The sequence below is a fragment of the Amphiura filiformis genome, chromosome 4 (genome assembly GCF_039555335.1).
Source record: "Amphiura filiformis chromosome 4, Afil_fr2py, whole genome shotgun sequence".
Classification (NCBI taxonomy): domain Eukaryota; kingdom Metazoa; phylum Echinodermata; class Ophiuroidea; order Amphilepidida; family Amphiuridae; genus Amphiura; species Amphiura filiformis.
Genome location: NC_092631.1, coordinates 62,367,190 through 62,439,278, shown reverse-complemented (window position 1 = coordinate 62,439,278; position 72,089 = coordinate 62,367,190). Strand labels below are relative to the sequence as shown.

General features: G+C 35.3%; 1 protein-coding gene across 1 annotated transcript; it reads right to left on the bottom strand.

Moving 5' to 3' along the window:
• Window positions 1-37,674: 37,674 nt before the first annotated feature.
• LOC140150312 (uncharacterized) lies at window positions 37,675-55,047 on the bottom strand. Its single transcript, XM_072172319.1, has 10 exons — window positions 55,015-55,047; window positions 54,666-54,810; window positions 52,871-53,074; window positions 50,339-50,601; window positions 47,896-48,040; window positions 47,049-47,228; window positions 46,175-46,209; window positions 42,928-43,029; window positions 40,251-40,296; window positions 37,675-39,315 (listed from the first exon to the last, which is right to left on the bottom strand). The coding sequence occupies exons 1-10, from the start codon at window positions 55,045-55,047 to the stop codon at window positions 39,032-39,034; spliced, it is 1,437 nt and encodes a 478-aa protein (XP_072028420.1). The 3' UTR covers window positions 37,675-39,031.
• Window positions 55,048-72,089: the final 17,042 nt, after the last annotated feature.

Genomic DNA, 72,089 nt, shown 5'->3' with positions numbered 1-72,089 from the left:
AAATCAGTCGGAACTCGAAAATATTAAATTTTGATTTTCTTAAAGGATAGTAAAAAGCATTTACAAAGCTGCATTGTGCAGAAAAACCTATTGCAATTGAGCAAACACTTACAACGATAAGAGCAATTAAAGAGTTTCCAAAATAACAGGAAACAAAATGTAATATTACCTTTATTTGGCTATATCTCAAAATCAATATTTCCGAGTTGCGACTGATTTTGCCTGATCGCATCACAATTATAACCAGCAGAACTAATCGATAAATTCATCCATCCACGGGTACATTCGCGAGTTGATTTTGACCAAATTTGTAGTCGGAATTGAAAAATGGTGGAATCAAAACCGAAATTCTGACAAAACTATGATATATATATGTGCATTAGAAAGTTGGAAAAATCATTCATTAGCGAATAATATTAATTTTAAAAGCTGAAAGGTAAATAAAAAAAATCTCGCGGGCCGAGTTGAAGCCTATCAAAATCGAAAATCTTACACTAAATGACGAAATTTTACGCTTATTATAACACTAAGATTTGAAAGCAATAGTTTTTCATGACATTTACTTTAAAAAAAATTACTTATTGCTTTTTATTTGGCCGAGAAAGTTAATTGTATGTTGAAAAGGTTCAACTCAAAATTTAGCTCATTTCAACACCAAATTCGATCGTTTGTATTGCCTCACTAAATGACTGAGTAAGCCTTGTACAACAATAGCCATCGGTTGACTGAAGTTCTGCTTGTTTCAACAACGACAGATCGTCTAATTCACGTGATTCTTTCATTCGGAATGTCAGTGTCATTGTCACTCAACTTTACAAATATATCGGTGATTTATCTGTTGATATCAGCAATAAAACTAAAAAATAAAGTGGTAATGATTTAGCTGCTGCCTCCAAGATAAGAGAGTGTTTACGCATTAAGTTCCAGCATGCCATCTTGCGTTTGCGTATACGATAATGACTGTTGATTCATCATTACTTGGCTCCTGTACACAGGTATAGGAAGAGCTGTTGAAAACACGATGAACAATTTTTACAATTCCACCCATCACTTGAAAGTTCTATTTGACCAGTTGTAGTCCTACTATTTTGCCTATTGTATGGCGTAAACAGTGCGCGTAGTACGCGAAGTGCACAATATACACAATCAATGCATGTTTCGTACTTTTCTAACAGTTTTTCTGATTGGCTGCTTTGATATAGGAGTGTATGAAATGAAGTTCAGGGAAACAATCATACCAGCCTACATGGCATAAAATATATGCGCACGGGCCGGAGAGCAGTATATCGAGTACTTTAATGAACTAAATTTGCTCTGCTCGTAATCGGAGGGAATGTTTCTGCTTTTATCACTACACCGAAAAGTAGACCCACATTATAAGTGTTATAGTTGACCTGTCTTGTGCTTATTGTGCTTGTTAAAGTAAAAAGACAACGTATCGGACTTGAATGAATTATTTGTGACGCTTCTGGCAATTAGATATCAAAAGACAATTCTCGAAATAAAATGTATAGGTCTAGATATTAATCCGCGATATTATATGGCCCGCCGATTATAAGCTGATTAAAGTGTAATGATTTGACTGCACAGAATCAATTAAAACTTTACCTGGTCATCTGGACAAAAGCATCCTGCCACGCACTGGTCTGAACATTCTGCTCCTTGCGCTAGTTCGGCACAAGTTAAACCGCACATTCGACCACATTCCATGTACATTTTATCATTGTCACATTGCATGTCTGAAACATAAAATTAAACCAACTAATTAAAAGTACGAAAACAAAATTGGGGTGTTTCTTTTGCTTTATTTCTTCTTTTGCCTGTGTTACTCATTCAGTGGATGCTTTTTAAAAGATACTCTCTGCTTTTAAATGAGGCCCACCAGCAAACACAAAAACGTTTTAAAAACGTTTTAAATAAGTTATATTTTGGCTTTTGGTTTAGGTAAAAACGTTTTAATAACATTAAAATGTCGGGGGTTATAAAACACACTACAACAATATTTTTAAATGTTTTCAAAAAATGTTATTGTAAACTCTTTTTACAAACATTTTTGCCAAATATTGTGTCAATACTGAAATAACATTACGTTAAAACGTTTGAACCCAGCAAACACAGAAATATCCTTAAAATGTGTTTTTCAAAACCTTTTTAAACATTTAAATGTCGGGTTATACAAAGGTAGTGAAAACGTTTTTAAAACGTTATTGAAAATATTTGGGGCAAACATTTTTCGCAAAATATTTTTCAACCCCAAAATAACATTGTGTTTAGAATGTTTTGTATCAAGTTTTCAAGAATGTTTTTGGAATGTTATTAAAAGGTTTTTATACCCTTTATATAACCCGACGTTCAAACGTTTTCTGTAAAACATTTTGTTTGCTGAGCAGTAGACTATCAAAAAAAAAAAAAAAGCTTTTTAAGGTTATGAAAACGTTTTATACTCTTAATATACCCTTTATATAACCCGACATTTAACAACCTTTTATAACCTTTTGAGAATGATGTCGAAAACGTTTTGTGTTTGCTGGGCTGGTGTCACATTAAATTATCACATACATTTGTCCACAGAATCTGATGACAGGGTCTAATAGTACGGGGTAGTAACCTTCATGGTCCGTGTTATGTATATTACCGGCCAAATCGCTTTTCGAAAAAAACCCACTAAAATTGATTTCCTTTGTAGATTTCCGTTGCACAATTATAAAAGTACGAATAAGAAAAACAACAGAACAAATTGTATAAATTTAAAGTTGCGTTTCCTTGCTCTATTTTCAAGTAACAACCAGAAAAGGCCAAAAATATTAATTTTCTCCTTTTGATAACACAACTGTGTAAAATAAACAAAGAGATACATAGAAAAGCATTTTTTAAAAATATTTTTAAATATTTAAATTATTTAGTTGAAATATTAATAGGTTAAGACTTATAAAAGAGCTGAAGGGATCGGATAGTAACGTTTGCACTGTATTTGTTGTGGGAAATGAGAGAACATCAGACACATCAAATAGCATTCTCAACCATGTTAATACGAGGAATGTCCTTCTGATATCATTTGTTTTTTGCAATTCGCATACAAATTGTCCGATCTCGCACTTATCGTTATTGTCGAAGTCCACAAAAATTGAATTTGCTTTTTTTTTGTTAAGTGCTGGGTGGAAAAGTTACATTTGGCATATCATAATATTTCTAAAAATTCTTTTAGGGACCGGTCACAAACACTTGTTAGGGGAGGCCTGATGCAAAAAGGGGGCCTGAAATTTTTTGACCCTCCTGGGGGGGGGGGCTGAAAAAATGACCACAAATTTCCTTGAAAAATTAAGTTTATAATTATGCTTTTCTATGGGGTTGACCAATAATTTTCATGTCAAAAAAAGGGGGGGGGGCCTGAAATTGTTGAGGTCTGTTAAGGGGGACCCCGAATATTTCCCCCCCCCCTTACAAGTGTTTGTGAACGGTCCCTTAATTATAGTAATTAATGCATACGGGCGATATTATCTTGCAAACTGTACTCACGGAAAAAACCTGGCTTCCTCCAATTCAAGATTTTCCCACGAAGAGCACATTCATGACTATATGCAACAAGAGCTTTCTCCTCACAACCCTGTTTATCTTCACAGCAAGAACACACATCGTGTCTGCACATAGTATAAAACCTTTCGACGTCTACGGACTGGTGACATTCTTTGAAAGGGAGTTCTCTCAAGATAGCGCAGGCGATGTTAGCATGCTCTTCGTTTTCGGTAAATACGGCACATGACCCTTGGGTTTGGCCATCAGGAACGCTTTTCCTGCCGGAAATCTCCCAGGAGTTACCAAACTTACTGGCTTGTGCTACCAATTCCTTACCAGGTGTTGTGAAATCGTCAACAGGTATACCGGTATAAAAACCACACATACCTTTCACCTTTAGGATTAACCGGGAAAGATAATGTTAGTTACTCTGCTATAAATCGGTAAACATGAGTGAGTATGTAATCTGAATCTCATAAAAGCCAAACAACAACACTTGTCTGAACATTTCTACACAATGACTATCCATTTTTTAGATAAAGGAAATTTGTTGGTTAACTTGTATCAAAATGTCTTCAGAAGACTACCGCTTTTGAGGTGGTGGGGTTTAGAGAGCTGACGGCGTACCGGTAAAAGGGGGTCTTTTAGAGCTGCGAACAAGTAAAATGGGGACTTTTGGAGCTGCGAACAGTCTATTCTGTGTCCTGCAACAAAACCAATACTAATCATAACTGTCACCTTCACCTGTAAATGCCGACATAATCCAAAAACATAATTCAAATAAAGCATTGATATCACTTTAATTAAAATCCTAAAAATACAACCCACACACACTAATTACAATACCTCTTCTACATTGAAGCTGGCGTTCCCTTTTAAAGGGAAACTTCAGTTGTCTTTTAGGTTTTTTTTATTTAACATTCTATAGCCAAGCTTTTGTATCATTACTTTACAAAATTATGATTCTAATCTATTCCTTACATGGCTGAATGGCTGGATGACAAGTATAATAGAAAAGTACTACATTGTATAAGAATTGGCATAAGAGGCACAGGAAAATTAGAAAGATTCTTAAAGATAGCTTCATTTAGCAGAGGATGAAATAGACTATGTGGTGCATGAGGGCCGCTTAATCGATTATTGTTATTTACCTTTCCGAGCCATGATGGATCCAATGTCACATAAACACGTCCATCCGATCCGAACATGATGGTCAAGTCGAAGTCAGTTTCAACAATCTTGAATGAAGTTGAAATCTGTTTGATTCGGATAGTGTGATCTTCAGACACATATGGCAGAGATATGACATTGCCATTGTTAGTAACCACGCCGCTGTCCCCAGACGTCATTCTGTAATAGTATATTACCAAAGTAGAAGTTAAATGGTATACATGAAGTTGAAAAGATAAGATCTGTGGCTGAAGGGGTGAAAAGTTTCAACAAAATGGCAAAATTGCCCAATTACTTAGCCACCCACCAAATGTACGAGAAGCGCGAGGCAAACTTGTGAACAATCATAGCACCTAGTTGTTAATAATTAATGCAATTGCTTACTAGAAGAAATTACAGTGAACCATACTGATGATACGTCGTCACAAGTTCCTTTACCCTCACCCACCCACAATACCACTTATGATTCAGAAAAATGGACAAGGGTTGTATAATGGCGAAATATCGTAATTATTGTGGTAACTTACTCATATATTGCTTTATTGTCGATTTGAAAGCTAACGGCAACTTCACAATCGTCTTCACAATCGGAAAATCCGACGCATTTAGTTTTATCGAGCCATATTGTAAAGGGGACGCTATCGTCGTCGTGGTTTTTTTGTTTTTGGCTTCTAGCAAGCACATAAACAGAGTCTCCCGGGTACATGAACGTTGTTTGGTCAAACGTTTGAAAATGCATGCCTGGCAAAAATGCACATTTCGACGGGCATATGTTTTCGGAGCAGTCCCATGTACCGCCTTCGCACTCGCTGTGAAAGTAATAAAAATAATAGCATAAAATACAAGCATGACTTATTTTCTAAAATTATGTAGAAGTTGAAGAATAGTTACCTAGCTGGGGGGTTACAACCCCCCGAGCTAGGTACTGTTTTTCTATCCGATTCCTCTTCTTTCTTCTTTCTGGCAACAAACTTCAAATGCTTCTCTTCCTACATGTTACACTCTACAATTACGTAACTTCCACATATGTATCCGTAATATATAGCGCCCATAGGGTCTAAACATAATTGGGGTCAAAGGTCATTAAGGGGGCATTTCTGGTATTTAAGCAAAAACCTTCAAAATGCTTCTTCTGCCACATATAGCACAACGTAGTCATTTGCATCGGCGAAACCACACTACTATAACTTGTAGACAGAGTTGGGGTCAAAGATCATTAAGGGGGTAAAATCTTACAATTGCATTATCTGGACATCTGTAAGGGGTATGGGGCTCAAACTCGGTGACAAAAAATCTCGTGACCAGGGGAACATTTTGCAGGGGTCAGGTCAATAGTCATACAGAGGTCAAATTTAATGAGGTCAGAGGTCAAATAGAAATGCATTTCCTGGATAACTGTAAGGGGTACGGGGCTCAAACTTGGTGACAACAAACGTAATGATCAGGGGAATACTTTGGAACACTTTGCAGGGGTCAGTCATAGGTTAACTGGGATCAAATCTTATAATTTCATTTTCTGGATATCTGTAAGGGGTATGGGGCTCAAACTCAGTGACAACAAATCTCATGACCAAGGGAACGTTTTACCGGGGTCAGGTCAAAGGTCATGCAGAGGTCAAATTTTCGAAATGCATTTCTGTACATCTGTAAGGGGTACGGAGCTCAAACTCCGTGACAACAAACTTAATGGTCAGGGGAACATTTTTGAACACTGTGTAGGGGCAGGTCAAATGTTATCACGGGTCAAATCTTAGAATTTTATTTCTGGACATCTGTAAGAGGTACGGGACTCAAACTTGTTGATATCAAACCTCAAGACCAGTTAGGAACATCATGCATGGGGCAGGTCAAAGATCATCTGAGGTCAAATCTTAGAATTGTATTATCTGGACATTTCTAACTCCTATGGGGCTTAAACTCGGTTTTTAAGTTTTTTGTGGACTATTTAAGGTGCTATATATAGGACAACTAAAGAACGCTTTTCAAGAGTGTGTTAGAGAAATTATTGTTAATTATTGCTAGCGATAGCGAACATTTAAAACTACGTGAGGATAATGGGGTTGTTTATGATAACCTCAGCATATTTTGTAATAAAAATCGTTAATATCGTCACCTAAAACAATATGTGCCATATGCGGCTACAAAACATAATCAATGGGTCGATTTGTTATTGTATTATAATATCATAGGTGTTAATCTGTGATGAGAAAACAATTAAACAGCGGAAATACAGAAAAATGCATTTTGAGTCTGTACGCAAAATATTGACTGAATAATTGATTCAAAAATTCTACATGAGAGTCGTTTAAAAAACGTTTTTGTTAAGCAGGTTGCACTCATCACCTGTGTATGTCTGCAAATCATAGATTGAATACAATACTGGTCTTTTCAAAGTTTTCAAAGATACTAATCTTACAGGTGCAAGTAATCAGCATGATATGGTTAAATGCAGAGGCACCGCGTGAACGTATCAGTGCAGCGCGGTATATTCAAAAATTGTTTTCAACCTCGGTATTGCTATGGTAGTTAATCCGATTATTACGTAACTTTGCCAGTGTATACTTTCTGTCGTTTTATCTTTTCAGTTTCGGTTTCGGTTTCAGTTTTCGGTTTCGGTTTCAGTTTTCGGTTTCGGATCTCATTGTTATTTTGAAGTGTTAGCATGGTACGTGTGAACAATCCTTTTATTCTAGTCTTTTGCTGCCTACAGAAAAGTTGAACGAAGATACCTTTCGGTTTCGCGAGTTATGTTAATTTCTGAGGCATGGGTCCTTTTTTAAATGTCACATTAATATAGACCAGAATGACAATGGCCTAACCTGTTTAGTTAAGGTTATTAATTATTTTAAACTGGTTTGATTTGGTAGTTCACAGCATCTTACGAATGGTAGTGAGCTTTGGCAAAAACTGCATTGCTCAATTCATAGCGAGCGTGTAGAAGAATTAAAATATCACAGTATACTTTTATAGGTGCTGCGGTTCTTGAGTTACGTTGTAAAGAGGGCTAAAACAACAACACTTTTGTAAAACGTACATAACTCATGAACAACAATAAATTAAGCAAGCTTGCAAAGTATACGATTTGTAGAATGAACTTTTGCAAAACATCAAGGTGTTAATTTTCAATAATATATTGATCTAGATAATGAAAATCGATTTTTAGGTTGCTTCGACCAACAATACCTCGTCTACCTTAAATGATAGACATAAGTAAGATTGCCCACTTGAAACCCCAGTAATGCATATAATTGACTTATCCAACATTTACTGACAGACATAAGTGTGATTGACCTATTGAAATGAGAAGCATGATGCCCCAAACGTAACAATCAAGTCAAATTACACACCATCTCACTTAATCCTTTGCGTTTTCGTTTCTGAACAATAGAGCTCCCGAAACAGAAAAGATAAAACGACAGTAAGGCTCAGCAGTAGTACTGGGCTATGTACACTTAAACAACATTTCTCAATTCGCCGTAGAAGGAAGTGAAGTAATCGTTCACTCGGTATACATTGAACCATGTCATAGAACAGGGATAAAGATCTGTATCGTAATTCTATAGAATATGCATATTATGCTGTTCACTCGTACCTGTTAGAGTGCAATCTGCTTGTTGTGCAGGGCGATCTTTTCAAAAATTGTATTCATCTATTACCATGGTAGTTAATCCGATTATTACATCACTTATAGAGTGAGTGCATCGACGATGTCTTTGTTACTTACCATTCGTTACAGTCAACTTGAACAACTCTACCCGCTCCGTATGATACACCACCTCTTTCACAGGGGCAATCGTCAAGAGAAACACACGATTTGCTCGAGCTATCCCAGACGGCGGCTATATGTAACACCATGTAAATAAAAAAATGGTTATTGCATAAAACGCAATATTCTTGCTAAAGAATTTTAATGAAAAGTACCCATTTTGGTATATAATTATTTCATTTTCCTAAAAATTACTACACCTATTATTTTCGATTAAAAATATAATTTTGCTTTGCCAACTGAAACATAGCTAAATCCTAATCCTTTAGTTAGTTCTAACTGACAAATTTAAATATGTTTGAGGAATTTGAGGAAAATTGGGAAAAACATGCACTTTTGCCTATTTTCTTACAATGGTAGTCACGAAATTCTAAGATTTGGTACAAGTCTAAGCATTCAAATTCTTGAGTTATGAAATAGCTCACAATTTTAACAATTTATGTTATTTTTAATTATTGGTTATGAATAAGATTAGAAAATATGTTTTCCAAAATAGGAATGCATAACTTGAAATAAGTCTTTGTATAAGTATGTTATATGAGCGTACGAAAAACACCCTAACATACATGTTTTTGGCCCTTATTTCCAATTACTGGATACAAATTTTAAAAAATGACTTTCATTGTCAGTTAGATAAACCCAAAATAAAAATTGTATTAAAAAAAAAATTGAACAACACTTAAGGTTTTAAGCTAATCGTAGATCCATCTTTTCTGCTCATTGTAGCATAACATTTTTTACCCCAGCTCCTTACCCGGATGCTGGACTGATTATAAATATGACCACAGTAAAATCCTCAATTTTCATTTACCTCTTGTGAAATTGTTGAAAAGATGGTACTTATGTTAAAATAGTCATTTCCTATCAAAATTATTCAAAGATTTTTTTTGGCAGATGATAAATTTTGCCTAATACTTTTGTATATGGCCAGAGTCCTAATTTTGCGAGGGACCGCTCAAACGTGCTTCAAACTAATGGCTCGGTAGGACGAGAAAGCCCAGCTTTATGTTCAAACAGAAATGTAAGCACCTTATACAATATTACTAACAGTATATAGGGCGTACCATTTGATGGGGTGCATAGGGCTGGCGGAATTATTTTCAATTGTATTATATACCTTCCTACAGCATGTTGCAGGATTTGTTTTTACTCATCAGTGGGGCAATTTGTTTTCCGACTATAGTGGACGAAGTTTTGTTTTTCAAACAACTCCCATCTGGAAATCAAATGGTGACACCCCTTAGAAAAATTACGTTATAAGATTAAGACGTATATTCATACATACGTTCTGGACAAAAGCATCCGTCTATGCAGTATTTGTTGCATTGTGGTTCAGATTTGCCATTCTTGCATGTCTTTGGACACGGAGATCCACATTCTGTAAAGCGCATGTTATTCTCGCACGATATTTCTGCAAAGAGGTGATAAATATGAAAATACACATACTTGTTATTAGTGCATGCGTACGTGACTTATGGTCTTCCAATAAAACCTTAAGACATTGTAATTATTAGATTTTATCAAGAGAAATTAGACAAATTCTCCCCGTCAGTCATTAAAACTTCAATCAAAACTACTGCTTCATTATATATTATACATTGAATGTTGACTGATGGTGAGAAAAACGAGTGAAATTTCTTTCGAATTACTCGGGGTTATACGGACATATGCCCGTCCCTTGTAGAATTCACCACTTTAATAACATAAATAATATCTATTTAGGCTCTGTAATTATAAGAAGACAATTATTGCAATAGCCATTATGTTATCTTTACGGTGCAAAATCTTGTTTTGCCTATGTTTTATGACACATAATCGTCAAAAAATAGCTTCTGCAAAAGTGAAAACCCCATACCAGAAGACGTGATAAATAAATAAAGTAATTAACAAAGGCACATCAAAATACTATTAAGATTGATAAAAATTGGGTGTTTTTTTTTAGAATGACAAAATTAATGTTTAATATAGTGGAATATGAAAATACATACTACACTGCAAAATTTCGCTTCTCCATTTCAGCTTTACTCCTGATTTAGCGCATGCTCGGGAGTATTGAGCAAAAGCTGCGCACGGGTCGCAGTTCACGCCGCCATCCAATCTGCATTTCATTTGTGAACTGACACATGCTTTGAAATAAGTCGATGAGTCGACTTCGTCATGACATTCTTTGAAGACTCCGTTCTGTATTGGACTGCACGTCTGCTCAATCCTCTCAAGGTCTTCGGTTTTGAAATGCTTTTGAAGAGGAAACTCGTCTTCATCAAATGGCTCGCATTTGCGATCAGTGGAAGCCATGCTGTTACCGAATGACACTACGTTCTGGTCAGTCCTCTCTCCGCACAAGCCCGATAAATGGTCATTCTTATGGGGCGCAGGAATGATTACAAACACACTTGTCGACTGGTCAAACTTAACTTTAAGTCCTGTGATAATTCAAGCAAATAAAAATATACCATATTGAATATCCTTGTTAAAAAGCAGTTACCATGGTAATCGAGTATGTATCTACTGTAACAAAAACAATTATACAATAATTGCTATGTTGCTTTTTTTCGAAAAAACAAATTAAAAGAGTTATGGCAACAATGTCATATAGAGTGTAATTAGCAATATTTTGGCTTACAGAAAAATATTACCTGGTAAATCGTCGAGTTTAGCCACTTTTGACATGTTCACGCATGACATGTTCGAGCATGTCAAGCTTACATAGCGTAAAATAGGTTTCACAGATTATGCAAATGTATTTTTGCGGAAATAAATGAAAGAGATCATGGCGTAAACGTAGCGGAATCAGTACTATCTTAGCTAACAAAAAATCTTAGTTTCCTTTCTAGTTCAGGGTCAAAGGCTATGAAAATGAAAGTAAATTTTTTCTTTCACATAATTGACATTAGTAATGAATAATATGACATTTATTTGAAATTTATAAATTCAAAATACCACTTCAAGTGCCCCATTGTTTAAAATTATCCATCTTAAGGGCTTGGATAGCGACGTTTTCACGTGTTTTTTTGTGGTACCTGAGAGCACATCAGACATATCGAATTGCATTTTTAAAACGAGGAATGTCCTTCTGATATCAAATAATTTTGATTTGTTTCTACTCACCATTTAGACCATTGAAGACAGTGTACATTCCCATGGATTTGACTGTGAAGTCTGGGTCTTCAAAAGGTATGGGTACCGATACGTGATCTTTGTCTTTGTCTTTGTCTTTGTTAACTAGGACCACACCATCGGGAAGAAGCTTAACCGAATAGTCAGAAGATCTGTAATATATTTACAACATAATTATGTTAAGCAGGGTTGTCAACTCTCATGCATTCGACCTGAGTCTCACGTATTTTCAGCAATTTAGGCAAGTTCGAGAACACAATTTCTCGAGCGCCCTGGCGACACAAATTAGGGGTCATCACATTAGCATTTTTTAGTCGGTCAACAATATTTCTCACCCGGTACGGTACTGTCCGACAATTTGCCGGAGAAGTAGCAATGCAATAGTTTCAATTAATTACCATAGCGATAGGTGAAAATAAATTTGTTATGTATTTCCCTGAACCATAAATAGGCCGCACGCCGCGCCCGGAAACCGATGGAGTTAAATTAAAAAGGACCCCAACAGTTCCGTTCCATACACAAAAGAACAAGTACATTAGGATCTTTTCAGTGCAATTTATTTCAGTTCATATTTCATACACTACATGACAATGGTGCAAACCAAGTCAAAGTTGTCATATTTGGCAGATGAAATGAAATTAATCTAGACTATGGAGGCATTTCAACAGCCCCCCCCCCCATTTTAGTGGGAAGAGGGCATTGCAATTTGCACAGAGTGTCAGGTTCAGATTTTACTGAGACCTTTTCAAAACTTACACTATCGTGATCCTCTGGCAATAGCTAGGGCTTCTGCGAAGGTATACCTTTACCTATCTATGATTTACGGTTATGGACAAAAGGGTAATATTGTGACGACATAAGTCCAATCTTGCTCCCGCTGGGGGCAAAAATGAAATTTGCCCTGATTTTGATGTAATTGTGATCTCAAATTATTTGTCTTGTTACACGTAAATCTGAAAGAAAAAGTTAACTATCTTGGGTTCTTTCTTATCCACGTAACGCAACATTTGTTAAGGTCAAATTGATTCAACAGAACTCAATGCGACTCAATGGGTATTGTCGATTTTGATGTGTTACCGAGGCAACGATACACCCTGGTGCAAACTGTAATTTTTCTTATTTATCATAGAAAGATAAAATAATTTGGGACCATTTTCAACAACATTGAGGCCTTTCTCATTGGAGCCAAAATTTGACATACATATGACGTCACAATAATACCTTTTTGCGCTTACCTCCATAACCGTACATCGTAGATAGGTCAATTATATTTTCTTGGAATCCTTATACTTAGAGGAACACATTGCTTGTGTATTTAACCAAGTCTGAGCAACTTTGAACTTGACCTCCGTATAAAATTCAACGACTTTTTCCCAACAAATAAGGGTGCTGTTGAAATACCTCCATAGCTTATAATGATAATGACAGCGTTATATATAAGTACTGTATCTCTACCAATTTCTATCAACACTTGGGGGTGGATCCCTGTTTGTTTATATTTTCATATGTTTTTAAGTTTACTTAAAACCGGGGCTGCTGGGCGATACTAATTTAATGTAACATTAAATGAATGCGGTATAATTAAAAGAAAAGGCGTTTCTAGTACAATGCGGCGTCATAATCTAGCTGAGGACCTGCAATCCAGGAAAAAAATAGTTGGCACACTTGCACTCAACAATGGAAATGCGTGCCCTATCAAAATTGGAGATATACTAAAAGACAGGCAAAGGGTGCCAACCTTTTTTTCCTGGATTGTAGCTTGAGTCCCATGGCCAGCAAGAATTGCATGACATACACACAATGCACAGGTCAATCTGCCATGCAAATTAGCCAGTGTCACCCCCAGCGGCGTAGCTTGGATTTTTTCCAGGGGGGGGGGGGGGGCAAGCCTGTATGGGGGGGGGCCCAAATCCCCCAAATTTCCCTGCACTGAGGGGGGGGGAGAGGGGGCGGGGCCCAAATAGACATTTTTTGCCAGGCTTATTGATAATAATCGTAAAATATTGCATATCGTATGGCTTCCCCATCTCTCTGCCCTCCTCTCCCTCTCTCTCTCTTTTTCCTCTTTCTCCTCCTTTTCCTCTTTTTTCCTTGCACTAGGGGCGGGGGCCCAAATAGGCAATTTTTGTCAGGGGCAATTGCCCCCCCCAGCCCCCCCGGCAGCTACGCCACTGGTCACCCCGTAGTTTACGCCAGAAATAATTATATTCTGAACATTCGCCACAAAAAGGGTGAATTTTCAAAATAACTTTGTAGTGAACATGGTCAGTGATTTTACAGATTTTCAAAACAGACCATTTGTCACATTTGGAATATTCACCATCTTGACAAAATAATCTGTAATTGTAAGTCCAACATTAAAGATCTTAAATTCTTAAGAAGCTACGAACAATACAACAATCAGTATACTTAACCGTGCAAATTATTCTGGACTCCCTGTTTTTACCAATATTAATTTGCACAGCTTGCACTCTTATTTAATAACACGTCATCCGCATAATGATATACTCGTACCGGGTATCCCCCAAAAGGTTACATGTAGATGTTTGAAAATAATCTAAAATATGTTAACAAAATAATATAAATTTACTTTTCATGACATAATCTATGTACCCTCTACAAGTACCCCTGCGAATGTCAAGTTCACAACTTGCGTATTTAGCCCACATTCCACGCATTCCTGAGCAAGCTGTTTACGTGACATAATGCAACACGAGGTTCATTACCACCGTCACAGCCACCGTGCTTTTGGCGGGGCATTTGAGTAGGCTGGCTGATGCAGTATTTTATTCTGATGAACAGAGTTCAGTTTTATTTCAAGAGTTCAGTCCGAAATGTACAACATTCTTACAGCATATAACACAGGAGCGATTTCAACCCAACAAAACCTAAATGCAGAAGATTGTTATTAATTTCAATTATGTTGATGACAGTAAATACAGCATGCAGAAATGCCTTCACCAAAAACGTGTTTTCCTCTAATGACCATCTTCCTTTATTTGTTACCAACAAATGTCTAGAAGCTCTAAAACTGTTCTATTTTCAGTGTGCAATATTTATTTTTTCAATTTGTTTCTTTTCAAGTTGAACCATAAAAAAATAAGAGAAAAATTAAAAGTAATAAAGAAACAATATGCAAACAAAGGTGTACTTGTGTTCAACTTTCGCTGTGCGATATTTTGATGGTTAGCCACTCTTGACACCCCTGTCATCTTGCGCTCATAGGTTAAGTTGGTTTTAAGATGTGGAATTGAAACTTAGCAAACAGTAACAACAAGGATGAATAAATAATATCGAAAAAAAAATGATATTGTTATATTGAGTCATCACAAAATGCGATTCATTTTCAACATGTAACCTTTTTATGGGACACCTTGTATTTTGCAATGACAGTACTCTTGATTGTCTGACTTGACTGCAACAATATCTCAAGAACATGGGATGCATTGTAACATTTTAAACATTTACAAAATCTTAATCGTTGCCTTCTTTTGACCGCTTGTTTCTCAGCTACGCCCAACAAACGCTGTTGATCTTAATTCAGTATGAGCCATTTAAAACACTTTTACAGCATCTTAAAGAGTTTGCAATAGCAACATACAATTAAAATATGTAAAGGTAATGAATCTAATGTTATTCTTATAAACCGATTAAATTAGAGGTTAATAACTGCGCATCGGTTATTTGGAGGGCATTGTGAAAAATCTAAACATTTTGCCTTTGGAACCGAGGAATATCCCGAGGGGCGTAGCCCCGAGGGATATTCGAGGTCCAAAGCAAAATGTTTAGATTTTCACAATATATTACCGATGCAAAGTTATTAACCTCATTCATAACCGTCACTTTAATCTCTTCACCTTACAAAATAACACAAAATTTTGCTCAAATGTTTATAAAAATAGATGATTTTTACATCTTCCCTTGCCAAAAATCGATCAGGCTAAAACAGAACGACCAATAACAAAAGTGCGTATCACAATCTGTGCAAATATGGTAGCGCGCAATCCAAATACGGCAGCCAGCGCGCGCGCAGTTTGTTGGACGCACAATACCGCGCACGCAGAAGTCAATTGTGTGCGACATTGGAACAATTACGCATTTTGCGGTCAATTGTGAGATATTAATGACCTCGATTTGCGTTCGCGTTTTCGCAAATAATAAAATATGATTGGATCGCACGCATCGCGTTTATTAATGAGGTTATGAATCGTTCAATACTCACTCGATATAAACTGCCAAGTTACAGCGGCCGTCATTGCATTGATAAGAAGTCTCTAGGTTAACAGTAAAGGTATCCGCCTTAACAAATGTGTACAAACACCGACCGGGGAAATAGAAAGCATCTCCATCGAAATTCAATATACTTCCTCCGCCCCATGTTGAACAGGTGCGGGGCTCTGTAAATTAAAAGTAATAAGCCAAGATTACAAACAACGACGATAGTGGTCAAAGATCCATATTGGATATGTATGAAGACATCGTGGGCTAAGAACCGTGTTGCAGAAAGGATTTACTTACCGCGTCATTTGCACGTCCACCATTTGGTAGACCCAACAAACACACAAAGTTTTACAAAAAAGGTTTTAAATGTTGGGTTATACAAAGAGTATAAAAACGTTTTTAAAACATTCATAAAACATTTAAAAAAAGGTGATGCAAAAGATTTTAACAGAATGTTATTTAACTGTAGATAAAATATTTAACAAAAATGTTTGCCCAAAGTATCATGATCGTCATATAACCCGACATTTAAATGTTATTAAAACGTTTTGAATAAACGTTGTAAGTTCATTTTTTTGTTTACTGGGCATGTGTCCATATCCAAAACAGAAACTAATCTGAAATTTGTTTGCAAATATTATGTTGCTGCTATTAATTTATGTTAATTTTTGTAGCATTATTTAATATATTTTCTGAATCTTTGTAACTAGAAGAACATATTGGTATGGTCTTTAAACATGACCCTGTGTAAAGTTCGATTCAAAAGCTAAAGTTCAATCATTTCCATAACTTTCTGTGTATCCCATGATGTCAACTATCAGTGTAGCTTTGCCCCCCTCCCATTTTAAACGGTGCTTTTCTATACGTATATAGTCCGACATCCAGAGAAAACCACAATCTTAAGATACTTACCACGCTTGCCATGCTTGACGGCTTTTCCAAGAGTTTGTTTTTCATGTGCTGTAAGGTAAAAGTCGATTTTAAATTATTTATAACCCTGATTAAACGTTTCAATATTTATAATCATCCGATTTCAGACGTGACATCGTATTTTCATATGTGTAGAGGATATAACAAGGAACGAAATTCAATCTGCCCATTAAGGGGGTACTACACCCCTCGATAAATTTGTGTCTATTTTTGCATTTTTCTCAAAAACTAATAAAACAGTGGTAAAAAAAGTTACGTATATTATAGCGGCAAGAAATCCAATTACTACACTGGAATTTCAGTGACCCAAGTCAAGCGATTCGTTATTTATGATCAGAAATAAGGTACCGCTAGAATGTACCTCATTTTCTATCATATATACTGAACCGCCTGTCTTTAGTCACTGAAATTTCAGTGTAGTAAGTGGATTCCTTGCCCCAATAATATACATAACTTTGGTTACCAGTTTGTTATTATTTTTGAGAAAATGCAAAGATAGTCACTAAATTTACCACATAGGGGTATAGTACCCCTTAATCTAAACGGTTTTCTTTTGTCTAGTGTGCATAAAAATGTATTTTTAATAATACGGTTAACAGGTTAAATTATAATATCGTGCATGTTTTGGAGGCGCGTCCACGTGTGAAAATCATATGGTGCGCAGTAGTAGTTGTACACTTCACCATGTTCGTTCACGGTAGACGAATCCAACGAGCCAAATGATGGTCAGAATTCATTGACACACTCTATTCTTTTCATTTTTCCCGGCTTTCGTTTCTGAAAAGCGATCTTGAGTTGATATATATGGGTGAAAAAAAAAAGAATCTGTTTCATGTATTTCCCGCTCCCAAATTTCAATAAAATAGCTTTAACTCCAAAATTAACACAACCAATTACCACTACAAGCTTCAATATAGTTTGGCTTTGTCCTAATTAGTCCTAATTAGAGAACCTTTTCAACGTATCATTCCACGTGCCCGTTTTATATGTTGTAAGCAGAGTTGAATAGATCAAATGGCAGAATGCCGCTTTCAAAACAGGCAACGCCCCCAGATTTAACCATGTAACAAAAAGCTACATATTACTGCATTGATTTTATAGAAAATGAGTCAAGAAAGCCAAATATTGGAATTATGCTTACGTAGGTTTTGCGGTTCTTGAATTTTTTAATGTATCAAAAACCTTTTGGGCGTTAACTCATCTGCTCATGCACATGGGATGGGAATGACACCCCTTATATCAAGTCTTGTGATCTCTCTTATATAACCCACACTATTCCATTTATGTCAGCTTTATTTGTCTCAATATTTAAGTGTAAACACAGCTAGGCCATACTCCCCTCCATGCAATCCGCCTTATCCCGTTGTCCTTAGATGAATTTATGAGATCTGTTTAACAGTTTTTTGGTCAGTTTTCTTGGATTTGAATAATCGGAATTATTTTACCTACCGCCATCTTTTAGACCAATTTCGCAAAATTTCCCTCTAAAACCGGCTTCACATTCGCATTTGTTTGGAGCTTTACAGGTGCCTTGTCCTTCTACGCACGATGTTTCACAAATTGCTAAGGAAAATAAAAATTGATTAAGTAAAATATCATATTTATGCTGATGATATCTAGATATATCTTGCCCTTCATCCCAACATTCCTGGTGATGTCCAAAGTGCTCTTTTTAAGCTTGCTTGGATGATTGAGACCAAACTCAGGTTGAACCAAAAACAAAGACAAGAGAAGAGATTGGAAAACATCAGTCTTCTTCTGGATGGCGTTGAGGTATTTACGTATGTCTGTTTGGAACATTGGAGTTGTTTTCGATCATGTGTATATGTCTGATCATGTTACTCAATAAAGTCTATCAACTGGCTTACAAGACACATCTACAGAATTCGCTCATACATTGATTACCGTACTTGTCACAATAGGCCCTACTCTTAGAGTTGTTATTATGTCACGTCTTGACTATTGTGATGTGTTACTTAATGGTATATCTTAAGAGAGTTCTAAATCGCTTGCAGAAGTTGCAAAATAAGTGTGGATGTTAGATATGTCATCACAAAGCAAAATTTGAGCATGTTATCCCTCTCTTGAGCTAACTTCATTGGCTCTCTGTACAAGACGTTGCTTTATCTGTTTAAATCGCTGAATGGGCCCTCTCCCCAATACATTCATAACTGCCTCACTGTGAAAACAATCATGCCAGAGGGCAATGAAGCCCCACTCGGCGGATAGTATTTCCATCTTGTTCTGCTACTTAATACTTCTTCTTCTGCTACTTCGTTTTCTTTTATTTTCTGTTTAGAAGAGCTCAGAAATAGACACAACTTACGAATTGAGCAACTTTCGCCTTCCCAACCTGCACAGCAACCATCTTCGAATTTCGTCGTTATTTTAGATCTATAGAATTAAGAATAGACAAAGCAATGACGCAGGTTTAGGTTCACGTTGACTTCACATTACAACATTTATTTTTTCAATGCTGACAATTAAATATACGCTGCACACAATCTCAAAACACTATAAATGATTCTAAGTGAATTGGCCAAAGGCCGTTCACTGTGATCACAATTTCTCTAGATTAATTAGTTTTCTAAAATTGATTAAACCACGGAAATTTATTTAAGTTACACAGCTGAAGTTGTGAAATTGTTGATAGTCAACAATACTATGTTAAAAACAATTATATTATTTTGGTCATTATTTTGACGATATCAAATTATAGGTCACACCCCTTGGCACAGTATTTTGGTGGAACTTGACAGCATAATACACCAATTTGCATTTCGAATACGAGAATTTCATTCTTATATCAAATAATTCGAGTTTTTTTTAATCGAGATATAATACAAATTTATGGCAATTTTTTAAAAACTGATATGTTTGACATTTATAAATCTAACGTTATGTAAGCCTACGTAAAGTGTACGTAGGTGGGATGAAAAGCCGACCTTCATGAAACCTTTGATCGTTCGTATTTTGGTGTATGTACCAGTATAATTGTTTTTGCAGATGACTATGGTGAATAGACCTATTATTATTATATTACATGACATCGCTATAAATACACTCGTGCTTGGTGGACAATAGTTGACCTAAAACACACCTAAATCCCTGAAGGGGACACTGAAGTGGTCATTTTGAGGTTTGGACACTTTGGAGTTTGGACACTTTGTGTGATTTCTTTTGTAAATACTGTTAAGTTTCAGCTATAATTTGCATTGGATTCCGGAGTTACGTTCTACTGGAGCAACTTTTTTGCAGGTATCTGCACATAATTTCAAAACACTAATGATTCTAATTAAAAGCTAATGGCAAAGGCCGTTCTCTGTGAGCACAATTAATCTAGTTTATTTATTTTCAAGAATTATTAGCGGAAATTTACAGTTAGCAGCCTGCACAACCGATTCTTTTGTTTGGCAAGGCTCACTCAGTCATTTAATGAGGCAATACAAACGATCGAATTTGGTGTTGAAATGAGCTAAATTTTTAGTTACACCTTTTCGATGTAAAATTAATTTTCTCGGCCAAATGAAAAGCAATCATTTTCATTTTTTCAGTAAATGTCAGGAAAAATTGTAGTGCTTGATACTGTATTTTTTTTTCAAATTCTAGTGTTAAACTTAGGCGTGAAATTTAGTCATTTAGTGTAAGATTTTCGATTTTGATAGGCTTAAACTCCTGTCCGCGAGCCTTTTTTTGGATCAACCTTTTAGCTTTTCAAAGTAAGATAGTTCGCTAATGAAGGATTTTTCCCAACTTTCTAACGCACATCACCGTGAGCGATATATCATAGTTTTGTCAGAATTTGCGTTTTCATTTCACTATTTTAACTGCCGGCTGACCATTTTTCAAAATCAACGAGTGAAATCTAAGGCTAATACTAGCATTGTGGATCGATATCCCTGGGTTTAATAGGAATACCGGCATGGCTACAGTGTTGCTAGAACTTCAATATAGCAAAGAAATTCCCAGGCCTATAGCGCTCCTACTGATCATGTTTAACCAGAACACTCAATTGGGGATTTGGGCTACCAAATCGCTGGTCGGGCAATTTGCTTTCAATGGAAAATTGACCTGGATAAACAACAAAGGAAATATCGACTATTTCTGTTGGTTGCTCTCGAGATAAAAGTACTGAGTTAGACATTTTCGGAGTATGGAGGGAAAAAGGGTAAAATAAAAACGGAAATTCTAACAAAACTATAATATATAGACCCACACGATGTGCTTTACAGAGGTGGGAAATATCTTTCTTTAGCAAACTATATTAGTTTGAGACGCTAAAAATGAATTCCGTAAAAAGCTCGCGTGCGAACTGAAGGCCTATAAAAATCAAAAATATCACACTAAAAGACACAATTTGATGCTTAATTTTAACACCAGGATTTGTAAAAAAATGTATATCCAAGCACCAAGTTTTTAACTGACATTACTGAAGAAAAAAAAATTGCTTTATATTTGACCGAGAAAATTAATTTCATAGCAAAAAGGTGTATCTCTGAATTGTGCTGATTTTAACATGTATCGATCGACTTTCAGCGCGACTAAGCATTTCTAAAGAATCGGTTGTGCAGGCTGCTAACTGTTTATGTAAGTTACACAGCTGAAGTTGTAAAAGTGTTGAAAAGACTACATCACTATGTTAAAAACAAGAAAATGATTTTGGTCATTTTTTTTGCCAGTATCAAATCCCGTAAGGGTTTAATTTATAGGTCACACACCTTTGCACAGTATTTTTGTGGAACCTGACAGCATAAATCACCTAATTGCATTCCGAATAGGAGAATTTCATTCTTATATCAAATAATTTAGGTTTTTTTTAGTTTTATTTTAAATCGAAAGTGACATGTAAAAAAATATATTTTGGGGAAATAAAAATATTTTTTCAGGAAATTATCTAGAGATAATAAAATTATCCAGAGATAATAACATTATCCCGGGACAAGATCTCGAGATAATAACGTTATCCCGAGATAATAAAATTATCCCGGGATAAGACCTCGAGATAATAAAATTATCCCGGGATAATAAACTTATCCCGGGATAAGACCCAGAGATAACAAAAGTATCCCGGGATAACTTCTAGGGATAATAAAATTATCCCGTGATACGAGCTCAAAAAAATAAAATTATCCCGGGATAAGATCTCGAGATAATAAAATTATCCCGAGATAATAAAATTATACCGGGATCTTTATCTCTTTAACAAGGCCATGTCAATCACACAAATGTATAATCGTTTTGTAATAGACGCCCGTACTGTTGGGTGTGCGTACGTCTGGTTAGGAGACTGTTGCAAATGTACTGTGCAAGCGCGGACCGGGAACTTAAAAAAACACACAATTACATTGAAATGACCTACTCACAAAATACAGCCTTTCATTTTCACCAGATGTTAAATTGAAAAGGTGAAAACAAAATAATATAATCTTTTTCACAGTAAAGGGCGTAACTTTTGATTTTTTTGGTGAAAATTTCAAACCACTTAAATTTGTTTCTGTTTACTGAAATTATGCATAGAAGCAACTTAAATTCCAGTAAAATAATGCTTCAAGGCTTAAAACTTAATAATAAGTTAAATTTTATACCATGTTTTGCTATATCTATAATTGCAGTTTTGAAAATTTTTAACATCAAGTGTCATTTACAATGGAAATTACTACTACAAGTTGACATGAAAAATAGGTATAAAACATCACAATTACCAATTTTCATGCTTTGCTTCTTAGTATTGAATTTCAGTTGTGACAAAAAGTAAATTATTACAGCAAGTCATTTTTTTTGTTTCAAAGGCTTCATTGTTAAAGCCATAATGTGTGATTTGCTTCACAGCGACGCCCTCAATTTTACTCGGATTTCTACTTTTAGCATAATTATAATGCCTAGTGGTATACTAAAATGCCACGTAAAAGACAAAGCCTGAAGTGCTTTAATAACAGTAAAATTTAACTTTTTGTATCAAAACCGGGTCGACCCGGTTTTATTCAGAGTTCAGCGATCGAATACTTGCTAACATGTACCGTGGATGTCAGCTTGACGAGCGCGATGCTCCGTGCAGTTACATGTAATACGATCGGCGAGCGTAGTACACGCATTGTAGGCGTTGGAATGAATCACAATTTTCTTCGTTATACCTCATTTGTTTGGCTCGAAATTAAAAGGGGATAATGTGATCAGTGAAAACAAACATTTAAATAAGAATCTATTCTTTATGCAAATCACACATTATTGCTTTAACAATGGTTAAACATTGCAGAAGTAGTTTTTCGAAAAGAACAGTTGGGATCATCTAAGCTGTTATTTTCTTGTGTGTATTGAATCAATAATTCTATGCGGCAGATATTGTAGATTTATCACACATTAACTTTTTCACCCATTTGTTAAGGGCTGGGGTATGAACGTTCGGACAGTATTTATTTTGGGACATTAGAGCACATCAGACATATCGAATTGCATTCTGAATACGAAGAATGTCATTCTGATATCAAATAATTTTGATTTTTGAAATTCGCAATTTAATACACATTTTATGGCAAATCATTAAAATTGATATTTTTGATATTTAACAGTACTTGAAGTAAACTTTATAAATCTGATGATTTATACTTAAAGTGTATGTAGGTGGGATGAAAAGCCGACGATCAATTGAAAATTTTGACCTTTCGTATTGAAGATATGGATTTTTTCCCAAAACACCAAAAAAATTAGGTCTTTTTGGGAAAAAATCCATATCTTCAATATGAAAGGTCAAAATTTTCAATTGACCGTCGGCTTTTTCCTCCCTGCTACATATACTTTAAGAATATATCATTAGATTTATATAATTTACTTCGAGGACTGTTATATATCAAAAATTTGAAAAATATCAATTTTTATAATTTGTCATAAAATTTGTATTATATTGTGATTTTCAAAAATGTAAATTATTTGATATCAGAAAGACATGCTTCGTATTCAGAATGCAATTCGATAGGTCTGAGGTGCTCTCATGTCCCACAAAAAATACTGTCGAAACGCAATAAACGCTCATTTTAGATCCCTTAAGTATGGTGTTAACTTGCATGTGAAGCCTCCGAAACAGGTTTTCATGGGTATCAGTATATTTTTCAAACATTAACCATAATATCAACACTTTTTAAATTTATGGCATTCTGCACATATCAAGTAACAATTAAAATGCAGATATCAGTATGAAACACACCAATTTAGATGTGCAAAGATGATAATTAATCTTATTGTTGTTTCGGAGACTTCATTTGTTTCGGAGGCTTCAATTGTTAACGGAAAGTTTGTTTTGGGTCCCATTTTCAAACGGTGATATGTATCTCCACTGTTTAAAAACAAGTGACTTGAGGATCTATTTTGCTACATTTTGATAAATAGATTGGATGAGCTCTTAGCTGAACAGTATTTATCTTGTAGAAAGCAAAGAGTTACTTTTAAGGGTATTGTATCTGATTCACTAGAAAAAAAAGTTGGTGTTCCCCAGGGCAGTCTATTGGGCCCATTATTATTTTTGATTTTTATCAATGATATGACAAGGCTCTTATCCAACCGCAGTTCGACTATTGTTGTGTAGTGTGGTTTGGTCGCCTCAATGAAGATGTACGTAAATTTTACAGAAGCGATGTGCTAGAATAATATTGCGTGCCAACTACCTTACGTCTTCTGATATAATGTTTCCTATATTAGGATGGGAATCACTTCAAATCGGGCAATGTATTTCAAATCACTGTTAATGTTTAAATGTATAAATGATATATCACCACAGTACCTTATCAACAGGTTTTCTTATGTGCATGAAAAGCATATTGTTAACACCAGACAAGCTGCGTCCAATTTCTTGGCTCTACCGCCTTGCACAAATGGTTATGACACTGGATACTTTAAATCATCTTTTTCGTACAGTAGGGTTGAGGTTTGGAATAAGCTGAGTAATGATGTAAGAAGTTCAACAAATATGCAGACTTTCAAGCAAAGATTCAAGTCTTAAAATTTGAGCATGTACTTGTTAATGATGTGTTTTTATATTACTTTGAAAATTGTATACATTTCTGTATTTTAATTTTGTATCTAATAGTTGTATATTTTATATAAATTGCATGTTGATAATTGTTGCCTTTTAATGTTATGTAAATGTATTGCAGGGCCCCATGTTAGACCAGCTATTAGCTGAATTGGGCTACCCTGGATAAATATGAATAAAATAAATAATAAATAAACAGTATGTTTCGGAGGCTTCAAAAGAGTTAACGGAAAATTTACTATATGAAGTCAAGATTTTATAACAAATTTAAAAGCTTGCAAATCGGCTAATTTTGTTACCCATTTCAAGTTAAGTTATCAACTGTTATGAATCAAGAAGAAATGCAGAAATAACAAACAATTATGAACCAAAGCTATATACCCACAAAGTTTGTTAACAATTGTTAACGGAAAATGAAGCCTCCAAAACAATAAATATCCGGTTCTCAAACATATAGGACTGTTCACAATTAAACTAATGTGGCAGTTTTTACTGAGCATATGACTACACTTTCAGCATAAGACAAATTATCCATGAACTAACTGAAGAAAACAAAGCTTTACAAGAAATGTTACTGTACATCAAAAAGGCCATATAGACATTTTAGCCCGCCAAAACTGAACGCAGTAACCCCCAAAGATGATTATGCTACCCAAGGTAGCTGCACACTAGACGACTTATGTGGCCAACAATCATGGGATTCTGTAGCTTTATTAGACCACTACGGATCAAAATGTTGAAAATCCAAAGATACACCATTTACTGTGAAAATGACCATATGCTAAATAATTTGACTTGATTTGCTCAAATAAAGATAAAATCGACAGTTTTCCTCACACGAATCACGAATATCCCCCAAACTGCTCTATTGTTGCCTAAATATTTGATTTTAGGACCTGAAGATTAAAAATTAGCTTTAGCAAGGGGTTTTATTTCAAACAAAATGGAAGACTGGACAACTAAAAGTAAAGTTACGAAGTAAAATGGACAACAGGGTCATTTCAGAGCACAGTACCAGTTTCACTCGAGATTATCCCGGGATAATTTTATTATCCCGGAATAACTTTATTATCTCGGGATAATATCCAGAGATAATTATATTATCTCGAGATCTTATCCTGGTATCCCAAATCAAAGCTATTATTGACAAAAATACTTTTAAATATGCCATAAAAAACACCTTGCCAGAAGTGCGTTAACCCAAGAGTCAGCTGCATTTGTGTAACCTGTTCCTTTCTGTCCTTTTGCTTGTTTTGTCCTCCGTCCCAGGCACCGTCTTGTCTTTATGTAGGACCCCGTTGGAAATAAGTTTACACATTTGCATCTAGACTTTATGGGTTATCCTGGCATTTCGGCTTTTTGGTGTCTTTGCTTGTATCCATGTATTTCAAATATGCTAAATTTGTGATAATTTATGATTGATTATATTTAATGTTCTTGTCGATTTTGCTGAATAAATATGACTGAATGAATAATTTTATTATCTCGGAATAATTTTATTATCTGGAGATCTAATCCCGGGATAATTTTATTATCACGAGATAATTTCCCAAAAAAATATTTTTATTTCCCTAAACAATATTTTTACATGTCATTTCCGGGGCTCCGTAAGATTTTAATTCACGAATTAAAATATATTGAATTAAACGATGATTTTGTTTACATATTTCAAATATTCTCATGACATGTGTTCTGCGCACACCAAATATGAAGTTTCTACTCCATTTATTTTTCAAGAAATAGCAAGTTTAAGTGTGCCATTTTTAGGTAAAATAACAAAAATCCTTAATAGCGTGACCGTTGCCATGGAAACGGAATAGAAAGCGCGGGTTACAGATTTGGCAACATGGCAGAAAAGATTCTACAGACTCTTCTGAACATTTTGATATATGATCTGTTCATTTGAAACATCTGTCCAACGACACGGAAATTGCATGAGGCTGGCTCCTATATACTGGTAGCAGTTTTGTTTGGATCACTAGCATGCTTGAACTTGAACATTTTGAACAAGGCTACAGGCATCATGGACAATTACCTTTTAAGGATTTGCTCGGTTCTGGATCCAAGTGAAAAGTGAACGGTGTTGTTAAAACACGGAAATAGGTGCAACTAAAATGTGTTTTCAATTATCAGGCTACTATATGCCAGATGTGATAAAAACAATAGAAATAAAAAAACTCACTTTTTAATCAATACTACTGTTTTGTCTATATTGCCATTAAAATGTAATCAATTAACGCAGATCAAACACGTGTCACTTTTCAAATGAATCGATAAAGGCATTGGAATATTATAAAAAAACACACACATTTTAAAAACAAAAGATAAAAATGCGATATTTTAAAGACCCATTCAGTGATCCTAGCAAAAGTGTAAAAATATCAAAATTGTTTATAAATTGCTTAAAAGTGAAGGATAAGTCATTGAAATTGTCATTTGGTATTTTTGAAATGACATATTTGGCAAAATATGAAGAAAACAGCAGTATTCATGGTATTGACGAAGTTCAAGCTCCATTCAAATACATATAGCTAATTTATCGTACTGTCAGTATATAAATTACAGATTCGTGTAAATTCCTTATTATTTTTATCTTAAATATACGACTTTCGGCTGAACCACTAGCAGGCTAGGTTAGCACATTTAAGACAATGACCAAGGTACCAAAAGCTGCATTTTGATGATTTTTGCGATAGTCCGGATGAGCAAATCACTGAATGGGCCTTTAAGTAATAACATTAATTTAAACATCGAAACATCGATGCAATCCTGGTAAATCTCTAATATTTAAGCTATTTGACATTGGCGTATTTACCCATCATGCATTTCTTGAGCTTAAAATTGAAATAAAACTTCCTAAGATATTCAAACTGCGCAGTATGTTATACTACATTATATAAAGTATGATGTCATTTACCCTTTAACGAAGCATTTGTGGCAAACAAACTTTAGACGAGTAATACAGTTGATATTGCATCTCAACAACAGTCTTGTTGTGCTCATGTATCCTAGAAATGAGAATAAACTATGGCCAAAAAAAGGCCAAAACACTTACGTCTTCTTTTTGCAATTAATTCCATCCTCCGCAAGAATCTTCTCTTCGGACGGAGGGACTTCGTCACAATCTATTATCTCTTCTTCTGTCTTAGTGAAGGCAATTTCATTTTTACAGAAATGCCCGTTGTTCTTTCCCCTATAAAAACATAGACAAAAGCCTGTCTTTAAAATATTGAATATAAGAACCATATTTTAAAGTATGAAATTTGTAAATGCTCTGATGATATCAAAGATATCAAAAAGAAAAGAAAAGAAAAGAAAAGAAAAGAAAAGAAAAGAAAAGAAAAGAAAAGAAAAGAAAAGAAAAGAAAAGAAAAGAAAAGAAAAGAAAAGAAAAGAAAAGAAAAGAAAAGAAAAGAAAAGAAAAGAAAAGAAAAAAAAAAAAATAAAAAGAAAAGAAAAGAAAAGAAAAGAAAAGAAGAAAGAACGAACGAAAGAAAGGGAAATAAATAAAGAAAGAAAGAACGAAAGAAAGAAAGAAAGAACGAAAGAAAGGGAAAGAAAGAAAGAAAGAAAGGAAGAAAGAAAGAAAGAAAGAAAGAAAAAAAGAAAGAAAGAAAGAAAGAAAGAAACTCAGCAAATACAAAATGTGTTATAAAACGTTTGCAACCATTTTTAAAGTTATAAAATAACAGTTTCAATAATTATGCTCAAAAATGGTATTGTAAAATATCTTTTGCACACTTTTTTTTTTAAATCTTGTTGATTTTTTATAAATTTATTTATTTTATTTATTTATTACACTTTATCACTGGCACATAATTACAAAAAAATATATATTATATTGCACATAAGTTACATCAAAAATTGCACAATATTATGAAAGGAACATTTGTTTTAAAAAGTCCAGTGAATGGCTGGAGCGAACAGGTGCCAGGCACCTCTAAGACCGCCCCACCAAAACCAAAAAAGAAGGGAAGGGAAATATAAATTAGAGGGGGAAAATGCAGGTAAGCTACATTTGCCTGCAATTTGGACAATTACAAAAAGAGGTCAAAGTGCAAACAGAAGTTGCATCAAAGGTGCGAGTAAATTAGGACTGGTAAAACTCCAAAACTTGTTGCTTAAAACTTGTTCCTTTCATAAACTGTTATGGATAACGTTGGATATGAAATCGTTGTAGAGGCCGACATAAAAAAAACCAACATTTTGTGTGGCATTTGGAAAATACGACGAAAGCGTTAACACTTTAAAAGCTAACATACTATTTTATAATCTTAGAAAATGACCCTAGTTGCCTGATAAAAGTACACAATTATCGTCACCTTAGCTTGTTAAAATGATATGGGGTTGTGATGTAGATTTTAACTTACGGAAGTTGAGAAAGGTATATTATATGAATTAATTGCAATAACAGTGATATTAAAGATCAAATCAGGCACAAAAGCACTGATTGATGAATTCCGTTTTAAATAATAACTTTCAAATAATAAAATGTGAAATACATACTGAGTCGTCAACGCAGATATCCACAGAGTCAGCAGAAGAGCTAACGAGAATTTGACCACAACTGCCATTGTTGTGGCTGAGAAAAAAACGCCCTTTTAATCTAAAAGTCCTCAATATAAGTCGCTGTTATTCCACTTCTCTCCGTTATAACAGAAAAATATATATTTCTCTCGTTTGTGCGCTCGGGTAAACCGCACGTTTAAAGATCTGAGGCCCGAGTGAAGCGTTGGGTGTATATTGTTTGCTCTAATTCAAGTAATTAATTCGCATTGATTATGCAAGATCAATGCGGTTGCGAAAGAGATTCACATATTCACACCATTAAATATTATCACAATATGTTTGTTAAATTTAAGGTATTGGATATAAAGTATTAAATCGGTTGCAAAACCCCCCAAAAAAAAAAAAACCAAGATTATGTATCAGATCAAACTGATTGTTATTGATTTAAGCGTTCATAAAATAATTAGTTCCAAGATATGAGATTTTTAAATAAGTATATTGTTGCTGAACACATAATTTACCGGTGCATATACCGTGGTAACCGACGGCATGTTGTGATGATTTTTACACTTTTCATAGTACTTCGCATTGTGTCTAGGGTTCCGAAGATAGTTGCAATTAATATTTAAACCATAAGAGAATGTGAAATAACAATAAAATTGATTTAGTACGACGGAAATTAAGAAAGGTATAGACATCGGGCATGTTTTTTGCGTGGAATTTCCAAAACTTTCAAAACAAATTTTGTTTGTAGGATATGAGAGCAAATCAGACACATCAGGTTGTATTCTGAATACGAGGAATGTCCTTCTGATATCAAATAATTTTGATTTTTTTTCATTCGCGATATAATACACATTTTATGGCAAAATTGAAAATTTTGATATTTAACTGTCCTCGCAGTTAACTTTTAATGATATACACTTAAAGAGTATATAGCTAGGATGAAAATACGTTAATAATTTGAACATTTTGACATTTCGTATTGAAGATATACATTTTTTTTTTTCAAAAAAGACCTACAAGATTTTAGGTCTTTTGCGAAAAACATGTACGCCCTATATCTTCAATACGAAAGGTCAAAAAAAAATTTAATTTGGGAAAGTGAATTACACGGGGGAGGAGAGGGTATTTCCTCATATATCAGGTATATAATTTTATGAATCCGTAAGCTGTTGGATTATACTGAATGGTAACATAAGTTATGTTTTGTATACTATAGGGGCAAGGAATCCAATTGCTTCACTGAAATTTCAGTGATTCCAGACAAGTGGTTCATTTATGTTAAGAAATGAGCTACATTCTAGCGGTATCTCTTTTCATAAATAACGTACCGCTTATCTTGGGTCACTGAAATTCCAGTGTAGATTCCTTGCCCCTATAATATACGTAACTTTTGTTACTAGTGTGTTATTATTTTTTGAGAAAAATACAAAAATAGTCACAAATTTATCAAGGGATGTGTAGAACCACCTTAAGTTTCGTGCTTCAAAACTTACAAACTGTGTCGAACACAGCTGTTGTGTCAATGTCCTTGTATAAATCACACGTATACTGAATAACACACGAGTTCCCGATAAGTTGAAAGTTTTGAAAGGAAAGAGGTGTGAAAAGGAAAGGCGTGAAAAAGAAAGAGGCGTGAAAAGTGCAATGATTTGAAATTAATTCTCACGAATTACACACATGACCAATTATGACATTGATATCATGAAGAGAAATATTGGCTACGCAGCAACAATTACAACAACAACAAAATATACAGTTTTTGTTTTTCCACATTTCTAACATAATTTAGGACGTTGTCTAAATACAAAATGAATAGAAAATAATGATCCGGGTAGGGTGTCGATCAGGGAAAAATATGACTAATTGAAACATCACGACTTATGTGAATAATGATATAAAAATAAATGACTTCAAACAGATTGAATAATGAACACTTGTTGACAGTATTATTTCGGTATCGAGTAAAACCAGGTCTATCCATACCAAGGCTATGCTACTATTCCAACTCCAGTGACATCTCGTGCATATTTTCCTGGGTACTCTTATGGCAATCTTCGCTGGAGTCGAGCTGTTATATTTATTTTTCAAAAGAAAACTGCTAATGCTTTTTTAATGCATCCAATGTCCCATGGAAATTAATGAGGTGTCCCTGGAGCTGGAATAGAATAACTGTGTATCAATTAGACATATTGCTAATAAAAGGTGGGGGGGGGGGGTGCGTGGAATTAGCAATTATCCATTAAATATTATTAATGATTCAATAATTATTTAATTTCTAATTAATTAAAATTAATTATAAATATAAGTTTTAACTTATCAGTATATTTTTGGCTATCATTATGATTACAATGTTTATTTTGTTAATTGAATAGTTATTGATTTATTTATATTTCTTTCTTTCTTTCTTTTTTCCTTCTTTTTTTCTTCTTGTTTTCTTTCTTTCTTTATTTTTTTCTTTCATTCTTTCTTTCTTTCTTTCTTTCTTTCTTTCTTTCTTTCTTTCTTTCTTTCTTTCTTTCTTTCTTTCTTTCTTTCTTTCTTTCTTTCTTTCTTTCTTTCTTTCTTTCTTTTTTTTCTTCTTTTTCTTCTTTCTTTCTTTCTTTCTTTCTTTCTTTCTTTTTTTTCTTTCTTTCTTTCTTTTTCTTTCTTTCTTTCTTTCTTTCTTTCTTTCTTTCTTTCTTTCTTTCTTTCTTTCTTTCTTTCTTTCTTTCTTTCTTTCTTTCTTTCTTTCTTTCTTTCTTTCTTTCTTTCTTTTTTTTTTTTTTTTCTTTCTTTCTTTCTTTCTTTCTTTCTTTCTTTCTCTCAAAGTATATCTGGAAAGGAAACCGTTACTCTGGGTTTTATTTATTTAAATGTGTTGGGACCATGAATATGACGGTAAGAGAAGTAAGTCATTGGTAGAGCACCAGCGCAGTCACCTTCGGAGCCTTGAAGGTGTCTCGGGATGTATTTCTTGAGCTGCATATCTCCATGTCTTAGGTAGGCATCAAACAATTTTCTGAGGTCTCTGGGCTTAGGACCAGACTCTGGTGGGTTAAACCGGTTTTGAGGGATCCCAACCGTCCCGCTTCCCTCAGAGGTAGATGTAATTAAACCATCATCAGAGATTGGGCACTCCGTCTTACTTTCAGGCTAGGAACAGCTGGTATGAGTGGCGTAAACCATCGTGCCAAGTCAATGTCCCTATATTACCAAGCAGACCCTTGAGCTAGAGTCAGCTGAGCAGAGCGTGCACTGCTGCAATGTCATTAAGGACACTGACTTGTCACAGGACCCTAGTCTAAAGCCACGATTTCTCCGTGTTACAAAATTTAAAATCCGTGTTATAAATTGGACGATTTTCGTGATTTTCCGTTTTCCCACAATGAAGCAATGAAAAGTTAAAACAAACATGTTTTGAGAGTGTATTTTGTCTTACCTTTTATTGTAGTATGGCCAGAGTCTTGCATCGAAGGCATAGAATTAATGCTAGAATGGATTGTTTAAAAGTTGATTACTGCTAAATTATCACTTTTCTTTTCTTTTTATTTTGCATATCAACACAAAAGGTAGACATTTTGCACCGTTTTCACTATTTTGTGGCATTTCCTAATTTCCGTGAGCAAACCCCGAATGTCCATTTTTCCGTATCACGGAGAAATCATGGCTTTACCCACGGACTGTAGAACTACAGTCCATGCTTTATACCCTAGTCTTACCAAGTCCATGGTCTTACTATCAGTTGGAGTGTCATTTGGCATATTTAGGTCTGAGTGTCTTGTGCTGGTACGTCTTCTTTATCTACAATTGGAGACGGTTCCCAGCTTTGAATCAGGTCTATCTGTCGGAATGCTTTGTTTTGACGGCATAACCATATCACATAGCTGGATCTTAGAGCAGTTTTAGAGTCAACATCAATGATGTTACGTCTCTTTCCACTTGGTACTCCAAGAGCAGCGATGCATTTTATCAGCGACATGTTATACGAGTAGATACCTCTACTTGCAATTTCAATTGCGAAGTAGTGCGTACACCATCCCCTATTTTCGCAGTCGGCAACAAGATCTTGGTATTTGCTTTTCTTTCTTGCATTGGCATTTGACAGGTTTTCTTCCATTGTGACTGTGATTATGGGAGGAATTATACTTGCTTATGTTCCTCATCCATCAGTAATTCCCAGTCATTGACCTTCTGTAGGAGGTTTGTTGTATCTCGTTTTGGAAGAGGCAGTTCTGGATGTGTTGATACGTTAAAAACATGTAAACTATCCCCTTTAAGTAATGGTCATTATTCCTAAACGGTTAATTGTATGCCAAGAATATGTAGTTGGAGCAGAATTATTCTGCGCTGCGCATTTATGACACATCATTTGTTGCAATGGTCCGAATATTGATGTCGCTGCGTATATTTTAGCAACCCAAGATTTGAAAGTTGCAACAAAGTCCTATTGCCAGTATCCATGGATGAAAATGATTTCGGCGCTTATTGGATTCTTCTTCTTGTTTCATGTGTTTCGTGAATTTGGAGGAGGTCAAAACATGTGATAATCAATAAAAGAAAATCATAATTCACATCAGTGGTCATTGTTTAGTTAATCCCATATTAAAACATAACAAGTTTTCTGTGACCAAAGAAAAGTGGAAGACCAAGTACATCTGTTATGAGCATCTCACAATCAGTAACTTTTGAATCTAACTTTATCACTGAAAAGACAACTGGCAATGGTAGGTCATTTCATGATTTAGGACCTTGTCGGTCAGAAAACAATATTGAAATCTTCATGTTTCAATTTAACATTACGTGAATAATGATCACGGATGAGAATCATTACAATTGTTAAGTGTTTTAATCCCTTCAAATGAATGAAACAAAAAGAATAATCCAGTAAGAACTAAACAGATTCTCTTGAATAGATACTAAATACATGATTCATGATTTTACTGCAACTTTGAAATCTTAGGTTACTTTCTTTAAATGTACGCTTCAGCATAAATATTGGGACCATATTGAAACAAATGAGGTGTCATAATACGCAGAAATAAATTTTCCTCCTACATATCTCAAATTTGGCATACGATCAACCGGTTAGGAATAACGGCCATTATTTAAAGGGCGCAATAATTTATTACTTTTTTGTAGATGTTCATATGCGCAGATAGTGTGTATGGGTACGGGGTATGGGGTGTCTGGGGGTGAATGAGATCACGTTTTTGACGTGAAATTCATGTACACACAAAGAAAACCATATTCCAATTTAGGGGCCGTCCATAATTCCACCCACGCATAAAGCGTGCATAATTTTTTAACACCCTCGAGTTACGCATAAATAAAATAAGGAGTAAGGTTGGAATTTTTTTCTTTAAGTATAGTGAATCCAGCACCTGTTGGCAACAAAATCATATAGTTTATGGTATAAATGCGCGAACAATTTGGCCATATTGATCTCCCCCTATCAAAATATTGGGGGTGGGGTGTCCACACCAGGGATCTACGCCTGTGATAAAATGGCGAAGGGTTGGAGTTTGGGTCAGGGTTTACAGTTAGGGTTTTAGAGTTAGCAATAGGTTTAGGGCTGGGCAGACTTGTACCCGAGTCAAGCTTGTCAAAGTCCGAGCCGAGCCGAGCCCAGTTTGATCCGAGTCCGTGTCCGAGTCTTTTCATGTCCAAAAAAGCGTATCTTCTGTCGACTTGCGGTTCATGGTTAAATACTACCAATTAGACATGCACTGTAAAGATTTGACCGGGGAACTAAATGACGATTTTACAATGTCCATAATCCTGTATGAAATACGGCAGTAAGCACGTATGTTTTACGGTAAAATACCTTTCAAATGGATTGCCAACATTCTACTGTTAAAACTACAGCTGTTGCTGAAAAAAATTTAACACATTCTGTCAGGATAATACAGCTATTTACTAAAATTTACTACAAAAACAAACAAACAAACAAACAAAAAACAAAACAAACAAACAAACAACAACAAACAAACAAATATGTGACGTGTCATGTCAAAAGCAGACACTTTTGGGCAGGATCGTAAAAGGAGAAATAGCCAAAAATCTGTCCGGGGTGATTTTTTTCACAATTTGGGTTTGTTGCGAATTTGTGACGTTATTAATGTTAAAAATATTATCTGATAGTTTCAGACCCAAATATAACTGGCATCTTGCATTTTTAGACATTTTTCAAGGTAATGCCTACTCTCAACATTGTCAATAATATTTTTAAAGGCCGATATCTCAATTTCCAATTTTATAATACCATAACTTACGAACTCAATATCTGCGCTTAGGAATGTCTGATTACATTGGGAAAAACGGCATTGTGGAGCAAAATATCTCTATATTTAAGATATGTAAAAACCTCAAAATTGATAACCTGCCCCAAAGTGTCTGCTTTTGACATGACACGTCACATATAGTCTAACGGTCTAACATGTCTATTTTCGGCGAAATACCGTAAAAACTCGATAGTTAGCATATGTGATGCGATTGAGCAAAATCAATCGGAAATATACGAAATATTGATTTTGAGATATAGCCAAACATAGGAACAATTTCCTTTTGTTTCCTGTTGTTTTGAAAACTCTTCAATTGCTCATATCTTTAGAACTAATTGTTCAATTTCAATGGACATTTTCGCAAAATCCAGCTTTGTAAATATAGGGTGTGTCATAATGATTGATTGGTCCCTCCGTATATTTACCGATGAAATAATGCAAGAAAAAAAGGATTTTTATATATTTGTCTTCACAATTATTGTCCAAATCTTAGAAGCTATTGTCACCATACTTTTCAAATACATTGTGCACATGTTCCACCCAGTAACTGTGACTTCTGTCCACTTTACCGCTTATGAGTACTTGCATCTGTTGCTTCTTCAGTGAAAACATTGGTTTTTGTCCCTGACCCTTTTTGTTCCTAAGGTTGTTTTTCCAATATCCACCATCATTCTACCCATATTATTATTATTATTATTACTCTTATTTCTCCCCAATAGTTCACAAATCTCTAAAACATTTAAACTTCGTGTTTCAACTTTACAGCAACCTTTATTTCAGCTTCAGCTCAGTTGATTCTTAAGAGTTTCCAGGGGCCATTTTAAAAGGTGTGGATATTTGTGAAATGAAAGTAAAATGGACAAACAGATGAAACTATAACCTTTGGTAATGGTCTGGGGTAAAGGCCCAGTCAAGTTAAGGAAAATACGGGCTTAACCCACCACTAATTGCAACAGAATCCATTTAATCAGTGCTTAATTTGCATAAATCCATAATGGCCGCTTATGTAGGTGTAAAATGACCAAGTCTGTCAACTCTGGTTTAATTTAATTCCATACCAATCTTTGCCACTCATCATAAGGGAAAATTGCATTGTTTTTAATATTTTGTTACATAGGTAAATAATAACCCACCTGAGATATATAGCAAATTATTTTTTGTTTAAAATCTTTTTTTTTTCTTGTAAAAAATCAAAATCAGAGAATTGTTCAATGTAATGATGCCCAAATGTTGACATTTAATATTTGTGCCTATCTGAAGAATGGTGCATCGGAGATAAGCCAAACTATACTTTGTCCGAGTCCTTATGACAAGAGGAATACATTGGGTAGGTATTTGACAAGATGTGACCAACATTTGAAAATTCAACCTGCAGCAATTGACTAAATATTGACGTCACAGCGTACATTTAAATCAATGTAACCCAAGATTTGAAAGTTGCATTAAATTGTATTGATTTTGTATTCAGTGTAATGGAAGGAAATCTGTGTAATGATATCTGAGTGTTTTTGTATTGTTAAAATTTGTATGTAAGTGCAACTTTAAAATCTGGACCCTACTACATTCAATTGATCGGTGTTTTATTGTTTTCTGGGCTATCGTATCAAATGAGGTGTCAAAATGCGCAGAAATAAATTCTGCTTCCAACGCATTTTACAGATTCGTAATACAATTGTCCCTTTTTGAATAATAGCCATTATTTAAGGGGGTTAGTTACTTTTTTGAGATGTTTATTAGTAATAACTGCCGGGAAGAGTTTCCGTCCATTCTATGCTTAAATAACAAAGAAACCCTGCAATTGTCACCGTTTAACATGCAGTTCTGTGGCAGGCTTTTAAGTCATAATTATGACTAAACTACAAATACATCAAATTTTATTTAGGTGTTAAGTTGGGACTTGTGTAAACATTACAAATATGCCAAAAAGCAGGTTGAAAATAAAATAATCAATTTCATATTATCAGATTGTACAGTATGGCTTTAACCATGTTAACTGGTCGTGGTTTATGTTGCATACTCGTTTTGATGATTGTAACGCAAACTTAACATGTTAATCATCATCATCATCATCATCATCATCATCATCATCATCATCTGTAAAAAAGCACCACTGCGATATATTTTCATTTGCAGATAGTTATCTTTATTATCATTTTTTATTATTGCACTACATCTATTGCAAGAAAACATACAATAATTTGTGGAAAAAACGTGGAACTCGCATATTAATATATTTTGTCATTTTCATAGGCGTAGATCCCTGGGGGACTCACCACTAATTGCAAGATAATTTTTTCACTGCTATGAATGTTAGAAATATCCCCTGAACAGCATACAAAAAGTATACTAAAATATACTTGGTGGAAATGTAGTTTTTGGCAGGAAAAGGTCATACAGGGGTCGAATTTCAAAATCGCTCCAATCATTTTAAAAAGTATACCAAATTATTCCTCTAGTCATAGGGATTCAGAAAAAATATAGTTTGATGTACGGTTCTTGAGTTCTAACCGAAAAGGTCAAAGGTCAAATATTGGGTTCAACAGAGGTCAAAAAACTAAAAATTGTCTGATGTTAACCAAAATGGTCTCAAATTGTTCGGCTTGCAAACATAATTCATTTAAAGAATATTTGCACTGTTTAGGTTGTTTAATTACATGGGTAACATCGAAAACTAGGTCGGGGTCAATAGAGTTCAATGGTCAATGACCTCTTTTACCCTGCTACCTAGATAACGAAACGTCCAAGATATGGCAAACTATTCTTATTTTGGAGTGTTTTTAAAGGACGAACACATTGAGACCATTTTAAGGAGATCGGAGCATTTTTTCGAAGTTGACCCACGTGGAGCCCAAAATTTGACCTTTGACCTTTTTGCTTATAACTTGAGAATGGTACATCACAGATATGACAAACTATACTTTTTCTGAATCCTTAAGACTAGGAGAATGCTTTGGTATTTCTGTTAAAAGATTAAAGCAGTTTTGAAATTTGACCCCTGTATGAGCTTTTCCCGTATATTTTAGTATATTTTTGGTATGATGTTCAGGGGACATCTCTAAAATGTACAAAAGTGAAAAAAATTCTGTTGCAATTAGTGGTGAGTGACACCACTAATTTGTTTAGATTGACTGGACTATATGTCATGTTTTTGTTTTTACAAATTGTACTTGCGTCCTATCATATGATGCGGCTCAGAGTATTAAATCATCAAATTATATTGTTGAAAATTAAACATCATCTCTTCAATTCAGCAAAATAATGAATATGACACATCGAAGCTTTCAATTTATTTGTGCTTTTTTTACCCGAAATAATATTCCCAATGCTATAAGTAACCAATTTATATCCTTAAATACGTGAACACTATATATAGATAGATACTTCATTTACACACACTACCTTTTATATTACAAAATCAGCATCTACCACTAACTGAAGCTTAAAGACATTTTCAATCCGAAATCCGTAGTCGTAATTCGAGAATCATTTTTCAAATTAATAGACCTTTCAGGAACCTTATGGATGCTCTTCTCTACAAGCGCGACAATTGCACCCGACAGCGGTATTATAACTGTAGGCGTGGAAAGAGCCATCGTCACATTCGATTTGCGTCGTTGTCTCTATTAATTCAGGTTGACAGCATGCACAGACGCTATCTTGCATTCCATACAGATTCATATTAGATCCTGAGTGGCAGAACCCGGCGCAAATCCGCGTATCCACAGGTGCGTCTGGTTTACATCCCGATATATTTACAGTTAATGTTTTGCTTTCAAGCTTGCAGACCTCTTCTGGGTACTCTGTAATAAAACAAAAAGCAGTGGCAAATTACACACATAATGTGTGAACATTTTCCTGCATTCGTGACGTATTGTTTAAAAATAATGTATTAAAATGGTTTGATGAGCCAAGGATAAAACCAAAAAAAGAAAAACAAAACAAAAAAACCAAACAAACAGTTCCTGGAATGTGCTGTCTAGATTAGGCCGTATAAAATTAATATTTTGGTTCTCGTCTAGAGGATTTTCATGAATTGATGAGGGGGTAGGTGTTTTTTTGGGGTTTTTTTCAGTGGAAAATCAGCATTGTCTGTAGTTTTCGGTCTTTTCCAACAGTGCTTTTTTTTTTCAAATGTGAGATTCTGAGGATAAACCCCTAGAGTACCACCCAAAAAGACTTGGAATGGTCCTTGTTCTCTAATAAACTTATTTATATGTATGAAAAATTCATAAATCATTCCAAAGTCTAAAATAATTTAAAAATCTAAAAAAAAAAAAAAAATCTGACAAATCCCAGAAATTGAGGAGGGAGGGACGAGAACCAAAACATTAATTTTATACGGCCTTACCTAAAAAAGAAAGAAGAAGCTAAATTTGGGATCTTTCCTCTTTCTATAGTGTGTTCACAAACATTGGTTTTGTTTGTGATTTTCTCCAAAATTGGTATTTTAACCCAAAGGCTGCGTTTATATTTAGATTTGTTGACTAATTCCCATTCCAGAAATGTATACTTTCCTTTATCATGCATGAATAATTAAGAAGTTACTGCCTTTTATTTAATGTACCTTTGAGTTTGCACAGTTACTTATAAAGCTATAAGTCACAATTTCTTTTCATGATTATGATATTTCAACCTGAAACACATGTAATAGATGTTAAAGTACATCAGTCTCTATCTTGAGAGAGACGAGTGCATATGAGACCACCGTTAGAACAATCTCTTTGCCTTTACTTACCACATACTGGACAGCATTTGTCTGCTTTGTAGACAAGTGTACCACCCTAAGAATTAAAGAAAAAAACGTTGTGTTTGTATTTGCCAATGAAGCAGCATTTTGCATAAACAGAATAACTACAATGAAGCAAAACTGAATTCACGTCGCCAGCTATTATTTATGGATGGCGGAAACCTTCAAAATACGCCTAAGAATACGCCTAAGAATACGCCTAACCTTAGACGTCTAAGATGCAATCTTAGACGTAAGATGCATTCTTAGGCGTCTAAGATGCAATCTTAGGCGTCTAAGAATTTCGCGGTAGACTTAAATCAACGAATCACAGGACCAGAAATCCAAAACAACCAATCATCTTAGGCGTATTCAATTATTGACCAATGAAATCTTAGACACCTAAGATTTTACACGCCTAAGAATTCTTACACGTCTAAGATTGACCATTTGACCGTGACTAGTGATGGACGGTATCGCAAATTCGATCAAAACGTACGACGGACGCTGTGCGTTAGAGAATACTTCGGCTGGGTGGTGTGTTTTTAGTCAACTCCGTTTCTCTCCATAGCCATGGGCGTTAATCCCAGAGAGAAAGGGGTGATGGGGTAGGGTACATGTTCTCCCATCTGTCGGCACAATGGCCCATTGTTTTGTTCTTTTCAGCCATTTTTGACAATTCAGGCGGAACAGGGTATTTTTTTTTCATAATAGATTTTTTCATTTGAACATAATCTAGCAGTTGATGTTGTTGTTGCAAACTGAGCGCGCAGTCATAAAACAATAATTTGTTTTAAATATTTTGTTTTTCTGATGACTTGTAAGATTTCTATTTGTGTGGCTATAGTGTAAATGATGATGATGACGATGATGATGATGTTGTTGTTGTTGTTGTTGTTGTTGTTGTTGTTGTTGTTGTTGATGATGATGATTGATAATACAAATGATGTCAGATGATTATTAGAGTCGTGGTGGTGATGATGATGGCAGTGATGAGTCGTGGTGACCACCATTAGTGATGGATTTAATTTTGATGAGAATTAGGATTTAATTTTATTTAGTATGAAATCTTCACCTGAATTCACGTCGCCCCCCCGCACTTATCCACCTAGTCAATGCTGTTTTGATACTGAGATAGGAACGGACTAGTATTGGCTCCAACATTGATTGGGGGAGGAGGGTTGCAATGCAATATGAAACATTAATGTTTGCCACTCATGTTACTTGTAATGTTTAAACAAAGAGCACGTGTCTATGGTGTCAACTATACATGTACCCTGCTCATTTTCATGTATATGTTTTTCGTAACTCGTGTGCTATGACTGAGCCAAAAGGACACCATCTCCAAATACACAGTTAAGAGACCTCGATGCCTCCATTCAACAAGAAAGTTAACGGACGGTGTAGGGTATGATGTGTTTACATCCAATACGTTCAGAGGTCAAGTTATGAGTGCACACACATTATAAGGTCAACCAACTATGTCTTTATAATTCGAACAGCGTGTGACATATTTTCGCCAATTTGGTTACAAGCAATTTCCGGGCCCCCGGCCAAGGCCAAATCGTCTTTATAATTGAAGAGATCAGATATGAATAATTGCAGTATGCAAGAAGTCAAGTGGTCAGATTTGTCTATGTTAAAAATAGAATCATGGAGGTATATAAATATACACTTTTTTTGGCATGTTTGTTCCACTTTGTTGTTTGTGTATTAATTTTCATCATCATCATCATCATCATCATCATCATCGTTATCATCATCATTTATCATCATCATCGTTGTCGTCGTCGTCGTCGTCGTAGCCACACCAAAACAGCACACCGAAAATAAAATCAAAACAATTAATCAATTTTGCTGCAAGTTCAAAGAAAATTAATATACAAATATTTAAATTCGTGTTTTATTTAAACGTATCTAATTGTAATTTAAACACAACCATGCCAACTGCTGCATTAAGCTGAATTGAGCTATTTTGAAAATAAATGTTGTTGCGGATTCTCTACCACACATTTCAAGCTGGATTGGCGCCAATGTCCATAGCAATGGAGGGTTATAATTTTCCCCCAAGACGCTCCCGGCTCCCCCGGCATTGCCACTGAATTTAGAGCATGTTATGGTTATTTAAAAGGTGCCCTGTAAAGAAATTGCCTGTGTCCCTTTTCGACATGCCAAAATTGTTTGCACCCACCCTGTTTAAAAAAAAAAAATGTCCCTGACGCAAATTTGACTAAGATTGCTTATCTTAGACGCCTAAGAATACAAATCTTAGACGTCTAAGATTGCATCTTAGACGTCTAAGGCTAAACGTATTCTTAGGCGTATTCTTAGGCGTATTTTGTATCACATTGGTGATACCGTCCATCACTAAAATGTCATTCTTAGACGTGTAAGAATTCTTAGGCGGGTAAAAGCTTAGGCGTCTAAGATTTCATTGGTCAATAGTTGAATACGCCTAAGATGATTGGTTGTTTGGGATTTCTGGTCCTGTGATTCGTTGATTTAAGTCTATGTCCGCGATATTCTTAGACGCCTAAGATTGCATCTTAGACGCCTAAGAATGCATCTTAGACGTCTAAGGTTAGGCGTATTCTTAGGCGTATTCTTAGGCGTATTTTGAAGGTTTCCGCCATCCATAATTATTAACACTTATCGTACATAGCATATTAAATAAAAGCAAACTTACATCACATTCAAGATTACACTGGATTTCGGTCAATGATATTCCAAGATCTTTGGTACAGGCCAATTTAAAGCACATGTCTTCCAACAGTAGGTTGGTTCCATACTGATGTTTGCATCAAAATAGGAAAGTAAACAATAGGACATTTTCATTAATGTATCACGATTTTATGATGTACTGAAATAAAATAATAAGCAATCGTAAAGAGATAATGTGTAAACGGGTCTGAATCTAAACGATTTCTATAGAACGCACATAGCTTCTAAGTTAAAGACACCGTTTGTTTCAAATCTTTCGTTTTTCACTGACCCATTGAAGTGCTTGGGTCGGTGGAATACGGTAGCTAGGAGTTGTGGCGTGCGAAGACAAGGATACAGAATGTCGTTTAATTCCTGATAACAATTGCACTCGGAGCGCGACAAAACACCATAAATGCTACTAATTTGGTTACAAGCAAGTTGAATTTCGGCCAACTCGGTTTTAACGATCTTTCAAATTTTATGTTGAAATGCGTGCGCAACGTCTAAATTTGGTAAGGGCTGTGAAAGCACAGAAATAGCGCAAGATGTAGCTCTTGATATACTTCAAATTTGGGAGAAAGTCATTTATTTCCAAAATAGCCGGGAAAAGGCATCAAAGTTATAAAGAGGTCAAATTCAAAAATTGCTTGTATCTTGTTGAAAAACTATATAAAACTAACTACTTCTCTAGTCATAAATGAAAAATGAAAACTTTGTTCAAAATGTACAATAGTTAAAACTCTTTGTGAAAATTGATATAACATGCCGGAATCAATTCAATTTTTAAAACCAGTTTACTGCCGACTAATGCAAAACTATACTAAACAAAGCTGTCATATGACGTACTTAGTATAATTGTTTCACAATGATGCCACTAAAAGTTTTTGTTTTCCACAATCCGTTAGCATAACTACTTCAATGATCAGGTGATCAGATGATACGGTTACTATATGTGCCATAGAAATATATTTCTTTGTTTTCTACAGATCTGTTAACATTGTTAAGGGCTCTGGTATGAGTGTTTCGAAAACATTTTTTGTGGGACATGAGAGTACATCAGACATATCGAATTGCATTCGGAATAAGAAGAATGTCCTTTTGATATCAAATTCTTTGAAATTGGCGATATAATACAAATTTTAGGACAAATTATTAAAATTTGATACTTTTTGAATTTTTGATATCTAACAGTAAATTAATGATATGTAAAGTGTATGTAGCTGGAAGGAAAAGCCAACGATCAATTTACTTTCATATTGAAGATATACATTTTCACCCAAAAGACCTAATTTTTTGATGTTTTTGGGAAAAAAATCTTCAATACGAAAGGTCAAAATTTTCAATCGATCGTCGGTTTTTCATCCCAGCTACATACACTTTAAGTACTTATCATCAGATTTGTAAAGTTTACTTTGAGGACTGTTAAATATCAAAAAAATCAATCTTTAATCATTTGCCATGTATTATATTGCAAATTTCAAAAAATCAAAATTATTTGATATCAGAAGGACATTCTTCGTATTCAGAATGCAATTCAATATATCTAATGTGCTCTCATGTCCCACAAAAGATATTGTCCAAACGCTCATACCCCACCCCTTAATCTATGATCAAATGGTATGATTAGTATAAAAATAAGGATTGTTTGGGTGCAGCTGCAAAGAATAACAATATGTTTTGTTCTTTTTTGGTTCAATATTATCGGCATCTTTTAAATCTGAAAATGTAACACATCCAGGTTTTGTAATCAATGTTCGTTGGCGTCACAAACGTGTGGTGGTCAGTTATCACAAAGGTGTGCTTAAAGGTACTATGTTACACCAAAATAGTTTCCTTCCTTTTTTAAAATGGGCACACAAAGGTTGTCAGAAAAATATTATATTTTGGGTTTCGAGTATGCCCGACAGTAAAATGGAAGAATCTTTACATTCTCAATAACATGGAATGCTGTCAGTCAATTTTTCGGGTGCTTTTGCCGTTATGCGTCACCAATACCATGTTCTTAGATCGCATTCGAATTTGTGTTTGACTTTATACTGCAACTACGTCCTGATTTCAAAGTGGGGTTGGTCAATTATCCACTTTCTGTAAACAGTTTGGCGAACCCCCGCACTTCACCTGCGTACGGGCCTGACCATACATATAATTTATGACAATGCACATCTGCACAGTATGTAGGCATTTTATTTTGCCAGAATTCTTTAAAAAAAACCATTATCATCACGCATAACACTGTTTTTCTTATACCTACATGTACAGGAAGCAATTGTATTTTTTTTAATTTGCACCAAATCAGCCTAAGATGGATGCGCTATGTACAGTGGCGTAGTCAGTGGGAGGGGTGGGGGCTGGGTTGGAGTCCGGTGCATTTTTGGGGTCTTCACTTTTTAAAACCATCGGAAAAAATGGATCAACAAAGTCACACATTTCCTCGGCAAAAATATTTCCGTCTGTTTATTACAAGTTGTGCCCCCGGTTATGCCACTGGAAATGCCACTGGCTGTGTACATGCAAGCAAAACAGCAAAATATGCCACAGTCAATAAAAAAAGATCGATTTGGTAATGACCCATTTCGTTATGTTACCTTCAAGCTATTATTTTTAGGATTGCAACAAGACAATAATTTGAGATCATTTTGATCAACATTTTCTGTCCTGACCCAAATAGAACCCAAATATTGACCTCTTCGTTAATAACTCCAGGCTAATCAGATTGGTTCACCAGTTCCTATCTATATTTCTTTAGTTTGTTTTGTTTTGTTTGGTTCTGGTACTATGGTCTATGGTTTCAATCGATAGTGTGTTTCCTCGATATCACAGTGATTTTTTTTCTTCACACAGATACTCGTCAAGTCTTTTGGTTGTTGTCTGTTTGCATACCCTCCGTGGCACCCTTGGGTATTCCGAGAAATTCAGGGTCAAAGTTTACACAGGGGTCAAAACTAAAACTTGTTCCGATTGTTTTAAAAACCTATTGCAAAATAACCTCCATATTATAAGGATTCAGAAGTGTTTATTAAGGGTTTTGCAGTTTATAAAGAGCCCGTGACAGAATGTATCATATCTTGATTAGTATAAAATATGCAAAATCATTTTAGTGTTATTTAAAGCTTTTCAATTTAAATAGTAAAACAAAAGCGGGTATGCAAATATTAAATTGTTGAACTTTTACATGCTCCAGGTTTCGTATGAACGATAATAGCGTAATACTGTATGTCACGGGTACTTACCTCGAGATCCACACCTTGGTAACGGCAATAAGATTCTGAAAGATAAGATTACCAGTGGCGTCTATTAATTAAATCACGAAACAAAAACCTTCTTGCAAGCCCTTTAAAATACATGGCAGAGATGTTTTGCCTTTGACTGACATATGGAGATAAAAATAACCTAGTTAGCTCAAGCGGTAAAGCGCTCGACTCTGGAGCGTGACTGCATGAGTCCGAGCCCCGCAGTATCATTGTATGTTTTCGTGGATTGATCTAGCTTGAACTTGTCCTAGACAAGGAACTTACTCCTGGCTCCGATGGTTTAGGTAAGCCGATTAGGGTTGGTGTGCGGCATTGCGGTTCTAGTAGCGTTGAAATTACATAGCTTCCTATATGTAGATCGTTTTATTGCATCCCTACTGTTCGTGTCCCATTTGAGATCTAAACTGATTTAACAACATTCACTACATGCTTTGGAGAATCAAGTAGATATCATATCGCGTAGCAGTATTTTTGCATTGCATGTATTTTAACCTTGTTGAATATTGAGTTACATACCGTAAAACCTCGTCTACAAGCATATAGAATGTTTTTGATGAAAGCTAAATTAATCCAGGTGCTCTCGATAAACAACATTATAACATTATGGAGTTTGAGCAAATAAAGTAACGATACAAGCGTATACAAACAAGTATTATTTTAAGACCAATCTATCGTATTGGCACATTTACGCCTTATCATATTTAATCAAGATTTCATCAAAAACACTCTATATATGCTTCTTTAAATTTGACACGATCTATTGATTGAAGCATGCCCATTTGGATAGGCATATAGGAAACACGGCATAATTGTATATATATATATTTAATTTTCATATCATATATAGTTATACCTGGCAGGGAAGTAGCGTGTTCTTCAGTTGTTGTATTTGTGGATGAACCTGGTACTGCAGGTGTACTACCCGGGCTCTCAGGTGATCCTGATACTGTACTTGAACCAGCTGTAGGGTTGCCTGGAACTCCAGTTGTCCGACTAGGACCCTGTACAGTTGAAGCTTCAGGAGTTGTAGGTCCTTGAAAGAAAAGTTCAATGTGTTTTTGTTCGTTTGCGTGAGTTTTTGTGTTTTCACACATTAACATTAACCGTGATTCTTTGTCCCAAACCTACAAAGATCACACTCACTGAACACTATTAAAAAAACAAAACACATGCATGTGTTTACTTGGTAATCGATTTAAGAAATAAAGGATAATGCATTATTCTTAACACGCAAATAATGTGTCCGAGGCAGTAAAAACGTAAATAATGGGCGAGGCGCAGCCGAATCCATTATTTAAACGTTTTTACTGCCGAGGACACATTCTTTGCGTGTAAAGGATAATGCCGCACTCTTTATTTCTATTTTCTGAAGCGCATCACGTGAAAGACCATTAATTATCAATAAAGTGGCAAGGGCAACGAACTTTATGTTCTTCTCGCATCACAGTGCACAGCAAAGCGCGATGCAGTATATTAGCGCCGTTACACATTCTACGCAAAGCATTACGCTTGGTTACGCGTGTAATAATTCTGCAATACTCGCTATCACTCACGCTTTGGCTACGCGTAAGCGTCCTACCTTGAGGTAAACAACCTCGAATATTTGGGCATAAAAAGTGATATTTTCTCTTTAAATCGCACTATTTTGTATGTCATGGAGGTAATATAATTATAAATAAAGCACATAAGCAAAGTTGTACCTTCCATACAACCAAAGACTGCTGTAGAAATGCTAACAGGCGCTAAATTGTCTCCAGATGGAATCCGTGTGACGATAATAGTGATCACATGACCAACATTTGGTAACGATATCAGTTCAAAACTACCTGCCGGGCTGGTAAAAACCTTCAATTGAAATACAGACAAAATAAATACATAATGTATTCATTCATTCATTCATTCATATTTTATTTCCATAAAAATCAAAGACATTACATAAAAAATAATATATACAAACACGGTACATATGGAGGAAAAGGCTGGAAGACCAAAAATGTCTGAAAGTTAGCCTTTCCCTAAAATCAAATGAAATTAACAAATAAATCAACATCACATAACATAACAAAAAGACAAGGGAAGGGGGGGTGCTCACGGAAAAGATTAATTATATTTAGAGATCAGGTTTGTTTTGAATTGATTGCGGAAATGTTTAACAGATTTTGAAGCTTTCAGATTTTTATCTAAAGAATTCCAAAGAATTGGGCCTCTGGTACGTATGGCATGATCAGAAAAGACTTTCTTATTTAGAAATTTATTTTAGATTTAGGTCATTTACATATCGGGTCTTGTAGTTATGTATGTCTGAACGATTGGTAAAATAATTATCAAATAAACAGGGCAGCTCATTTATATCTTCAACTTTTAATATGTTATAATTAGCAAACAATGGCGCTGTGTGGTCTCTATAGTGACCGTTTGCCACCGTTCTTATAGCCCATTTTTGAATTTTTACAATTTTATTTAAGTAACTTTTACATGTATTTCCCCATAAAAGTACTCCATAATAAGGCAATATTAACGTACAATAAAGTGTAAATAAAATACGATTTGGAACAAAATGTTTCAATTTATTCATGACACCGACATTTCTTGAAATTGTTCTAGATACGCAATCTATGTGACATTTCCAAGTGAGACATTCGTCTATTAGTATCCCCAATGAATTTAGTTTGATGCACTCTTTCTAAAGCCGTGTGATTTGCAGGTCTTGATTCATCGATGTCATTTTGGGTGTGCCAAGTATCATGTAATTTGTTGTGGTAGCATTAATTTATAATTTTTTAGCTTTAAACCAATTGCTTACTTCCTTTAATTCTTCATTAACAAGGTTTGTCTGGCGTTCTACGTTTTTATGGGAGTATAAAATGGTGGTATCGTCTGCAAAAAGGACGAATTCGAGTACTTTAGATGCATTGGTTATATCATTGACATAGAGTATAAATAGAAGTGGCCCCAGGATTGATCCTTGTGGAACACCACATATAATATCGTGTGATTCTGATTCATAAGAATTATAATAAACATATTGTTTTCTGTTACTTAGATAATTTCTGAACCATTCTAACACAATACCCCGAAAGCCATAGTGTTCTAATTTATGTAAAAGTATGTTATGATCGATTGTATCAAAGGCTTTTGATAAGTCCAGAAATATTCCAATAGTCGTTTCGTTTCTTTCAACTGCTGCAGTAACTTTGTCTACCATTTGCTCTATAGCCATAAAGGTCGAATGTTTTGACCGAAAGCCAAATTGTTTGGGGTTAAGGATTCGCTTATTGTCAATGTAATCCGTACATCTGTTAAAAACCAACCTTTCAAGAATTTTTGAAAAACACGATGTGAGAGAAACTGGACGATAGTTTGAGAATGCCTCAGCATCATCTTTTTTGTATAATGGTATGACTGTTGCTATTTTTAATTTATCAGGAACAATCCCAGTAGATTCAAAATTTGAATTAGCATGACGAAGATCTTTCCTGAGTTTATGCCTTACTTGATCAGAAACATACATGCAAACGCCACCTTTTTTCCGACCAGTCCTGTTCATATACTCGAAATTATATCCAGGAATATTAAAATAATCGTGTGGTTTATCGTTCAAATGAGTCTCGGAGATACCAATTACACTGAAATTTTGGTTCAATGTATTTAAACATTTTTTGAGTTTTTCAAATTTTTTAGACAAGCTTTTGATATTGGCATTTAGTATATTAAATTGTCCACGACTTGCATCAGGGTCTGTGCAGGGGTAACATATGAGCATTCATGCGTATAACAGTTTACATTATCTACAAAATCATTATAGTTTTTATTATTCAAATTGCAATCCAAAGTTAAGGGATTAAAAATCTAATTATCGTATTTTTCTAAGTCTACATCTGATATATTTTTAACGTGCGGGGACTGGTTTTAATCGTATACTTCATTTTCAATATCAGAATTTGAGTTGTTGCAATTTTCAAAAGGTCTACTGCATGCACCATATTGTTAGAAATATTATAGATAAAAATAATAAAGATTGCATTTATTCAAGCCTATAAAAAGGATATTTCCCCATATTTGTTTTAAATAAATAAGTTTTAGTTTGTTGAATCTGTTCATGTTTGACATGTGATAAAGTATGTGCGAACATGGATCACTTACTTGTGGTAGACCACTTTCATCTGTATAATCCACAAAGTCGGCACCTTCTATAGCGAGTTTGTAGGATACAGTAAATGTAACAGGAGAGTCATCAGTCACTCGGATTGACGTAATTTGTACCGGTGCAGGGAATTCAATGATAAGATCAGCACTGACTGATGCATTTGGTGTCCAAGTTTGTCCGGGATTCAAAACGTCACCTTTACTGTACTTTATGATAGGGTTTCTGCCTTCATCAGGCATATATTCGATGCAGCTAGGAGCTGTAAGAGAATGTTTGACTTTTGAATGGCGTTTCAGGTAATTAGTAAGAGGTATATGCCCATAACTAGTTATATTATGCCTTAAAGGAGGATTTCGTGATTCTAGCATCCTCTTTTTATGACATTTTCAGTAGACATCCACGAACAAAGCGTATTCCCAAAATTTCAGTTGCTTCAGAATTTGCGTTTGTGAGTTATGCATGATTATGTGTATTACACTGCTCCATATGCCACTGTTGTAATTTCGTTCTGGTATACCAGAACGAAATTCAAATTTGACGATATTTTTGCTAAACGAATTAATCTGCAAGAAATATTTGGCACATAAGCAAAATGTAGCCAGAGGTTTCCAGTGGTATAAAAATCTCAACCTTTTTTGAGAAAAGTGGGGGGGGGGGGATGAGGCTGTGGATCACGAAATGCCATTTTAATTACGTACACTGGGAAAAAAGAATGACATACGTTGTTTCTGGTTCCAGCAGTTTAAAATAAATCTGCATACATGTTTGAAAGAACCTGCTCAGCTTATATTACACCAACAGTATGTTAAGGTTGGTCTGAACCCTGGGTATTATGGAAACTTTCAGCCTCATAACTGCTAAATTGTTGGTGTAAAGTATATAAAAGTATACATATTTAGAATGGCAAAGACTTGATAAGTTCATCTGTGAGGTCAAATTTGGCATTTTGGCCCAAAATCCCCAAAATAACGGGTTTTGGCCCACTTCTTTTTATTAATTTTTAATTTAGCGGTTTTTTCATTTTTTTTAAATTTCGACCAACTTCAAGAAATTTGCCAACAAAAAAAAAAAAAAATGCTGAATTTTCAAAAAAATATAAAAAAAGCCCGATTTTCGCCCAAATTACAAATATTTTGGTGAAATTAATAAAAATTCAAAAAAAAAAAAAAAAAACGGCTCCTAGATATTTTTATCTAGTTTTTACAAATTAATAAAAAAAAAATTTGGCCCAAGAATTGCACGAAAAAAAAAAAAACGTCATTTTTGGGATTTTGGGCCATAAATGGCATTTTGGCCCAAATTTGACCTCACAGATGAACTTATCAAGTCTTTGCCATTCTAAATATGTATACTTTTATATACTTTACACCAACGATTTAGCAGTTATGAGGCCCGAAAGTTTCCATAATTCCAGGGTTAAGACCAACCTTAAATACGTTTTTGAGGTATAGCTTTTGAAAATAGCTTGACTATGTTGGGAAAAATGTTCCAAAACTTTTAAATAACCCAATATTTAATGTTCTTGTACGACCATTGTTCGCCCATTTAAAATGCAACACAAATGTTTTGTGTTTGTTTGCGAGTTTTTTTTATCCCCGACTTCATAAGGCAAAAAAATTATTCACGAGATCTTTACAGAACACTTTAGAACATAAAACAGCTTTAATGTATAAGCCATGTATATAATTATAAAGGGTTCACAGAAAATACCACCCCTTAAATTGCAACACATTTGGTTTCATAACTTCATGCACATTTCGACGAATTCAAGAAAACCTGCAAACATTTTGCTACCCAACCAAATTTGTCCCAAATGTCCACAAATGATGTTTTCTGAGAAAATAAATTAAAAGATTTGTGTTAAATGAAAAAGATAAAGCAATAACAATATACTCTCATTGGCCAAATTTCCTATGTGCGTGTTGTTTAATGGACAAATGTCAGTTGTGTTTTCGTTGATTCCTCAAATTTAATTAATTTAGAAAAATGTAATTAAAAAGTTAATTAACCAAAATACAGTCATTAACATTGATAGGAGGTTGTACATTGTAAAATGTAACTTTGTCTGAAAACATTTGTTGAAAATATGATTACTTCAGAACCAGAAAGCTGTAACTCACTATGACCAGCTCTCACAAAATGAGCTCAAGCAGAAAGTTGGCTCCTTCGAAAATCAATATTTCCTCCACAATGTCTTTTGTTTTCTTTTGAATTTTGTCATGATTCATGGACTGTATCTTCTATAGTGCCCTGGCGACTTTATGCTCATTTTGTGGAAACAGGTGATTGTGAGTTGAGGCTTTATGGCTATCAACCCTCGATTTGTTTCTTCTCAGAGGCTTTCTCAGAAACCTTCATAATGTGCGTGAAGTTATGCAACTAAATGTTTGCACAGGTATCGTATAATTATTTGTAGTTTGGAATTACATACATTTATTGCATATTGCGTTCCATTATTGTCTAAAATTTCTGAAATTTTATTTCATATTGCAATATTTTATTGGTACTTTTCATTATTGAAGTTTTACCTTGACCTGAGGTTGTTGGACCTGGACTTGCCGTTGTAACTTGTCCTCCAGTAGTGGGAACGCGACCTGGAACTGTTGATAAGCCTGGTACTGTTGTACTACCTGTGCCAACAGGTGATCCTGATACTATACTTGTACTACTCGCAGGGGAGCCTGGGATTGCAGTTGTCTTAATCGGACCCGGTTCAGTTGGGGTTAACGGTCCTTCAAAAAGAGGGTTTTGTTAGTTTGTTCTTGTTTTTATCGTACACTATCATAAACATAAAGATTGAAAATTTATCAAATTCTTGTAAACAGACCAACGAAGTGGTGCTTGTTTAGTGTCTTTTGAACGCCGTTTTTCACAAGAAAAGTGTGTGTAGTTTATATTATCCGGTTGCCATGGTAACGAAACTAGTTGTCTGAGTTACAAATACGGGAAGAAAATGTACCTTAATTACACACAGTCCGGTTAAAATGCCATGAAGAGCTTTTTGCAGAGCTTTTACACGCCTTGTTGCCACACATCCACCCCTAAATGTAACGCCCATGGGTCTTTTTTTAAACTACGAGATGCCTTGCTCCGTTATCATGGCAACCCAAGCGTAAAAATATTGTCACGGTTGTTTGATGGCATGTAGAACTGTATTAATTTTTAAGCAAAATGTTGAACACGGATGGCGCTATTTCTATTACATCCTGTGTGCATCTTTACAAGAGGTAGACACTGATATAATCACATTAAAACGGACAAATGAGTAACAAATAGCAAGGAAATTTTCTAAAAAAAATTATAATAAAACGAATGCAATAATGGAATTATTGGGCTTTAGGATGGGGTATGAACGTTTGGACAGTATTTATTGTGGGACATTAGAGCACATCAGACATATCGAATTGCATTCTGAATACGAAGAATGTCCTTCTGATATCAAATAATTTTGAAATTCGCAATGTAATACACATTTTATGGCAAATGATTAAAAATTGATATTTTTGATATTCAACAGTACTCGAAGTAAACTTTATAAATCTGATGATTTATACTTAAGGTGTATGTAGGTGGGATGAAAAGCCGACGATCGATTTTTTCACAAAATTAGGTATTTTGGGAAAAAATCCATATCTTCAATATGAAAGGTCAAAATTTTCAATTGATCATCGGCTTTTCCTCCCAGCTACATACACTTTAAGAATATATCATTAGATTTATCAAATTTACTTTGAGGACTGTTATATATTAAAAATGTGAAAAATATAAAATTTTAATAATTTGTCAATTATTTGATATGAGAAAGACATTCTTCGTATTCAGAATGCAAATATATCTGATATGCTCTCATGTCCCACAAAAAATACTGTCCAAACGCTCAAAACGCTCATTCCAGATCCCTTAATTAAACTTAAAATATATGTAAATAGTGCCCTCAAATTGCACACAAATATACAATTTATGAAAGGAAAATTACCACAAAAAGGCAGAAAAAGTTGAAAAATTCGATAAAGATAGAAAAATCTATTTGAAAATAGCTAAAGATATATATTTGTATATCAGTATTGTCCAGTATTGTCCAGGTGGAGAATTGAAAATTATATAAATGTTTTGTTAGAAAAATTAATAATGATCACATCGAACAACCGTGTTGTCAAAAGTAGGCGTCGTGGGCTGCAATTATGGTAAATAAGAAAATGGTTGATCCCGGGGGTTGATTTTTGGCAAAGATGTGAAGGACGCTGTTTAAAATGACCCAAAACATCCTCAATCTCCCTCAAACTTAATCGAGCACAGGGAAAGACCGGGATGAAAGAGTTTTACCTTCCATGCAGCCAAAAATGGCAATAGAAATGCTAACAGACGCCATACTGTCTCCAGATGGAATCCTTGTAATGATCATAGAAACAACATGACCAACAGTCAGCAATGGTATACGTTCGTAGCTCCGAGCCGGGCTGTTAAAAACCTGCCATTAAAATACAGAAAAAATACTTGTGTACCAAATAGACAGAATATCATATATAAAAAACTGTTATCCTATAGAAAATGAAATGCCATTAACACTACGACAAAATAATCAAAGTATATAAAAGTTAAGTTTAGGGGCACAAGGTTGTCATGGACTAAAACCATAGTTTGATCAGCTCGTAATAGGCGGGAAAATGTTTACACTTTTACCACTTTTGCCGAAAGGTAGACCCATGTTAAGAGTTCTATTCGTTGACCTGTCTGGTCTATAGTTTGTGTGTTAAAGAAAGTAGACAAAGTATAAGACTTGAATAATTCGTGATGCTTCTGGTGAGAGGTCACAAGACAATTCTCAAAATAAAATATTTTTATATTAATCCGCGATGCTATAAGGCCCGCCGATTACGAGCTGATCAATGTATATGTGTATGAGCACAGGACACTTACTTGTGGTTCACCTGTTGCATCTGTAAAATCAATAAAGTCTGCACCTTCTGCATCGAGTTTGTAGGATACAGTGAAGTACACAGGAGAGTCATCAGTATCAGTCATCCGGATTGACGTTATTTGCACTGGTACAGGGAATGTAATTTCAAGTTCAGCACTGACTGTAGCAAGTGGTGTCCAAAATTGTCCAGGATTTAAAACGTGACCTTCGCTGTACCTTGTGTAAGCGTTTGTGCCTTCATCAGGCATATATTCAATGCAAGTAGAAGCTGTAAGAAAGTAGTTTAACTTTGTTTTAGCCCTTGTCTTTTTATTGTTTGTATATTGTTTTAGTTACACGCATTATCAACACGTCGCTAATATTTTCAATTGCCAGAAGAAAGAAAGAAGAATCGGATAGCAAAACAGTACAGACGGGGTAAACCCAGCTAGGTGATAACTTTGCTTTCCCACACACCCATGAAGTGTGATCGACTACCCTTAATACCGAAGAAAGTGGTAGGTCAATATGCTTGTCACTAAAATAAGCGCAAGAGATTAACTTAAGACCCAGTAAACACAAAAATGTTTTTAACACGTTTTAAACATGCTATACTTTGGGTTTTAGTTTAGATCAAAATGTTTTAATAACATTAAATGTCGGGTTATATACCCAGCTAACACACTACGTTTTCACGACATTGGACTTAGGTTGTCATTTACGTTGTAAATACGTAAATCTGTGAACTCGTATTCGTGTAGTGACAACGTTATTTTCGACGTTGATTTTTGGACGTTGATATAACATCATTATGACGTTGTAATGACGTTGTTTCGACGTTGATGCAATGTTTAACCAGACCTGGTGACAACGTTTGAATAATATGTTCAGAAAACGTTACACAAATACGTATCTGAAAAATAGTTTAGATATTGACACCATGGAATGTAAGTTCTTCCATTCCAAGGAGTTTGTTGTCCAGCCAAAATTTTCTCATCGTGTCGTTTGACGATCGCCTTTAGGCGTGAAACTCAAAGTAACGACTTCTATTCCTGAAGTTCTAAACTTTAAATTGTTATACGGTCTCCCTTTTTGGGATTGAGCATCATTGTTGCCGGATGTTAATATAATGACTTTTAAGACATCAAAATCACGTTGTCTCGACGTATGAAGCACGTGGTTAAAACGTGGTTTAAAAGTCATGAACTGACCCAGATACAACGTCATCTACGGACGTCGTTAGTACGCAAATTTATGACGTTGTTTCGACGTATAAAGTACGTTATTACAACGCCGTGTAAATACCATGGTCTGACCCCGATACGACGTAATCTACTGACGTCGTAATTACGTTAATTTGTGGACTCGTATTCGTGTTGTGATATAACGTCACAGTGACGTTGTTTCGACGTTCACAACTTGACGTCGAAACCACGTCATAATGACGTTACGTTAACGTTCGGGAATAACGTTTTCACGACACGAATACGAGTTCACAGATTTACGTACTTACAACGTCCATATATTACGTTTGTACGACTTTATATAACTTTTAGACAACGTTGTAACAACGAAAAATTGTTAGCTGGGTAAAGGTCGTAGAAACGTTTTAAACGTTTTGTATGAAAACACACTACAACAAAATGAAAATTGATCTGATTTTGTTAAAAAAATGGTATCAAATTATTCATATCGTTGCAAGAAAGGAGAATAAGAAAAGTTATAGCTCTCTAAGAGTACTTATTTATCCAGGTAGCAACAATTGTCAAGGTCTAATTGACTCAATGTAGATACGTTTTTTTAAATTGGTTTTTGGCAATAACTATTCAAACAAAGAATAGAATTTGACCCCTGCAGAGCAGAAATAATATATATTTCTATTTAATTCCAGATATATTTATCGTCAGTTTAGCAATCCAGTTTATCGTCAGTTTAGCAAATTAGTCATCAGTTTAGCAATCCAGGACCTGGACACTGGCATCAAAATCCAAGGCAAACCCCTCAACAACCTTTTTTAATGTTTTAATGGCAGATTCAGAGGAAGATCTTCAATCACTTGTAACTCTAATCCACACTCAAAGCAAGAAATTTGGCCTCACTATAAATAAGGGGAAAACTGAAGTTCAGATCATCAACAAAGTCAGCCACCCAATAACCATCTTCATAGAAAGTGACCAACTGAAGCAAGTCCAAACCTTCACCTACCTGGGAGGAGTTATCACAGAGATTTCAACCAGTACGGAAGACATCAAACGGAGGATTGGACTGGCAATGGGAAGCATGCGGAAGTTAACAATATGGAAGTCAAAAGAAATTAGTATCAACACAAAAATGGAACTCTACCAGGTGCTAATCTTGTCAATAGCAACATATGGGGCAGAAGCTTGGACGCTCAAGAAAAGAGACGAGAAGAGATTGTTGGTATTCGAGATGTCTTGTTTAAGGTGGATAATGGGAGTCTCCAGAAGAGATAGGCCACGGAACACATCAATAAGAGAGGCAACAAGCAGCCAGGTCACAATACTAGACAAAATCAAAGCCAAACAACTGTTCTACTTTGGACACATCGTACGGATGCCAAAGGACAGATACCCTAAACATGCCCTTGAAGGTAGAATACCTGGACACAGGCTTAGAGGTAGACCCCCAAAGCGCTGGCTTGACAACATAAAAAGCAGCTGCCAAGAACTTGGGATTACATCAATTTACAATGCAAGGAGTATGGTCACAAACAGAGGCATATGGAGCTATAAGTCCAAGTAAGTCCGATATTTATCGCAGATTGGGCGTTGTATACGTTTCTGGTACGTCTATACTAGAGCCATAGTTTGAAACTTCGATGGCCATAATTTATGTTTGAGTAGACGAAATTTTTGGAACTGAGGCTTTCTGTTATTTGAAATATGACATTAAAACAGATTCTAGACATATTCACACTCTTTTTTTATATTGATACAATCTCTTCATAAAATGAATCGTAAACAGCTTAATACATGTCCTACCTTCAGTGTTATCTTGTAATGAAGTAGTTGAAACCGGACCTGCTGTGGTAACTTTGCCTCCAGGTGTGGAACCCTGACCTGGAATTGACGATGAGACTGGTACCGAAGCTGTACTTCCTGGGACCACAGGTGATCCTGATACTGTACTTGTACTACCCGCAGGGGAGCCTGGGACCGAAGTTGTCCTGACCGAACCCGGTATAGTTGAACCTATCGAAGTTGAAGGTCCTTAAAAACAAATTTTGATTTTATTTATTTTTTTGTTTTTCACTTTCACTTCTATTATGATAAGTAAAAAGTATATTGGTACAATCTCTTCAAAAAATGAATTGTAAACAGCTTAATACATGTCCTACCTTCAGTGTTATCTTGAAATGCAGTAGTTGAACCCGGACCTGATGTGGTAACTCGGCCTGTGGGTGTGGAACCCTGACCTGGAATTGACGACGGGACTGGTACCGAAGCTGTACTTCCTGGACCCACAGGTGATCCTGATACTGTACTTGTACTACCCGCAGGGGAGCCTGGGACTGAGGTTGTCCTGATCGAACCCGGTATAGTTGAACCTATCGAAGTTGAGGGTCCTTAAAAACAAATGTTGATTTGATTAATTCTTTTGTTTTTCACTTTCACTTCTATAATCGTAAGTAAAAAGAATATTGATACAACTTCTTCATAAAATGAATCGTAAACAGCTAAATACACGTCCTACCTTCGGTGTTATCTTGTAGTGAAGTAGTTGCACCTGGACCCGATGTTGTAACTTGGCCTCCAGGTGTGGAACCCTGACCTGGAATTGACGATGAGTCTGGTACCGAAGCTGTACTTCCTGGGACCACAGGTGATCCTGATACTGTACTTGTACTACCCGCAGGGGAGCCTGGGACTGAAGTTGTCCTGATCGAACCCGGTATAGTTGAACCTATCGTTGAGAGTTTAGAAGCAAATTTTGATTTTATCTATTGTTTGTTTTCACTTTCACTTCTATAATCATAATTAAAACATATTTTGCCATATTTGCTACCTGTATAGCATAAATGTGACATTTTAATTGAACAATAAATTTACTTAAACAATAAATAAGCAATTTTGACATATTTCAAGTATGTGCCGACTTTAAGACTTCTCCGTAGTCCACTTGCACATTTTGTATACTTTGGCTATTACATTTAAGCATAAAACTCTGATTTGTATTAATTGTGTGCAATTGATAGATTTTCACATCTGATTTTTTCTGTCACCGTACTCCCTCTATTTACTAGCTTCCCAAGTGGACTACTTTAATACTTTGGGTTGCGGTTAAGATTCTTAACACGGGACTCTAGGGAGAGTTAGGCCAATTTCTGGCCTAACTAAAATTGGCCATGATGTAATGCATCTTAAAATGGACCTGGCTTGTGATTGGTCGCCCAGATCTCGTTATGGTTTCAATTCTCCGAGCACGTGCCATTACCATTGATAACTACCTCGTACACAACTAGTCTACAACTATGCGGCGCGTTGTGTACAAGGTGCATGAGCGCGTCTTGTACGTCCAGGCCTTTGTGCCTGCGGTTAAATTGGATTGATAAACAAGTATGATTGGCAGTGTGTGTTAGGGACTAAGTCCCCGGTCAAAGTCCTGTTAAAAAGGGAATGTACATAGTCGATTTTTAACTCGAGCTTTTGCGATTAATAACCTGGTAGATTCTAAAATCAGAATTGTTCAGTATTGAAGTGCCATTATAATTATGCCATAATATATGTTGCACTCAATAATATAAGCCTACGTATAGCATACTGTTACTGTCACTAATATGATTATAATAAGCTTTTCATAACCATTTATTAGTATTTTGATGTCATAGATATAATTATAATTTCGAGTTCAACTGAATGCGTTCATCATGATTAATAACATATGTTTATTTATCAAAAATCTATGGCATAGTCTAGTGCCGACTATATTTTAGCCACCAAGATTGTTCATATTCTTTGAACACAGTATATGACATTAAAACCGATTCTAGACCTTATTCTGGAGATATATACATATAATTTTCTAACTTCAGTGTTATTTTGTTATAATTGTTCTAATCCCAAATATTTTGTAAACGTGAACCGAACATTACATTTATTGATTTTAATCTATGAATACAAAGAAAATCAGGTACAGACTTAATCTTTATTTATACGCAAAGATAAACGTGGTTTTCAGAGGCTGCTCCATAGAGATTTGCTGTCAAATTACCGCTGTTGGACAGTACCCCCCCCCCTATGGAGCATTAAAAACTATTTAATCTTCCTTTTTGGACTTTTAAATGACTATTTCTGAACATTCTCGGAAAAAATATTATAATTTAATAATTGAATGAATAAAGTACAGTAAATGAAAATTCAATTGAGGCAGTATTTACCGACGCTGGTGCCACTCGGTCCTGCAGATGATGATATCGGGCTTTGATTTGTGACGACTTGACTTTCTGTTGTAATATCTGGGGCTTCAGAAGAACCGTGGTGTACTGTTGGGCTTCCAGGACCGGATGCAGTTGTTAAAATTGGAGTTGTAGATCCTTTTGGGAGTAAGAAGATTACAACATTTTACTTTGCATAAATAATTAATTGACATTTCGATTTTTGACGTTTAGTGTCAGACAATGCTGGGATTTATATCAGCAAAAACTACGACGATATTGACCATAACTGCAGTTTGGTCCATTTAGATATAGGTATCTTTATTTAGTAAATGTGTATTTGTTATAAATATGCAGTTCTGAATATGTCTTCCGATAGGAATGTGACGAACATCATTCGAACCTAATAGCTATAGATTTATATCTTCCGCTCTTCACCAGCGCGCCCTGTGGCTCAGTTGGTTAGTGCGTCGAGCTAGTATCACGCAGGTCGCCGGTTCGCGGATATCATGTTTTGTTTGTCCGTTTCCTCGGTTACCAACGCGTCACTCTTCTTTAATAATGTTTCCTAACAACTCCAAGCTTTTGATGCAAGGGGTAATGGGAGGACAGCTGACGATATTAGTCAGTGTGCGTTCTCTTTATGTAGGCGGAGGTTCCCGTTGCTTACAAAAGGAAACCATAATGCAGGAACTGAAAACGTAATGAACTCCTTATTCATAGAAGCTCTACATGCCTTTAGTCAGCTTAGCCTGCGAATTCTTGGTATTTCTCTATTTGTGAGCTCTTTAAACAATGCGATTTACAAACCTAGGCAAAGTGTGTATAATTTTAAAGCTTAAAAATAAGGAATTTAAAAATATCATTATCTCCAAACACAACAAATTCCGTTAGAACCTTGTAATTGTCATCCCACAAATTGTCAGTAAAGGTAAAAGAATGATGAATTTAAAAAAATGTATGATGGCCTATTCCCTACCTCCTGATATCGGAATTTTGGCGGCAGTGGTTTCTTTGCCTGGTACAGTTGAAACAACTGGAGCTGTTGGTTCTATGAGAACGATAGGCGAAAGAATGCAACATTATATTTTGTTCTGCGTATCACTTCTTAATCTCTGGCTAGGTGCAACGAGTGTCTAATATAAATGTTCGTATTATTAACCGTAAAAAGGTACTGGAACTGTTAACTATTATATGATGTTTTTTGATGCTGTTCACATATTAATAAATCAAATAAATAAGTACTTTTACTAATATTTCTATAAATGGTAAAACGGTATTTACCAACAGTGGGTCCATTTGGCCCTGCAGATGATATAGGGCTTTTATTTGTGACGCCTAAGCCTTCAGTTGTAATGCTAGGGATTTCAGAAGAACCTTCATATAATGTTGTTCTATCGGCATTGGTTACAGTTGTAACAGGTACACTTGTAGACCCTTTCGAGAAATAATAATTGCAAAGGCGATATAATATATTACTTATAAAAAAATATTACTTATTAGATGTAGCATAGAACATCATAAAAGATGATCAAATTCTTCATGCGATTGATTTTTTTTTTGCGCTTTGTCAATTATGTACCCCTTGTTTTAAAATTTGTGATTCTAAGTTTCCTTACACTATACATGCTATATAATAACTTCCAAGTTTAAATAAGTTAAATAAAACTACAAAATGATCACCTTTCATGCAGCCAAAAACTGCAGTTGATATTGAAACAGTTTCCTGGACGTTGCCTATGGGTATTCTTGTTATAATAATCGAGACCACATAGCCAATGTTGACTGGTAATGTAAATCGTTCATAACTCCCGGCAGGACTTGTGAAGACCTACAATTGGTAATGGAATAAAATAAATTTCATATTAAGAAAGGAATATTACGACCTCTGACTAGCAGTGTACTTCGGTTATATTTTTAAATACGCTTTTACAGATACGCACGTGATTCATGGGCACGACATACCAAGACCAGCAAGCATGACCAAATCCTCATGCATTGATTGCTATACAGAAAAGCATAGCAATTCTGTAGATAAATATCATCAATTTATTTATTAATTGAATTGCAAAATTATTACACATTTTGCAATTCCGAATTTGTAAATATGTTATCAAAAACAAAATTTTGAAAGTATTTGACGACGGAAAAATATATGCAACGACGGAAAATCAGTTGAACAAGTTGAACAGAATAGACAATTTTGCTGCACAGTAGTCTCGTGTGGTTCCGCATTTGCATTCAAATGTATAGGAATACCACCGGCTATGTAGAAAATCACTTCGAGACTTACTATCTATAAGCTGTTATGGCAGCGCGGAGATGGTCACGTGCGTATTTATAAAAGCGCATTTATAAATATAACCGAAGTATACTGACTAGGATTACCCATAAGGGCTGCGTGTGGGTGGGAATGTTCCCAAGGCAGCCAAAACCTGACAGCATACAAAGACCAACAGTAATTTAAAAGCCAATTTCAAACCAGTAGCTTTTTGGATGACCACTTCAGCCCGCGTCATTATCTAAAAGCGAGTTTGCTTTATCCCCGAACCCAGTTTAATTGGTCGATTGGTATATTTCTTCTTTACCCAGAGCTAAAATATATAGAGAGAGGATTAAATTCGCTTTCTCCCATATGACCAGGTAATTTAAAATGTCGTAAATTATTTTTGTTGTTATATAAACAAAATATAGTTAGCAGTAAGTGAATTTTTTTTATCTAAACGTAATAACAATAAGAAGATCAAAATGGGGATGAAATTATTTCACATAGTGCCTTTAATTGTTTTCAAGGAAACCAGGTATTTATTTGAGAATAGAGAGCTGACGTTTTCTCTCTAGAAATATGCATTTAGCATTTAGTTCAGTGGTTTAGTGCACACCTGAGGGTGACCATCTTCATCGTTATAGTGAACAACATCTGCTGCACTGTGAGACTTGTATGACACGGTAAAGTAAACAGTTGCGTCCTCATCAGTTACTCGAATAGAAGAAACTTGTGTTTCTCGTGGGAATTCAACGACTAATTCTTCGATTCCAGTGGGTTCTGGTGTCCATGGTTGGCTAGGGTAAAGGGGAACATTATTGCTGTATCTCACGATTGGACTGGTGCCTTCGTCAGACATTAAGTCAGCACATGGAGCTGAAAAGAGTTCAAATAATGGACAAAAGTTCGTGAATTCAAGTCTTGTTAACTACCAAAAGCATCAATATGATACGAACAAAGAAAAAATAGTCTAACAATAGTATATCAAATTAAATTTTCATTTATTCAGTCAAACTGTGAAAATGGTTTCTAATTTATAATATTCAAGCGTAGTTCACATTGCAGAAAGTAATAAAATACAAAAGGTATGTTCTAAAGTTTGTTGACAATATCTGAAATTAAATATACAGCTAATTGTGTTTGATATCAAAAATTACGAATATGATTTCGTGCACCATTATATTATTATTTCAATAAGATGACAAGCTGTCATGTCTCACCGGATGTTGGTACTGGTATTGGTGTAGTGCTGCCTTCACCCGGTACAGTTGAAACAACTGTTGTATGCCCTTTGAATAGAAAGGCGTATGAAACAGTAACAGTATGCATGGTTTTATACGTGTATATTTGACATGCGCCCTCCCATGTTTCCATCTGTGGTAACTAAATTGCCATATGAAGCTTTTGAATAAAGCACTTTAAACCTATTATATATTGTACAGGGCGTCCCTGAAAGAACTGTATCGTCGTAACTGATATTGTATTTTAACACCCAAACCAAACATAACCGACGTGGTTACGGAATATATCAGCTGTCAAATACATTTTGAATTTTGACAATTGACTGCTCCGTTTTGGAAAAAGAAGAACTTTACAAAACTATATACTTCATTTTCAATCCGTTCTACGGAGTCCAATATTTATCAATCACAATAGATGCCTCATGCGCTGATGATGCGCAGTGATTAGCACGGATCATCGATTGATATTTGAAGCCTTGGAAAGGTTTGGAAATGAGGGAATTTCATAAATTCTCATTTTTCAAGAATGGGGTTGTCAATTGCCAAAATTCAGTATAGTTGTGGCGTTAAAATACCCAAACAATTAAGTTTCCGACAATACAGTTCAGGGCACCCTGTATAACACCGCTGAATAATGCGCCCCATTGGGTGAGACAGTTACTGTATTGATCTTAAAATTTTCAATCCCTTGCTATAATTGTGACATGAATTTATGATTATAAATCACCAATAATAATAACATTTTATTATTATTTTTAATAATATCATAAGATACATTTTTAATTCCAAACAGCCGGAGCAGCAAAATGAAAGGAGTGTGTACTAGCCGATTTAAGATTAACACGGGGAGATTTCAATAACCTTTCAGTAGAATATCAAAGTGATCGAGCTGGTTTGTACGTGCAGAGCATAGCAGGCAGATAAGTTGGTAATGTATCTTCAAAGTGCCAAAAACACAGTTTTCAAGTTTTACAAATTTTACAAAAGATCAGTGATCATATGGTATCGAGATATACAGCCTGACAAATTAAAAAAAAATAACGTTGACGTTGCTTGAAATATTAAATCTATAATTCTAAAAATTTAAGAATATTATATTTCTTACTTTTACTCTGTAACCTGGAAAGCACTTTTAAAAAAGTGTATTGCATTATAAGAAAAGTTCGCGCATATTTTGTTTAAACTTTTGTTTGTCAATTTAAGAAATATCGCAAACTTAAAAAACACTGTAAATACCGATTTCCCCTTCTGATAGCGGTGGAATTGCCGATGTTGTAGCCGCAATGGTTGTTTGAAATGGTGTATATTCTGAAATGGTTTAAATTGAGGATCACATAGAGTATAATAATAATGTATAGTTTTAATTGATCATTCATATAATATACACGTTTTTCTAAATTGTCAATACATATGAATTATATTTATTATAATTGTAGGTACATTTTATTTTACAGATATGCCCTATATTTGAAGACCGAGCTAAAAAGACTAGTTTGCGTATGATGTCCTGACAAACAGAGACCAAAAATGCCGTACTGTGCTGGTCAGCACCAATCACGTCGCACCTTTGCTCAGACGGAAATTAGTCTTTTTTGATTCGGTCTTCAATATTTTTTTTTCATTAAGTTTTTACCTGTTGATCGAGGCATTATACATCCTGTTAAAAGACAACAATAGAGAAACATAAAATGTGTGCAATGGTCAGGATTTAAATTTGATATGGACATGGGTTAACATATTTATAATTTCTCGCCTTAGATTTCACTAGTATTCATTGTTAACAATATTTAAAATGAGATTTAATGATACAAAAAGGAAAAACGAGAAACAAAATTTTACCTGTGGAGCAGCCACGGTAGGTTACATCAACTGAGACATTTTCTGTGGATTCAGGAGCCACTCGTTGTATACATATCCGAACAGCTAAAATAAGCTTATCTGTGTAGTTGTTGAGATAAAAGAAGCTCCCGTCGTCTCGTTTGTTAAGTGCAAACTAGAGAATATTCAAATTGAAATAATGATTATTTTGGAAACAGTATGCTGAACATTTTGTGCATATACTAATTAATTTAAAATGTGACAAATATTTGATGGGGATAGATTTTTGATGTAGTTTGTTTGGAACATATGTTTTTTGTTTGGAACATTGGAACATATGTTTTGTTTTTGACTTAATTATAAAGTCATTTAACTGTTTTCCTCCCACCAATATGTATTTTCTTCTTATTTTTTTTAAATAATTTTATTTGGTGTTTGTAATTGTGGTTTCCCCGGCCATCTATCGGTATGCATCTAAGTTGTTCGTTGGGTTTAGATTTTTTTCTTCCTTTGGTTCATAAATATGATTTAATAAAATCCATGGAATTTAAAAGGCTCTCATACCCTTTACCTTGAGGCTCAATTTAATTTGATTTTTTGGAGGGACGGGTGCATCAAATCATTGTTAAAATGCAAAAGATATACATTATTTTGGTTATTTTCTTGTACAGTAACTACATGAAAGCTGGTCCTGATGACATAAGTATTTTAAGTAGGTTTGTTTAAGTTAAACTTACTTCATTGCCACCTCTTTCAATGGGTAAGAATCCAAATGTCCCTACAGAAAACAACTCAACACTGACAACCATGCTCAGTATCGCTGGGTCAGATAGTTGTAGAGATATTCCAGTTAGATTCACAAGGGGAACACTGGTTGACATCAGGCATTTTGAATCATCAGTAGACGGCAATTCTTGACTGGCATCGGGTAACTCACTCAGATTAGGTTTCCAAATTTCTTTAGGCTCTACAATATAAAAACGAAACAAACAAAATAGCAAAAGAACCATGAAGGATCAACCCAAGTAAGTCACTGGAGGCTAATAAAAGACTAAAAATGATCTTAAAACAACATCAAGTACGGTTATAAAATCTAAAAAGAACAACCTTCGGTAAGGCAAATAAGAGACTAAGACCTTTTTATTGACGCCACCGATAGAAATTATCAAGGGCTCAGCGTAAATTTGCCTCGTCTCAATTTTCTGCAACACATTTGTAAGTCATTATATCAAACCCCATCCTGTGGTTATACAGCATGAGCAAATCTTCAGTCGTCTGTTTCCCAAAATGTCCAAAATCGAAATGAGGCAGTTTTGCACTGAGACCTCGATATGTTCTAAATTGGTAATTTTACTAATATATTACCAAGCGCGTGTCCTTCATCTGTTGTTTTGTAAATATCAACATGCTCCTCCAAGTCGTCAAAACATTCTTCTGGTAATGGGGTTGAAATGGATGTTGTTGTAGAACTTGGAAATACTGTAACTAAAAAACAAAAGAAACCAGAGCTGTTACAACACCATAGCTAGACCATGTGGCTTCAGCCGGTGGGGGGGCTTTGCTCTCTTTCATTTCACACCTTAGAGGGTCATACCTTCTTTGCATTTCATTATATGAAACCCAAATATGAATGCTGACCCAGGGCTTTTTGAGGAGTGTCACCCCGGTAGGAAAATACATCTTAATAATTATATTCTTTTTAGGGGAGGGCACTTTTACACAGATTTGCAGACATGATTTAATAGGGGCACGAATATTAATTTATATTCATTCATTCATTCATTCATTCATTCATTCATTCATTCATATTCATTCATTTAGTCGTTTGTTTAAGATTATGATTACAAACTTCATGCATTGTTTATAGTGACAAGTTTTAGCAGGTTATCTATAAAGTTGCCAACATTTGTGATTAGATGCCCAATTTGGTGACTTCTGATGATTTTGACGATCAAAATAGACCACAACTTTACTATTAGGAGTAGAACCCACCGTGTTTCTGTATTATATTCTTAATTACGTTCTCTTTCATTTGACACCACCCGGGTAGTCATACTTTCGTGGCATTTTTAGATTTGTCAAAAACTTACCTGTGCCAACACAGTCAGGTAATGGTGTACACGATAGTTTGTAAACAGGGTTTTCTGAATCACTCCAATCCACAATGCATGAACATACTTCGCAGTCAAAATAAGCTTCTTCGTTTTCCTGCAAAGGCGATCAATATGTTTTGTTTGTACAGTGTGATCCAAAAACAACTTTACCCAATGTCAAAGCTTTATTCTCACAGTTGAAAAGTCTGTTTCAAATTATTCTTACATATTATAAAAGAACATTTGTCTAAGAGTATTTAGTGATAAAATTACTGAAGAAATTATAAATGTGGCGCCAGTTTTAAGTTAAAGGGTCAAAATTAAATTTGTCCACACATAATCCTATGGGATGTATCATTAGTGGTGCAATTCAAACTCATCGTGCAGAAATCAACAGAATCAACTTAACTGCGTTTGGAACAGTGGCGTAACTACGGGGGGCAGAGGGGGTCAATATGCCCCGGACGCCACCCTTAGGGGCGCCAAATTGACCAATTCAGCATCGATTCTGCGCCCCTCCAAGCGATGAAAGTCAATTGAAAGAACATTTTAAGACCCACATTTAACTTCTAGTAACGAATATTAATGAGTGTATATGCCTTATTTGTCGAAAATTGTTTCAAGAATGAGAGGGGGCATTATGTATCCTTAGCTCCTAGATACGCCACTGCCACTGCCACTGCCACTGCCCGCGTCTAAGATATTCTCGGGTGGGGGTAGGGGAGCCAATTTTGTTTCTTGCGCTACCAACCCTAGTTACGCCACTGGTTTGGAATAAGGGTGCATTTAAGAGAATCGACAAAAGAAAATCGCAAACTAATTTTCGGAGGGCCGTTGTGATTCTCTGTCTCTTCGAATGTGTAGCCCTGTGATTATTGATATTACCAATAATTGCCTATTATTATTGCGATAGCCTGACGTGTATCAATAATGGTGTTATATAAAATAAAATTGGTGAATGGAATTTGTGAGTACTGTTAGTGGTTATATTTCACGGTGAATATATTGTAAAAAATCACCAATATCTGCTAATCATTCCTTCATTATCATTTGCCAGTGTTTTAAAAAAATAAATAAAAAATAAATAAATGTAGATATTTATATAGCGCTTTATGCCGTAAACAGCCTCAAAGCGCTTTACATTTATTCCGCCGTCATTAGAATAATCGGAACCACGTTTGCAGCCTACAAATGGCGCAGGGTTCATCAGTACAACGACTGTGACTACCCCTAACAGCTTCCCATTGCACCTGGGTGGGGTGAGGCAAGCGAGGCAAAGCGCCTTGCCCAAGGGCACAACACAGTGGCGGGACGGGGACTCGAACCGACACACGTCGAGCAAGCTCTCAGATTATGAGTCCAAGGCCGTATCCACTGAGCCACCGTGCCCTTTTTTTGCCAAAAACATGCATTAGTATAAGTAAACAAAGAAAGCGTTAAAACATAGTAGTGATGTGACGAGTTTGGTCATGAGGAATGCCATGTAAGCCAACATAGGTGCTTTTGGTAACGTGGCCAGTTTTTCCCAAAATAACGGATCTTAATCACGACCGACGAGAGTAATCATCGGGACTGGAATCAAATAGCGATAGGGGTGGAATAAAATAGCCATTTTCTTTGTTGAGGTCTACATCATTTGCTCACAATTAAAGGGGACATATCTGACAGTGAAAAATAACATTTTGTTGAAAAGAAATACAAATCCACTTTTGTATGAAATTGTTACAATTTTGAGATAAGGTGGTACTACACCGCTTTTTTGGCAAAATATTATAAAACTGGCAACAAAAGTTCTGTAAATTATAGGGGCAAGGAATCCAGATACTACATTGGAATTGGAGAAGCGGTACATTATTTATGATATTTCTTAGCACATATAATGAACCACTTATCTTGAATCACTGAATTTTCAGTGAAGTAATTGGTTTCCTTGCCCCTATATAATACATAAATTTTGTTACCACTGCACAGTGTCATCGCCCCGATATCTTCATGGCAGAAATCGCCATGGTAGATTGAATCCACCGCCACGCATGGCCATTATACATATCGACCTGTTTAATAGTTCAGTCGCATCATAGGCTGAAGGACATCTGACTAAGGCTACTGACAATAGCCCCGATTAGCTCGGTGACTAACCTCGCTGTGTGTCAGTCAAGCATGGTATGCCATAGGTCATATTCTTGTAGACAACCTTCACGATTGGCCTATACACTGCGCTATATAATTGGCACATATCAGAATTATTGCGGAATTATTGTCAGTTTTTGACTCAAGACGCCAGCTACTGTCTCAAAGCGCACGCTAACGACTATCATATCTGTTCAATATATATATTCATGGTGCAAGGAACCACATCTGGTTTCTTTATACGAAATCATTTACGGTAGATATTCATCATTTTCTACACCGGTATCCAAAGATTTTCTTCTCATATCATGCATATCGTGCATAGCAAATTCACGTGTATCGATCCCGGGTATTCATTTTAGTATCTCTGCTGTACCAAGTAATTATTAGCCAGGCGATGTCGGTGTGCAGTGTGTAGTTATTTTTTGAGCAAATGCAAAATTAGTCACAAAATTTTCTAACGTGTAACATGTTGATTTCCTATAGCTTCGGTTTCAAACACTTACAATCATCCTAGTCCCATCAGGACTTATGCAACCGAAACATTCGCCAAGCTTGAGGCACATTCCCGTATTGAAGTCGAACAGCAGAATCGCATTCAGTTCATCCCCGTCTCTTACGTACCCATCTTTACATTGACAATCTTTTGGAGTACCGAAGAAATCGCTGAAGAAAGGATCGCATTCAAGGTTGCTCTCAAAAGGTCGTGACATACCAGGCAGGAATAACTTCTGATCATTACAGTCTAAAGGCTCGGTTACGTGACACTTATCAGGGCATACTGTAAAATCATAAGTAATAATAGTACAATTATAAAGTATTATATACTTCATTAATACATTCTTGTTCATTGACTGGTTAAAAGTGGATCACATGACCAAAAATAGTTCTACCATCAGTACTCCTATCCGTAAATAGTACCTTTAAGCCGTAAATAGTATTTTTTATATTCTTCATTCATAGATTCTTGTTCATTGATTGGTTAAAAGTGTGTCACATGATCAAAAATAAACACACTATTCTGTGAGGAAGTGCAAAAAGTACTATTTACGTCCGTAAATAGTACCTTCAAGCCGTAAATAGTACTTCTGGATATTTACTATTTACGGATAGCAGCATACCCACGTCGCAGTCCATAAAGCATAACAATAACATTGAACGTCGACATTACTATGGGAGTATTTTGTCACTGCCGAGAAACGACAACACAAAAATGGCGAAATATAAATCAAGCTGGAGTGGGCTGCTACTGCTGAAGAAGATTCACGATTTCAGCTGTTTAATTTGAATTGTTACCAGTTCTAGCGCAGGATATGTTTTAGACCAACATAGTCAGATTCAGAGCATTACTGACATGGTAAGCTTAACAACAAACACTGACAGTGCGAGATTAGTATTGGACCGCCGGCCTAGTGCCGTGCGTACGGAGGCATATCCCGATGCATGATGGCCTTCGAGTTTAGGCCTACATGTAAATCTTTTTACATGTACATCTTTTCACTAATCTTTGTACAAATAATCTATGAATGACATGAATGAAGGCAAAGTGGATTGAAGATACAAGTTGAACAAATATACACTGACAATGAGTAAGCTTAAAAAACACATGCCATGGACCGCCTAAACCGGCCTACCGTGCGTAGGCATTTCTCGCAACATGGTGGAGTTTTCATGTAATCTTTTAACCAATCAATGAACAAAAAATCTATGAATGAAGGATATAAAACAAATATATACTGCCTTCATTCGAGGTACTGGTTAAAACTATGGTCCCTCGCTGAGATCAATAATACTATTTTCCTTCGGGGCTGCGCCCCTCAGGAAAATAGTACTATTGATCTCACCTCGGGCCCATAGTTTTAACCAGAACCTCTCATGGCAATATATATTTGTATACAATGTCCGGA

What these genes read in the sequence shown, in the direction of transcription:
- LOC140150312 (XM_072172319.1), bottom strand. Translation starts at nt 55,047, where the DNA reads ATGGGTCTACCTTTCGGCAAAAGTGGTAAAAGT. An exon ending in TCGGCAAAAGTGGTAAAAGT is followed by an intron (nt 54,811 to 55,014) that starts GTAAACATTTTC and finishes TTTTAATGGCAG; the next exon opens with GTTTTTAACAGCCCGGCTCG. An exon ending in TCCAACAACCTCAGGTCAAG is followed by an intron (nt 50,602 to 52,870) that starts GTAAAACTTCAA and finishes ATTCTCTTACAG; the next exon opens with CTCCTAGCTGCATCGAATAT.